This window comes from Populus nigra, chromosome 10, assembly GCF_951802175.1.
Source record: "Populus nigra chromosome 10, ddPopNigr1.1, whole genome shotgun sequence".
NCBI classification, from domain to species: domain Eukaryota; kingdom Viridiplantae; phylum Streptophyta; class Magnoliopsida; order Malpighiales; family Salicaceae; genus Populus; species Populus nigra.
This window is the reverse complement of record NC_084861.1, coordinates 15720606-15789022: the sequence shown is the minus strand read 5'-3', so window position 1 is coordinate 15789022 and position 68417 is coordinate 15720606. Positions and strand designations below refer to the sequence as shown.

The window sequence follows — 68417 nt, the reverse complement described above, 5'->3', positions numbered from 1 at the left end:
AGTCTGTTAATTAGTTAATGGCATTTACAATTAGTTTCATTTCAGTTAATTAGTTTTCTGTTGCATTTCTGTTATTCCGTTATCTTTCTGTTTAGAGCTAGTAACATGTGATTTGCATGAGAATCACATTGATCGTTTTCTGTAATAGGCTGTGTGACTATATATACTGAGTCACCTTCATTAATAAAACAAAAGGAGAGTTTTTTCAAATCTGTCAAACCAGAGTTTACAGATTCTTGATGATCTAAACTAAAGCTAAAAGCTGGAATATCGAGTGGAAAGCAGCCGTTTCATAAACCTCAATGGACCCTCAGACCCTCATCAGATTCATTTAACCTGTAATAACCCAAATTATAACATGGTGCATAATGTTTGATTTAAAATATATTAAAATATCTTATATATATATATATATATAACATCAACACATTAAAATGATAAAAAAAATACTTAAAAAAATTAATACACCTTGTGGGTACCAGATCGATGTTGGCATCTGATTGCTCGTCCTTGCAGGTGCAAGAGTAGGAAAACTACTCAAAACAAGGACCAAAAGGATCATAGCTTGCATGATTCTGAAAAAATTCTCTATACTATTAAAAATAAAAAATTAGATTAGGAGCCCTCTATATATAGTTTAATTTCTGTATATTTCTTCATGTGCTCACTACTAAAATTCAATGAACTCTAAATCTTAATTATCACTTAATTTAAAATTTATATTAGATAAACTTTATTTGTCATTTAATTTAAAATTTATATGAGATATAGTTCACTTTAAAGATATTTTTCTACCGAAAAAACCCCAATCATCTCATAGTTAACTTTGAGGAGTCCATCTTGAGACTACAATAATATTTTTTTTGTCATGAGTTAATCTAAATTAAGACTAAATTTACGTATTTTGTAAAATATTTCCATATAGTTATTATTACGGAATACAAGAGATGAAAATATATAGTCTTGACAAAGATTATATATATTTTTTTGTCTTTTTATTAAAAAAAAATAAACATTTACTCTAAAATTATCTCATAAATATATTTATTTTTAAATCTCTTTATGTCCCTTCAATCAAGCATGTATTTTATATTTGTTTCTTTCATATGTAAACGCAATTTAATTGTTATATATATATAGTTGACAAGATTTTCCTTTTTTGTTTTTTCCTTTTTCAGCACGGTACAAAACCACAACAGCAATTGCTGAGAAATTCTTTGTGCCGGCCACTACCACAAGAAATAAAATAAAATAAAACCCTAGCATGTAATTTTTTTTAATTTTCTCAACATTTTATTTTCTCTTTGTTATTGCTTCGTAATGATCTAAACAGGAGGTAAGCTACGGGCAGCAGAGGCACGGTTCCGCCGCCCACAAATTTTTGGTAGATTAGCACAGTCCACCACCTCAATTTGTTTCTTACCTGCCTCTCGTGCAGAAAACTTTTTGAGATTGATTTAGTTTTAAATTAGTTTTTTTATATTTTTTATTATATAATATGTTAATATGAAATATAAATTTTAAAAAATAAAAAATATATACTATTTTAATATATTTTTAAATAAAAATATATTAAAAAATAATATCGATACTTCTCTCCAAAAACATTTTTTATTATCGAGTAAAAGTGGGTTAGAGTAACTTTTTGTTCAGGTTAAAAAAATCTGAACAGGACAATATTGACATGCAAATAAAGTGAGGAATAGTGAGACAAAATCTTAATTGCCTGTCAAGTTCTAAAGAAAATGATTGATGTGATTGTTCGGATTTTTAAGCTTCTGAGATTTTATATTATTTTCTTTTTTTAAAATTTTAAGGGTAGATATATTTTTATACTTATTTATATCCAAATTGAAATTAAGTTTTTTTAGATGATTTAAGGGACATGTTTTTACGTAATTTTAATGTATTTTGATGAATAAATTCTTTTAAATAATAATTTTAAAGCTTGAATTTAAAAACTTATAGAAGTAAGTAGTAGTCTTTCTTAACCTTCTGTCCAACTATTTTAGTGTTGTAGATTTTAAATTGTTGACCAACTATAATTTAGTACTTATTTTTTGTTTTCTATGCATATTTTATATTATAGTTGTTTTTACAATTATGATTTTAAAAAAAGTAATTCAAAAAAATTATAAATTATAATTTTTTATAAATAAAATTTTAAGATAAATTTTTTAATAATACTCATACAAAACAGTGATATATATTGATTAACCAAATATTTTTAAAATTATAATATGAACAAAATGTAAATTCAAACATATTTTATCACACTACAAAACATATTTTTTAAAAAAAGTCTAAAGAAGCAGGAAAAAATATATTCTCTCAATCATACTTTTATATATATATATAGGAGAATGCCCTTCGTGTTTATAAAATATACCAGTGGCTACGGAGAAGAAGATATCGCCTAGCGAACAGTATTCAATTGAAAAATAATTAAATAGTCATCTATCCAGTTTTGACCATGCTAAATTTAATTTTATTTTAAAAAATGATTTTTTTATTATTAAGCTTTTCATCGTACTTATTTTTGTATCTTTTCTATTTTTAAAATAAAAGGAACAAAGTTATAATTAATTATTTCTGTAAATTACCAGGAGATCAAGCACGCACGCATGCTGCTGTGGTTCTATATTTATAGCGTCCATTAATTTCAACGCGGTAAAGAGGTATAATTTCCTGGAATAATATGGTATTTATGTGCAAGTTGCAAAATGATGCCCTTGCCCATCTTCAGATTATTCTCTGCAAATGGGAAGACATGCAAGGCAATATCAGACTACATCTTCCTACTTCCGGTTTATAAAGAAGCCGACACAGCTGCTTTCACACAAGTGAAATTATCGCAGCCGTTCATAGCTCAAGGAGTGCTTTAATTTCTGTGCAATGGCATGTACGTGTAAGTAATTACATTAACTTAAAAAATTAAAATAATATTATATTAATATATCTTTAAATATAAATTATTTTTTTAAAAAAAAAAACAATAACTATCACAATTATAAAAACTGTGTGGTTGATGAGACCTCTGGTAATAAATTATAATTAATAAAAACAACGTCCGCGAACAATACAAAAATCATTTTCCTTGCTGTCATCATGAAATGTCAAAAGGCTGATTATTACGGCTCTTCATTTTAGCATTTTCTACGATGAAAAAAGTAGTAGCCGTACTGACTTTATATATAATAATTGTTTTCTAAAGTTTTTTTTCTAAAATATATTAAAATAATATTTTTTATTTTTTCAAAATTATTTTTAATTTCAACAGTTTAAGATAATGTAAAAATACTGAAAAAATATTTTTAAAAAAACTCTTGAAAAATAAAAACAGGAAAAGTAAGTTCTGTGGCCTCTGAGACTGCTGGTGCATGTGGATTATCTTTCCCGACGAGGAAAATCTACCAAACTCAGAGTCAAATAAGCGTGCCTGGGCTAATTACAATTAATTGATTTTCTGGTACATAATAGAAGAATTATGGAATTTGCATGGACGTTGCTAGATGGCAATGGCACACGGTTAATCAGCCGAAATACTCACACACACACACACACACACACGTGTGTGTGTGTGTTGAAAATATTTGCCATGAATCCGTGTTTTTGAAAGTAAAAAGAAACATGCAAGTTTATTACTTGGACCGTGAACATATATGAAAAAAATAAAAATAATTAATTAATTAGAAAGTGAACACGCACCATACAAATGATCTAATCAATCCGGCCATCATTAAGGATCGATCTTTGAGCTGCCCTGAGGGAGAACAACATCTATATCAGAGGAACAAATTTAGAAAAAAGGCAAATGATTACCCAAATATCTAGCTAGCTTTGTTCTTCATGCGTAAATCAGGCTAGACTTTCTTCACGTTTCTAAAAAAATTAATTTTTTTTATTTTTGTTAAAATTTAATATGGGTTGTACGTTTTGAATCGTTTTGATGTGCTGATATCAAAAATAATTTTTAAAAAATAAAAAAACATCATTAGCATGCATTTTAACATGAAAAATTATTTAAAAAGCACCCACAACCACACTGCTAAGTGGTATCCCTTTTTTTTAGACTAATTTGTACCGATTGAGATTTCCTATTTTACGTTTGTTTTCAACGAATATCAACTGCAATTGCCAACAAAATTCTGCGCTCTGCCATAGCGAAGAAGAAGAATTAACCTGCTACCTCTTGTTCTTGACTGCCTTTTCAATTTCATTTGGGCTTCAGATATTGTTTGGGCCGAGATGGGAATGCCCCGTCTACGGGTTTTGAGAGTTATATTTGGGCTTTTCTTCGTTTTGTTTTCTTTTGAGATTTTAAACATGGAATTGGAAAAGAAAAGAAAAAAGTGGAAGATGAAATTTAAAATTTCAAAATGATAAAAAGATTTTAAATGACCCTTGGAGCAGCCCACCTCTTAGCTTGAGTGTGAGGTAGCATTTTCATTCTTCTTTTTCTTAGAAAAAACAAGCACGCAAGGACATTGAAATACAAGGGTGCAAACGGCACACGATTTATGTGACAAAATCTTAATTTTATGTAATGTTATTAAACCCAATTTAATTCATTAATTTAGCTTAAAACTTGGATTATTGATTAGATAAAATTAATTCATTAATTTAGCTTAAAACAAGGTTGTCAAAACTTGCAATCAAAGTCATGTAAACAGAATAATTCAAATGAAGACAAAACAGTGAGTTGACCTGTCACTCAAGTGACTCTAGTATTTGAAAGTGTGAGATTTGAAAATAATTGATTCAATGTTGAACGATGAAAAACATAATTTAACTTGTGATCTGGTTAACCAGTGAGAAACCTAGTTAAAATCAGGTAAAAATCATTAACTATTTCTTTTTATTTTTTTCTTTCAAAATAATATCATTTTTTTTTTAAATCTTTGACCACCACAATAGCTATATGCTCCCGTGGAGCCAGGCAGGAAGTTTCTTAGCTATAGCAGAAAGGAAGAAATTTTGGGTTGCCAAAGTTTGCATACGTTTCATGCGATGAACTTGAACATATAATTTATTTATTTACATATAGCAGAAAGGTAAGAAGGCTGGTTTCCGTGGATCCTATAATGCTACAGTAACATCATTATAAAATACAATCTACATGAATTTAATTATGATCTTCATGCGTGGCGCGCGGCAAACACATCAGTGTAAATTAACAAACTTACAGATGAAATAAATTGATCTCATAACCACAGCTATTAGATAATTTATTATCAGGAATAAATTAATTAACAGCTATTAGTTGCCTGCTTTACTTTTCCTGCCACCACTAATTAGTTATGCAAATTAATATAATATTATTTTATATTAATCCATGTCAATCTAAATTAAAACGTCCAATCAATAACTGGATATCGAATAAGTTCTATAAAAATTAGAGATGCAAATTATTTTTTCTTATGAATAATAGTGTTCCATGGATTCATATAATAAAAAGTCATGAAAATATCGGTTTATTTTTCCACGTTTCTTTCATTGTATATGTTTAGTTTTTTTTTGTTTTTTTTTACGGTGAATCACTTCAAATTTACTGGATTTTTTTAACTGTGTTTACCAGTAAAAATGATTAATTTCAATTATTCTAAACTATTCTTATATATATATATATATATAAACCTTTACCTATTAAGATTTCCAATTGCACATTAGAAAAACCATGCTATATTTATGTAAATAGTACAGAGATGGGTTTTGCATAAGAACAAACTACATCTTACTACTTGTGGTTTATAAACATACATGTTCAATTTTTCATATTTTATTTTTCACACGGCCCTGGTCTTCCATGCGCCTTACAATTTAACTCTTTTTTTTTTCCAACACCAAACGGGCTCAATGTGTTCGGTTGCCGAGAAAATCAGGGAAATTCAGGGAAATTTTTGTAGTTAATGCATGCTTTGACTCCTATATATCTTCTTTGCATGAAAAACCCAAACACATGTTCGGAAGTTTCAGTGATTGGATTCTGAACTCCTTCGATTAATTCCCTTGCTAACAAAAGATGAGGATATTTCGAGGGGGGCAACAAACGAAGGAGCACAGGTTTTGCTTGAGACATTAATTAGTCTCCATGCAGGCTATTGTAATCAAATCAACGTACGAGAACTTATGTTTTTACTGTGAAAAAATCATTTTCCTTTCTGTCAAATTAAATGGAAAGTCATAGGGCTCACTTTACTGCTTTGGAGATTGAATCAATGGACACATCAAATGTACTTCATACTTGGGTTTTCAGCAGCAAAAGAAAACGGAACAAAATTCAATGAATCTATTATTAATTTGACTTGCTACGTGGTGAAGTAAAAACTCTTTTGTAAATTACGAGCAGGAAATGACCAAGCACGCAAGTTCCTGTGGGGTTCTATAACTCATGCCAAGCGTATATCCATCATCCATGTGCTTCCATTTCATTAACGCGGCAGAGGAGCTAGGTATAATTTCCTGGAATAATATGGTATTTTTGTCCGTACGTACGTATACATACATATGTGCAAGCTGCAAAATGATGCCCTTGCCCATCTTCAGATTAATAAAAATGAATTATCTGCAAAAGAAATACCAATAGGGTAGACACGCAATAAGGCATCAAAATCCCAGTATACCCAAGAAATAACCATCGCAGGATATTTCCTGTTAGAAAACAATGGCCAACAAGCCGATACTGGTTTGGCACAAGCTTTAGAAGCCTACACGTCTCTTCAACCCATCAAGAGATTCAAATAAGGCAGCAGAACGCGTTAATTTTATGTTTGGATCGATGGTCTGTAATTGCACATCTCATTGCATAGAAATCAAAGCACGCAGTCCTTAAGCTAGCTGGACATCATGAGCTCATTAATTAAGTAGGTCATTAAGTGAAATTCTCGCAAGCTGTTCGTTTTGTGGCTTTATTTGGCTTGAAGTACATAAAGTAGGTCTTCCTACCGAATTTGCTTTCATTTTCATTGCAGTGAAGAAAAAAAAAAACCGTGCGTGTCCTTGTAGGACAAAAGTATGAGTTGCCAACCTATCACATGTCCAAACATGAAACCGATCGAGAAAAAAGTAAAAAGATGTTTTTTTTTATTCACAATTTAAAATAACAACACTTAAGTAAATATCATACTTATAACATATAAGATGGTGGGACTTTAATTTTTCATCTCAACGGTTAACTGGTTGGTTCAGTTATATTAATAGATAATTGTTCATTTTACATAGAATTTTTATTTATAAATAAAAACTTAATAATTAAAAAATTAAAAATTATTATTTTTATATATTTTTAAATTAAAATCACTTTCCAAACAACAACAATATTCTAACTTTTTGGTGCAGAACTACGGTAATAAATTATAATTAATAAAAACAACGTACGAGAACACATTAAAGAGCATCTTCCTTGCCGTCATAATGGAAAGTCAAAAGGATCATTTACTGCGGTTCCATCAGATCTAGAGTGGGCTCTGACACTGCCGGTACATTGTCTTTCCCGATAAAGAAACATGCATGTTTATTACTTGGACCTCGAACATATATGAAAAACAATAAAAATAATTAATTAATTAGAACAACGTATAGGGAGAACAACATATCAGAGGAACAAATAATCAATTGAACATATATGAAAAAAATAAAAATAATCAATTGAACATGGATGTCTTTGCGCTGAGGGAGAACAACATATCAGAGGAACAAATTTAGAAAAAAGGAAAATTAATGATTAACCAAATATCTAGCGAGCTTTGTTGTTCACGCGTAAAATAGGGAAGACTTTGAAGACCCACCGCCACCAGCGTTCAAGATATATAGGCATGAGATAAAGCAATATCAGTTCCGACCTTTGCAATTTCCAGGGATGTATGTGGCGCAGTTAGGGGAAGATGGCGCGACCGGGCGGTTGCTGTTTGGATCATACACCTTGCTGGTTGCACCAGGTGCTGGCGGCTTCATGCTGTTCAAAGTCGTCCTTGCTAGCGCCCCAGTTTCTATAGCACCGCTAAAAATGAGAAGGACAAGAATCACAGCTCTTGCTTGCAAAAGAAGTGTCTTCATGCAGATCTCGTGGTAGAACCCCATCGTTTTGAGATTTTTGAGGAGAGGTTGTACGTAGACAGCTAAAAGAGGAATGAATTGATCAGTACTTTTATTTTTAATTAGCTTGATTCACAAGCCGCGATATATATAGATATAGAGGGTTGAGAGGTGGTAAATGGAATGCAGTAAGATTCGAGGAAGATTTGCAGGGAACTGCATGGATGTTTCCTCCCCTATTTCCTTTTCCTCAAATTAGCTTGTCGATGAAGAAAAGCTTCTAATTACAGGGCCATTAATTTGATTCATGGATACCTACCCTCTATATATCTCGTCAAGATATATCTTTGTCTGTGTCTGTTAAATTAATAGCATTACTTCCTAGTGGTATGCGTTTTCTTTTTAGACTAATTTCTGCCAAGATTTCCTATTTTACGTTTGTTTTCAACGAATATGCACTGCAATTGCCAAGAAATTCTGCGCTCTGCCATTGCAAAGAAGAAGAACCTGCTACCCGTTGTTCTTCTTGATTGTTCTTTCAATTTCAGTTGGGCTTCAGATATTGTTTGGGCCGAGATGGGAATGGGGTGTGCGGGTTTTGAGAGTTACATATGGGCTTTTCCTTACTCTTTTTTTCTTTTGAGATTTTTTTAAACATGAAATTGGAAAAGAAAAAAACAAAAAAGTGGAAGATGAAATTTAGTAATTGTTAAGCTTAATAGCAATATGATTATGACAGCGCAATTAGGACAATTGATTCCTGATAACATAATTCTAAATGACCCTCGGAGCAGCCCACCTCTTAGCTTGAGTGTGAGGTGGCATTTTCATGCTTCTTTTTCTTAGAAAAAACAAGCACGCAAGGACATTGATATGCAAGGGTGCAGATGGCACACGATTTATGTGACCAAATCTTAATTTTCTGAATGTTATTAAACCCCACTTAGCCTATAATTTAAGTTAAATTTTGGGTTATTGGATCCATAGAATCATCAAATCCAGACAAAGTTATCAAAATTTGTGAACAAAATTAGGGCAAACAAGATAATCAAAATAAAAACAAAACAATAAATTTACCAGTCACTCAAGTGATCTTGGATTTAGAGAAGATCAGGTTGTAAAACGATTAAAAACATGATTTAACTTCTGATCCGGTCAAATCATGGCAAATATAGTTAAAATAAGTTATCTTCTTTCCTTCAATTTTTCTTACAAAATAATATTATTTTTATTTTTTTTTAATTATTGACCACAACTATAGCTATATACACACCAGTGGCTACGGAGAAGTAGATATCACCTAGTCGACAATATTATTCAATTAAAAAACAATTAAGTAGTCATCTAATCCAGTTTTGATCATGCTAAATTTTATTTTATTTTAAAAAATGATTTTTTTATTGTTAAGCTTTTCATTATACATATTGTTTTATCTTTTCTATTTTTAAAATAAATTAAAGGAACAAAGTTATAATTAATTATTTCTGTAAATTACCAGGAAATCAGGCACGCATGGTGCCGTGGTTCTACAGCGTCCATTTAAACGCCGTAAAGAGGAGCAAGGTATTAATTTCCTGGAACAATATGGTATTTTTGTCTGCACGTATACATATGTGCAAGTTGCAAAATGATGCCCTTCTCTGTCTGTATGGATGCATGTTATTACATTTTAATTCCTTCCCGACACCTTCCAAGCAAAATCCTTTTACTCATCTTCATATTAATCAGAATGAATTGTTTATAAATTATCCCAATTTATTTTTTATTTTTTAAAAAAAAAATTTAAATTTTTTTTTACTTAAAATTATTATTTTAAAAAAAAATTAGATTATTTTGATGTGTCAATATCAAAAATAATTTTAAAAAAATAAAAAATATTTTAAATAAACAATAACAAAAATTCCCATACCATACACAGCTGGTGTCACCCAAGTGAGATTATCACGGCCGTTCATAGCTAGGGACAAAACCTTTAGAAGCAGCCTAATAGTGGGTTGTACTTTGTCCTAAAAGGACACACACGTTTGTTTTTTTTATCTTCACCGCAATGACACTGAAAAGAGCTTTACCATTTATGTACTTGAAGCCTAATAAAGCCACAAAGCCAACAATGGCGGTTGAGATTTCTTTCTTCTTTTTTTTTTATATGGGATTCTTAATTGGGCAGCATTTGTATAAAATTTTAATCAATAATGTCTTATATGCTTAGATAGAATGTGTGTGTGGTTATGTTAATCGTGTGTTTGGCCATTTTCTTTGATAATTATAGCTTGAATATTGAGTTGGGTTTTTAATTTAACTATATTAGTTCAGAGATTTAATTAGCAAAATGTGGATGGATATGAGTGAATTGGTCATGATATGATCAAAACCCAATCAGAAAATAAAAATTGATTTATATATTGAATCAATCTTGTTACTGTTTTACTCCTTAAGTGAAGAGGCGTACTTGTAATTACACGTCCAAACATGAAGCCAAGATTACGCGTAATGCTACTTTAGAATATTTTGAGCTGGAAGTGCGAGTTTGACCGTTAGCTACTTCCAATCAGGGTTGATGGAAATAAAAGAAAACGAAAGGAAAAGGGTGATTTTTCATATTTTCAAACGTTTCCAAGTAACGACATTAGGAAGTATAATGCTTATTATAGTCAAATTTTAATTCTTCTATCGAGAGTATTTAATTAGTTAAATTCGGTTGACTATTCTTTATAATAATTATAATCTTATAGTACAAGAACTTGTCAAAAAGCATATTCTCTCTTGCCGTCATCAAAGAAGGTAATTTCTATGAAGAGTAAGGCCCGTGGACTCTGACACTACTGCTGGTACATTTGGGTTATCGGATTCTTTTTTTTATATATGTTATGTTTAAATATATATATATATATATATATATATATATATATATATATTTTATTTTTATTAAATTAAAATATTTTTAGTATTTTTAAGATTATTTTAATACACTTATATTAAAAATAATTTTTTAAAAATAAAAAAATATTTTAAAATAAAAAACACTTTAAACAACAATAATAAATATATTCTTAAACACTCTAATCATACACTAGTCGTGTAAGCGTGCCTGAGCTAATTGTAATTAATTGATTTTCTATTACATATGTGTGTTGAAATTATTTGCCATGAATCCGCGTTTTTGAAAGTAAAAAGAAACATGGAAGTTTATTACTTGGACCGTGAACATATATGAAAAAATAAAAATAATTAATTAATTATAAAGCGAGCACACAACATATTAATGATCTAATCAATCCGGCCATCATTTATGGTTGATCTTTGCCCTGAGGGAGAGCGACATCTATATCAGAGGAACAAATTTAGAATAAAGGAAAATGATTAACCAAATATATCTAGCTTGCATTAATTGTTATTCACGTGCATAAAGAGCCTAGACTTTGAAGACCCACGTACCGCCACCAGCACTGAAGATAGGGACATGAGATAGAGCAACATCAGGACTTGGAAACTCATCAGTTCCGACCTCTGCAATGTCCAGGGATGTTTGAGGTGCAATTAGGGGAAGATGGCGCAACCGGGCGGTTACTGTTTGGATCATACACCTCGTTTGCACCAGGTGGCGGCGGCGGCGGCTTCATGCTGTTCAAAGTCCTTGCAAGTGCCCCAGTTTCTATAGCAGTACTGCTAAAAATGAGGAGGACAAGAATCACAGCTCTTCCAAGCACAAGAGGTGTCTTCATGCAGATCTCCTTCATGCAGAACCCCATCGTTTTGATATTTCTGAGGAGAGGTGGTAGGCAGCTAAACTTGGTATATATGAAGAGGAATGAATTGAGTGCTGTTATGTTTAATGAGCTTGATTCAGAAGACACGATTATATACTGTGTATATTAGAGAGGTTGAACGCGTGAATGAATTATGCAGTAAATTCGAGGAAGATTTGCAGGAATTGTATGCATGTTTCCTCTCATAAATTCCTTCCCGCAAAGCTTGTCGCTTAAGAAAAGCCATCCGAAGTTTTTCGATTGTTTTTTAACACAATTAATTAAACCAATAACATTAACTTGTTATAATAATTTTACATTGCACTGGATAATCATGTGGTAATCAATCAATTATTAGTCTCGGATTAATTTATTATTTTATAATTATAGAAAAATCCTAATTAATTTCACGACTCGGTGAATATTGTTATCTCCCTCCATGTAATTCAATTGTTCACCTTCCATGATTGATATTTAGTTAAATATAAATTTATTAATTTTTTTAAAATGCACTCAGTTTATGTGAGGACTGTATTCTTGAAAAATAAGATTTCTCTATGAAAATATCTAGTATTATTCAACACGCAACTTGTCATAAATATACCTTTCACCGTCAGGAAAAAAAAGAAAGTCTTAAGTTGACGCCTGAACTAGAAACTTTAAGGGCAAACATTAGGAAAATTTAAAGACTTTAGTAGTAGAAATTGAACATGGAAGAATTATAGGGATTGAAATAAAGTTTAATCTAGCTATTTTCATAGTTTTTACTTTTTAACCAGAGAAGTGGCCCGTTCTTCATGGTGGGCTGAGATGAATTTTTTATAATGTAAAACTAGAATACTCAAGCGTTGTCAATATATTTTAAAAAAAAATCAACGACACGACATTATAAGAAAAAAATTGAAAATTAAAAAATAAAATTACAATTGCCAGTACCCAAGAATAGGATGAAATCCATAAAAAAAAAATAATTAACAAAAAAAAATTAAAAAAAGTAAAGAATCATCAAATCTAAGTAAATTCATCAAAACTTGTGAGCATCTAAGTGAATTCATCAAAACTTGTGAGCAGAGTCATGTAAATAGAATTACTAAAATAAAAGTAAAATAACGGGTTGACCCGTTACTTGGATGACCTCGGGCTTGAAGGGTGTCAGGTTTCAACAACAATTAGGGAGAATTGATCCAATATAAAATAATTAAAAACATAATTTAACTTGTGATCTGGTCAGCTCATGGCAAATCTAGTTAAAATCTCGTAAAAATCATTAACTATTTCTTTTTATTTTTTCTTTCAAAATAATATTATTTTTATTTTTTTTTAATCATGACATATACTCTCGTGGATCCTATAATGCTACAGTAACATCATTATAAGATAAAATCTACATGAATTTAATTATGATCTTCATGCATGCGTTGTAGTAAACACATCAATATAACATACCACCATGCATGCTAACAAACTTACATATGACATAAATTGATCTCATAACTAGCCATACCCAATTTCCTCTTCATGTGAACTAAAAAAAGATGGACTGAAATTCCATTTATAAAATAAAAAAAATTTATTTGAGTTGGGTTTACTCGAGTCAATTCACTTGACACCTGACCCGATATTTATCCTGGATCAACTCATAGACATACTCTCAAAAAATAATTGGACAACCTAAAATCTTAAATTAAATGACAAAATTAAAAAGAAAAATCAAATTAACAAAAAAATCAAAAACAAAAAATAAAAATCAAGAGAATGAGAATTAAATTTTTAAAAAATAATAATAAAAAAAATTATGGATCCAATAATAAAATCGAAAACAAATTAAAGTTTAATAAATGATCCAAGAATAAGAATTTAAAATCAAAACATTAACGACCTAATAGTAATTGTAAAACTTTGAATTGAATGGTAGAATTGAAAAGAGAAATCAAATTCACAAAAGAATCTAGATTAATAATAACAATCAAGATAATTAGAACCAAACTTAAAGAAATTAAAAGTCAAAAATATGAATTCAATAATAAAATTGAAAACAAATTATAATTTGATAAAAAAGCTAAGAACCAGTTTATAAATCAAAACATTAAGGGCCAAATACAACATTTCATAAAATAAAATTAATATTTTTTTTCATGGCCAGCATAGGAGGAGGAAAGAGAGAAAAAAAAAGAGCAACCAGTGCAAAACCATCATTTAAAACACCACACGCACCACCACACGTGGGAGAGGATATTGTGGAGCTTCAAACACTGTGGAAAAAACTAGCGTTATTTCATCTGACGACATCTTACGCAGCTAAAAAAACATGAAGGCAACTTTGTTTTAATAATTTTTTAAAATAAAAAAAATTGAATCACACTTACTCAACCTAATAATAATATAAAAAAAACCAACTATCTAGGTGGTTGTCTGGTGGTAAGAGTTTGAAACCAAGAGATTTGCTCCCTCTGTGGTCTCAGGTTCAAGTCCTGTGGTTGCTCATATGATGGTCAGTGGAGTCTTACATGGTCGTTAACTTCAGGGCCCGTAGGATTAGTCGAGGTGCGCGCAAATTGGTCCGGACATCTACGTTAAACAAAAAAAACATAATAGAAAAAACCTATATGAAATAACAAAAATACCCTTATATCTAAAGTGCTTAAGAAATTTGATATAGGGGTAATTTAGTCATTTTAATTTTGAAAAAAAAAACAAATAAAACACCCCTTAAAGTGATTAAGTGAAAGTAACTCTTAAAAATAATTTATGACATTTAAACCCTTGTGAGAAGACCAAACTATCCTCCTAGTAAAGCATATTTTTCTTGTAAGGTAGGGGTAAAATAGTAAATTCCTTATACAAAGCACAGTAAATTATGAGTTAATACGGGGTAAAAGTCTGATTTTTAGCTTTATATATAATAGTCTGATTTTTAGCTTTATATATAATAGTCTGATTTTTAGCTTTATATATAATAATAAATTCTGAAAAATCCACAGAAAGATAAAATAAAATAAAAAAAACACCAACATCTCTCTAGCGCATCTCTCAACGGCTCAAGGACAAGTCTTGCACTCCCAGCAAAGTCCAGGTTCCCCCTTAATCTCTCTTCCTTACTTCATCCTGACTTGGATCAGAGTTTTTACGACAAGAGTAAAATTCATTCCTTATTTTTTAAAAAATTAATTAGATTATCAAAACCTGTCATTTAAACCGACCTAAGCTGTTTAATTTTGCAATTAATTCTCAGAATCTCTTATAGATTCTGTTTGCATTACTTCTGTTTGGTTGCCGGGAAAATCAAGGAAAATTGGGTGGAAAATCTGTAGTTAATGCATGCATCGACTCTTTATCTTCTTCACATGGAAAACCTAAATATGGGTTTCGAAGTTTCTGTTGTTGGATTCCGAATTCCTTTGATTTCCTTGCTCTTTCTCGTTTTTTTTCCTTTCTTTGTAACCGAAGAGATGATTAGGGTTGAATTTTTGTGAATTGATATCTGTTTTAGCTTGCTTTCGCTTAAGATTTGATGGATACTTTGTTTTCTTTCTAAATCTGAGGTTTTGTTTACTGTTGGAGCTGTATTTGTGGCTATCTAAATATGTTTGATACTTTATTTTTATGGTTAATCTATAATCATAGACTAATTTGTGAGCTGGGTTTTTGTTTTTTCGACTATTTATAATCTTGACGAGAATTTTGTGTTTTGTTGCTGAGGTTTGAAAGTTGTCTGATTTTTGGATCCTTGACTTTTTTTTGTCAGGTTCATATTATTTTTGAGGATCCTGAGGTGAAGGGAAACGATAATTTTAAGGATGAGTAGTCAGAGAGGCTTGATATATAGTTTCGTGGCAAAGGGAAATGTGGTTTTAGCAGAGCACACTTCATATTCAGGGAACTTCAGTACCGTTGCTGTTCAGTGTTTACAGAAGCTCCCTTCCAATAGCAGCAAGTACACGTACTCTTGTGATGGGCACACGTTTAACTTCCTCATTGATAATGGATTTGGTAATGTTTTGTTCTTGTTGACTGTTGATTTAGAGTTTAGGTTCTTGTCATAGGGAAATGTGTGCTGAAGGTTTTTGTGTTGGGTTTGCAGTTTTTCTTGCTGTTGCAGATGAATCGGCTGGGAGGGGTTTGCCTTTTGTATTTCTTGAACGAGTGAAGGATGATTTTAAACAGCGGTATAGCGCCAGTATTAAAAATGAGGCACACCCACTAGCTGATGATGACGACGACGACGACTTGTTTGAAGATCGATTTAGCGTCGCCTACAATCTTGACAGGGAGTTTGGGTGAGTGGTTCTGTTTATGTTAAATTTTAAGGTTTCTGTTGTTACATGTTGCATTAACTTTTGATATCCCGTTCTGTTTAACAGGCCAAGACTAAAGGAGCACATGCAGTACTGCTTGAACCACCCAGAAGAGATCAGTAAGCTATCCAAGTTAAAGGCTCAGATCACGGAGGTCAAGGGGATTATGATGGACAACATTGAAAAGGTACATGTTCATGTTTTGTTGAGAGTAATGTTGGTGATAAATCAATTTATGTTTAGCATTATAGTCAAAATATGCTTTCTGCTACATAATTTCTCACCATCATATTAAGATGGAGATTTCGGCATGAATGGATGCTGTTTTCTTTTCTTTTCTTTTTTCTGTAACAACAAATGGATGCTGTTGACTCTGGTTCCTTATGCATTTACCACCAGTATGTTAGTGTGAATGTATTTTTCCTCTCTTTCTTTTGGTTGGTGGCGGGAGGGATGTGGAAGGTGTAAAATTGCTTCTTATCACTCCATTTGCTTGCTACTTGGTTGATTCTGGACATCAAGGTGTATGAGTATTGACTGCTCATCTGATAGAATGTCAAGAATAAAGTGAAGCTTTCAGGTAGTCACCTTAATATTACTCCACTGAATCTACTCCACTTCAGGAATGTGCTCTCTCAGCGTAAGCCGTTGAGGATCATGAATATTATCCCCACGCACGAAAACAATCTTCATCACTTCTCTAGTCATTGACAGATGGGTAATTGGTGATTATTGACAAGGGACTCATTAGAGATAAACCATCATTTCTCCGATGTTTTAGCACACCGTATCATGTTATTGATCGACGGGGCTGAGCATGCCATGAATTCACTGGTTAATTTGGTGATCAATAAAGGCAACTTTGTTGGTTACTTAATGGTATTGCTTTCACCTTGAAATTCAAGCATAGATTCCTTACCTGGAGATCAGTGATGTTACCTGACAAAATATCTGGTTTGATGTTTGTGGATGGGAATTTTATGTTTGGAAGCATCAATTTACCTTGTATAGCTGACATGCAACATAGGAGTTGGGCATATTTGGCTGAGATTGACAACTGCAGTTGCTACTATCATGTGATTGATATTACACTGTTGCAAGTTTAGTAATTTGGAGTTGGTCAGGTTTGTTCATCACTTGAAACAAGTTAAACTACTGTTATAACTTAATACATAAGGCTGGTTGATTTATATTATGTGCAGTCAACTAAGATTGTTTAAATTTAATCTTACGCCAATCTGCAAAGTGATTAACAAGTTTTTGTTGAATATAGTGGCTAATTTAGTGAATTGCAGGTTTTGGACCGTGGAGAGAGGATTGAACTTCTGGTAGATAAAACAGAAAACCTCCAGTTCCAGGTACATACCATTCATTGGTTACCTCTGAGTGCCATTTTGGGGGACCTTGTAACAGTTTGCTTGTGTCCTTGCAATACAGGCTGACAGCTTCCAGAGGCAAGGAAGGCAATTGCGACGGAAGATGTGGCTTCAGAATCTCCAAATGAAGTTGATGGTGGGAGGAGGAGTCCTTGTCGTAATTCTGATCCTGTGGTTTGTTGCTTGTGGAGGTTTCAAATGTTAGACTGCTAGGGTAGCAAGATGGCTAATGTAGTAGCATTTGCAGTTTGCTTTATATTCTGTTGTACAGTGGTGCTTGAATATGGAGACTACTCCCGGAATTTAGATCTACCCTTTCAACATTGTAATTAAATATCTGCACTTGATAATCGTTCTGTATTTCTGTTGATATAACTTCTATCTGTAGAAGTTGTGGCCTAACTGAATGAATAATTCTTTGAACTTAAATTGTTCGCCACAGATTGCCAATTGAAATCTTGAATAATTGAAAAACAGGTATTCATAAATTGAAAAAAAAGAAGTTATTTTATCTTCTAAAAGCCAGGATTTAAAATGCTATATAAGCGAAAGCTACTTGGTTGACTAGATGATTTGTTTACCGTGGCTGGGAAAAACATAAGCTACCATGAAGAGAATACAGGTATTTAATTTTGAATTATCTTCTAAACCTTAATAGGCTATGTTATTAAACACTAAACTTGTTTGAAACTCAAGTTAACGTAGCAGCATGAATGTCTATGATAAACTAGAGTGAGGCTAATTTTCTCTCTTTATTTAAGAGGTTGTTTGTCTTGCTTGAGTGACAAGGTGTTGGGGTAATTTTTCAAGGTTTGTCTTGTTTGGGAGTGCAAGTTTATGTCCATCTCTCATGGAAGTCTATCTCTCATGGAAGACGAGGAAGAACTTGTATTGGAAAATGTAGACTCCGATACAACAGTGCAATCTTACGATTTGTGCTTGGCCGGACGCTTCCTCACAGACAGATCTATCAATTTTAATGCTACGAGGAACAAAGTGGCAAGGCGTCCAGGCAGGGGTATGTGCACTAGGGAACTCAGCGACAGCAAGCACTTGATTCAATTTTTTCGGTGTGGATATGAAAAGGGTTCTTGAGGGGGCTCCCTGGACGTTTGACAATAATTTGCTTTTGTTACATCGACTTGTTGAAGGTGATGTCCCGCCTCAAATCCATGTTGATTTTTGGGTCCGAATTCATGAGCTTCAAGTGGGTTATATGTCCTTAGGTATAGGCAAGCAACTGGGTGACTTTATTGGTACCTCTGTTGATTATGATACCATCAACAACAATGGAGCTCGGAGGAGCTACATGAGGATCAGGGTCACAGTTGATACTCACCACCCTTTGAAGAAAATACGCAAGGGAGAAGGCTCCTCGTATATGGTCCAGTTCAAATATGAAAGACTTGGTCATGCAGATAGATTTTGTGAGCATTTGTTTGAGATGCATGAGAGGGAGGGACTGGGGGACATGGTTAAGGGCGTCGGCAAGGAGAAGCTCCGGCGAGGATGGTGGTCGATGGCTGCGGGAGGGTACCGAATCTGTAACTGCCACGTTATTCCAGCCTCCTAATCAATCACAGCACATTAATGAGGAAGCTGTTACAGACGGTTACAATATGAATTCCGAAAGATGTACTCCATCTGCTGATGATGTGGGTTTGGGTAATAGAGTCCAGTCAAGTCAGAATGGGGTGTAGTTGTTAGAAGAGAGGAATAAAAGAAGAGTGGGCTTAAGCTCGGGTGGTGCTGTAGGCATGATTGTAGATAAAGGGAACTTATTTTCTGGCGAAAGAGTTTTACAAAGATTCAGTGTATGTACTCAAAGACTTTCTGACTGGGGGGGCACCTTGCGAAGAAATTTAAAGCTCAGATTGTGGTATGCCATGACAACCTTCGACATTTAAGACAATTTGATGATGAGAATTTAATTTCGGCTTAGGCTAGATGCCGCGATCAATTAGCAACTCTCCTAGCTCAAGAGGAGGCATATTGGAGGCAGCGAGCAAAGCAACTATGGTTGAAGGAGGATGATTTGAATAATGAGTATTTCCATGAGATGGCTTCTAGTAGAAGAAAGTGCAACAGGTTGACTACGCTGATTAATGATGCGGGTGAGGTGTTTGATGAGATGGAGGGGATGAGCAAGGCTGTGTTGGGATATTTTCTCCAACTGTTCGATAAAAGTCCTGACTCGGAATCATCTTTGCTAGACTGTATTTAGCTGTGTTTCAGCTGCATAAGATGAATCATTGCTGGCTCCAGTACAAGATGATAAAATAAAAAGAGCTGTTTTCTAGATGAAATCTTATATCTGTTGAGGGTTATTAGAGAGATAATTTATTGTAAAAATAAATAAACTAGTTGCCGAATTAAGATTTCAATTTTAGTATTAATTTTATCCATATAAGAAAAACATTTTTATTTGCAATTTTAAAAGGAATAAATTTAAAAAAATACATGTCAGTTAAAATTAATATGAGATAGATTTTTACATGTAAAATAAAAAAAAAATATCTTATCTTTTACAGAATCAAAATTTAAAACTCAATTACATGAGAGTTTAGCACAAAAAGTGAAGTTTAGTGTAAAAAGCAAAAACTACTCAGCTAACCAAATTATTTTTTTTATAGTGGTTATATTAAAAATATAAGCTACCATAATGCTAATGATATTGAAGAAAAAAAGAATTTAATTTTGAATTATTTTCTAAACCTTAACAGGCTGTGTTACTTGGCTACATACCTATATTATGTTTTTTTTTTAAAAAAAAAATTATAATAATATTTTCGATTGCTCATCAAACGATTTTAAATTTTATTTTCAAATTATTTTAAAAATACATCTCTCGTATTAATTTGATTAAATAATAATTTCTGGTTACGTAACATTATGTGTCCCCGGCTGCATATTCCGTTAACAAAATAAGAACGTTATTTTATGCCATGTCTTGTACTGTTTAACGTTTTAGAAGATTGGAAAAAATGCCTAAAAAAATCACTAAAACCCTTTTTTTTTTTTTTTTTTTAGTGACGGGGCAATCCAAACGCTATCAAAAAGTTACCAGATTATATAAGATAGCAGATGTAATTTTAAAGTATGAATTAATTTTTTTGGGTACAAATATTTTTCATTGGTACTCTCAGGAACGTGACAAGCTTTATCTACTTGTGAAAGAATTGATGGGAAATTTACTTTGAACTGTTATCCTTAGTCATTTGTTCAGGAGTTTAAGTTCCAATGTTGTTATTTTGAACAAAAATATTAAGATAATAAACAAAATAAAGTTGTTTTGAATAAAAATTTAAAAAAAGTTCTTGAAGTTAACTGGATATATATATATATATCAACCGACACAAGATGATCCACCGGTTGATAAGTATGCATCACGTAAAAAGCACACACTTAGAAGATGAATCGCAGAAGGTAGAACAAGTTAAACTCAGAAGAGGACGGGCACCAACTAAAGTTAAAATGCCTGTGCACGCCATGAACGGTGAAAGAATCCTTGTCTTGTCACCGCAGAGCTCTTCAATAGCTGGAGCATATATGGTACACCAAGATTCTCTGATTCATGCTTTGGAATTTAAAAGGAAATTGTTTAGTGTTGTTATATAGTTTTTTACAAAAATTATTATTAATTATTAAAAAATAATATAAATGATATATTGCAACTTATCTAACTGTTTAAATTATTGAGTTGAAATTATTTTTTAATATGAAAACTGTTTGGGAACGTGGTACAAACCATGTTCCCAAATAATTTAATATGTTTTGGATCGTTTTGATGTGCTGATGTCAAAAATAATTTTTAAAAAATAAAAAACATTATTGGTATGCATTTCAGCAAGAAAAGTTATTTGAAAAGCAACCACAACCACACTGTCGAACACACTCATAGTATCAGAACTTTAATAACCAAGCGGTTACGAGTTAAAATCTCATCATTCTTATTTATTCGACAATAATTAAGCATAAAGTAACGTGAGTCTGTACAAGTTTTAAATTCAAAGAACTTTCATTTAAGAAGATATATTAGAGAATAATATAAATAATATTTTGAGACTTTACCTCATAGCTTAAATTATTAGGTTGAGATAATTTTTTGATATTAATATTAACACATAAAAAATATACATAAAAATTAATTTTAAAAAAACATAATTTTAACAACAATCAGAAACACTGTCAAAGTAGTTGAAAGATCCTTTTCTTTGATGGGGGCGAAAGGAGGGTCATCTAGGTCTGGTTTCCTGATGCCTATTACCTCTGTATTCCTGAAAAAACATGGTTCCAATCTATGCCACAGATAACGGATCTTTACGGAACCACCGCATACATTTCATTTGGCCATAAACTTTACGAGAAAGCTGCGGCGCGGTTGAAATTGTATTTTATTTTAATTATTATTTTAAAAGTGTTTTTTTTTGTTAATTTATACACACTATATATAATTTTATATGAATCTTAATACTTACTTTTCAAAACATTAATTAAAAAAATATAATTCATGGTTATTTTTTAAAACCGTGACTGCAGCAACGTGAAACGCACACGCGACGTTGAAATTTTTTGTCACGTGGCACAAATCATTGCAATGGGGTGATGGTTAACCCGGTGGTTTGGAGTGTCCCATCAATCAAAGACCCGTCATTCAAATCACAAAAAGGAGTGGTTCAGTGATAAAAACACATCCCAGAATCTTTTCGCGAGCACCACAAAATTCGCTTAATGATTCCGTGTGGCAACCTTGGAGTTTAGAAGAGATCTCGGGCTGTCAAGAAATGGCCACTCCTGTAAGATGATGATGATGATGATGATGATGATGATGTGTACAGTACACTCTTGCTTGGTTGATCTGCAAACTAGACCGCCAGGCTGTCGAGTGGGCATCAAAAACCCTCATCTAGCATGATGGCCTTGCATCATTTCTAGAGTAATATACACTGATTTGAAATCGATTCCCATTCCCAAAATAAAGAAAACATCAAAACGAGCATATATTTCTGAACTGCTAGCTAGCAAAAACATTCAGAATCAAAGCTTTTTAAGCGGAAATGATTAATATATGGTATAGACTAGCGTGAGAGCATGCTCTAGCTCCCAAGCATTTTAATCAACTTTGAGGTTGCTTGACAGACATGACAAAAAGTTGAAGAGGACTTACTGTTCATGTTTTCTTTGTTTTCTTCTCTCCCTGACTCGTCAACCCATGCATGTCATATATTGAAAGCTCCACGAGGGTTGTTCTTTCCTTGATGAGCCACAAAAAGGGATCCCGTCGACTTCCATATCACCTTGATATATAAAATCTGATGAATTATAGCCTACTTGATTAATTAACGGCAAAAAGCAAAAGGAGTGCCTGGAGGACGTAAATTCCTCCTTGTCAACATCAATAACATGCAAAGTCCACGCAAGAAACACACACCCAACCATGGAAAACAAGACCTCAACGTCGACGGTGAAGGGATATATATCGGCCTAACTAGCTAGCTAGGACACGATTGTTCCTCAAACTATAATTCATAAAATCCTGAGTTGTTTTTGTTTTAAGTTAAATGTATTTTGGTGTTTTTAATTCGTCTTAACATATTAATATTAAAAATAAATTTAATAAAAAAAACTCTTAAAAAACAACAGTTAACACAATTACAAACACTATCTTAACATTGCTATTAATTTTTTCTATTTATTCATGACTTTTTAATTAGTAGTTGGGTGCATAAGATCTTTATTCCCTTGGCGATGGCATCGTACGTATTATTCAAGTAAGCAAAGCAAGAGAGTGAAAAAGGTTCGTGTATGTGTAGATAAAGATAAAATATAATAAATAAATATTAATGAATTTTTATATGAATATACACATGAAATAAATGACCTGGAAATTAAATAGAATTCCAATTCTTTTCATCATGTTTTCATGTAAAATTCATTAATTTTTATTCATCACGTGTAGCACAGGAACACATTGAACTGCAAAATATCATTGATGGACTTGCCTTGCTGATTTGGGGATCAGAGCCAATATAAAGACTGTATTTAATAAAAAAAAAAATAGAGATAGAAAGTAAAATTTTATACTCTAATAACAAGAGGCAGAGAAAAATATACCTCTACTTTCTCCGTCTCTCTCTTTTCTTTTTCATGGGAGAGATCGAGTAGCTAAACACTCCATCTTTTACACTCCGAGCATCACAGCCCATTAAAAGGTGAGAGATGAGGAGCTAGTGCATGAACGTAGTCGACTTCCTTTATACTGATAACGACAAGACCTTGTTGGATGCACAGAAATAGTACACAACTGTCATAAAATCTTAGCACAGAGGCCACCAAGATGGTGAATAATGGGCCATTTTAACAACAAGGAAAGATTCATCGCACGACTTTTACATGAGGGCTCCGAGTCCTATAACCAGACAAGGGCACATTCATCACCAGATATCTCATGAATTGCAGGCATGATATGAAAAGAGCTTGGTCGTCCTTTGGTTTCTTGTGCTTTCATATATAGCCTAATTTAGTGCACAGCCAGCATAGTTCGACATGTGGACAGAGGCGTGCCCGAGCCACCAAGCCAAAGGTAGCAAGGTCTCTCATTTACGGAAGGTTATGGCATGCATTGCACAGCCTACTTTAACTGGCAATAAGTGCATATATGCATATTGCTTATCATAAGTTCATGAATTAGACCTACCATAATTGTATAGCGCATTTATTTCTTGAATAAACTACGTTGAATAGAAATTAAATAATTATTAAATCTAAAAACAATATATGCCACATACAGTACTAATATATGCCATATAGTACTCTTGCTTGGCAACAACAGAAAACAAAAACAACAGGTCTACTAAGAAGTAATTAACAGCACAACCATGGAGAGCAAGAACACAAAGGAGATCAACAAGGCCTATTCAACGGTGCCGTAGATCTCTTCCTCCTCTTCCATGTCAGAGCTTTCATCGTCTGAAATGACAAAAGCAAGCCTCAAGCGCCCACCTGAGCGGTTAGCACGCAGAATGTCCCCTGGAGGGATTTTTATCTCCTCGAGAACAAGGGTATCGCTTAAATCATTATAGTTGAGATAACTATAAGGCATACCCTTATTAAATAATTCCAAGGAAGAGATTGGAGGAGGAAATACTCCCTCTTTTTTGGTTGGATTCCCAAAAACCACGTCCTTTTTTGTTTCCACGTTCATGATCTCCTCTGTCTGATCATCAGAACTGGCTTCACTCTGCACATCAGAATGATTAAACAGACAACATGAAGGTGAAGAAGACGAATATGGTAATGCTGCATCAAAAGAGTTGGAGGGGGATAGAGGGCTCTCTTCAAGAGAAAGGTCAACAAATCCACCGGCAACATTATCATCATTGGTGGTTTCTTTGGGGTTTGAAAAAAGTGAATTAGCCCATGTTGCAGGTGTGGATTGATCAGACCTCATGAGGATTGGTCTTGGGGGTGATGGGGACTTCAACATGTCCTTGAGACTAGAGGAACTATTGCCCTCCATGGCTAAAACTGACAGGCAAGCTAGAAAGTTGATAAAAACAGGAATGAAATGAAGAAACATGGAATCGCTAAAGGCTAGGGAGTGCTAGTTATAGGTAGAGAAACACGCATGAGTGCCAAATCCCTTTCAAGATGGGACAAAGCAAATGCAAAAAAAAAAAAAAAGGGCAAAGGAAGGCGAGAAATATTCTTAATTTAAAATACCAGCACAATACCATTGTCATGCCATAAAAAACCAGCAAAACTAATTTTGAGATGAAAAATGGTTTCCAGTTCCCTTCTTTGTCTGTGCGCATTGCTCCACTCCATGCAGTATTGATTATCATCATTTAAAAAGAATATTAATTTCATTTTTTTTCAATTCAAATGAATTTTTAAAAGTATTTTCAAAGCTTAATATTGATAGAGATATATTTTAGAAATTATTAGTTTAAATCTCATAAATTATATAACTAATAAAAACTTATATAATTATTAGTTTTAAAATCAATAAAATTAGTCAATATACAATCGAACCCTCAATTATTAATTATTAAACATTGCGCCGCTGGGCGTTGATTATTATTACTGTATATGGGGGTAATAATCCCTTGCAGAGAGTAAAAGCACGGACAAGATTAATGAATAAGCCACCGCGGGTACGTATTCGTGGCAGCTTCTTAAGAACTCTGACGTCTGGTGATGGTGATAGACTGAGTTTTTATTCCAATGCCAGCAACCAGAACCATTAGCACAGGTAAATTAGGTCTGCTTCAATTACTCGCGAAACAAACCCTTCCAGTTCAGAAGAAGATAGAGCGTCTTTATTTTTCCATTCAATAAGTACTTTTAATGTATTTTAATTTTTTTTATATGTTTTTAAATTATATAAATTTTTTTAAAAAAATTTATTTAAATATATTAATAGATACAAAGTAACTTGAAAAAGCAAGCGACATCACAATCCAAAACATTATAGTGTTTTGCGTTGTGATTTTGATGATGGATTAGAATAATATATTTTTTATTTTTTAAAATTTAATTTTGATATTAATATACTAAAATATTAAGAAATATAATAAAACTTTAATTAAAAAAAAACATGAAACCACCGCAAAAACAAACACGGCACATGACTTGGGCAGAAACGTATGGAGGCTTGGATTATGCTATATGAAAACAACTGATCATCTTGCTTGCATTTGCATGTTTCCAAGTGATTAAAGTTTGAATGAGTATGTATATTGAGTCAATTTTGGACCGACACCATATGATTTTATGTGACAAGTCAAGCATTGGAGTAGATGTATAGCTCGTGAGTCATCTTATTCTATCGTCGACGAGGTCTTGTTTTCTTATCAAAATTATAACCATCTTCTTAAGTTTCTTTTTTCCCCCCGCTTGCAGTACGGATATCTTAAAACAAATTGATTATCAGTGAGATTAAATTCTTTTTTCGAATAGTTTTAAAGATATAATAACCCTCGTATTTGTTTGATATATTCAAATAAATTAATTATTTTTTTTAGATATCAGCTTTGAAGTTTGAACTCGAACTTAACAGCCACGACATTAATTCTTCCCCATGCATTCCTCGCCGATCCCCACCCCCCAAAGCAAACGAATTCATCAAAGATTTTAAAGGAAAAAAATGAAAATTAATTAACAACATTATGCCATGGGATGGACATGGCTTGCTGAGATGTCTTCTTCCCATCTTCTTCTTCAAGATCATGCCTCTCCCTCTCCCTCCTCTCGTTTTTTTTTTTTTTTTTTAAGTTTCGATACAGAAAGATAGGCTTTCTTTCATCAAAATCTCTTCTCTCTTGCAGTTTGTTCTTGTCTCCATCCTTTACTACTTTATTCAACAGCTCTTTTCCCTTTTTCTAACTAACCCGTCACCTTCCCTCTTTACCAATCCTTTTCTTGCTCTTCACTCCTCACTCTTTTGCTACTTCTAACCCACAAAAAGAAGCCATAATCCAACACCCATTAATTTGTGTCTTCTTTCCAAAATATTAAGAGAAACGAAGATGGGAAATTGCAACTGTTTTACAAACTCAAAACAAGCAATGGCTGAGATAGCTCCATATGATCTCATCAAATCAACTACAGCCGTCCACTTATACGGTGACCCCGCCACCTCTTCCACTCTCTACTTTCATTTTGCTCTTCTTTACAAGACCAGAGCGCTTCAGTTTACACCCACTGATGACCCGCAACCAGTGGTTCAAATCGGGTCTGAAACGATTTCGGGAACCCGAGAGATGATGGTCCGGTTCATAGACGTGAAGTTGCCGCAGCCGCCGTTGGTTGTGCCGGTGGAGGAGGAGGGATGTGAGACGGCGGCGTTGGTGGTGAAAATGGCGGCGTTGCAACATAGGAGTGTGGTGTGGCATTTGGAGAGGATGGTGAGGTGGAGTGAAGATTTGGTGACACGTGGTGGGAGGAGGAATGGTGATCCGGCAATGGGGAGTGAGAGGATGGAGGTGAAGAAGTTTCAAAAGAGTTATACACAGTTGTTGGAGGTCATGGTTGAGCACGCGCAAATGGAGGAGCGTGTGGTTTTTCCGCTTTTGGAAACGGCTGAGAGAGGTAAGGAATTGGGGACATCCTTGTTCGACCGGTACGAGATCTGACCTGAAAAATGGTCTGGGTTGCAATATTTTAATCTCCCACGAAAAGATATTTGACAGTCAGGCTAGAAGTCACGGATTTACCAAGTCAACCTGCCTGCGAAAAAATATTTTAATCGTATTGTTTTGGAAGTATTTGTTTCTCCTAAAAAAAATTGTGTAGTTAAGTTGTTGCTCGGTTAATTTTGATTATGCTTGCTAAAGATTGGGTTGTGTTTTTAAGCTAATGAAGATTACTTGCTGGTAAGGTGAAGCATAGTGTTCTTTTTTATTGCTTGCTGAGATTTTTTTTGTGGGGGCAATGCACTTGCTAAGGATGTTTAAGATCTGAAAATTAAATGTGATGATCCAGGGCTATGTAAAGCTGCAAATGAGGAACATGGAAGGGACCTGCCCATCATGAATGGAATCAAAGAAGATATAAAATCAATTGTAGTTCTTGACACTGGAAGCCATGACTACCGAGAGGCTCTTCGGAACCTTTCCTCTCGGCTCAGATCATTGCTGGTATAACCCCATCCCTTTTAAATGTTTTGCTTTAACAATCTGAGAAAGATAGGTCATGCCCATGTAGTGTGGTGCAAGCCAAGTTTACTGCCATTCCTTGATGTAATAGTGCTGTGGGGCTAGTTTGGCTTTTACAAGTATCTGCCTATGAATTTTCCCCGTGTCCCTTTATCGAGAAAGGTGCCTTGAGGTCTTTAAAGGTACTGAATAATTTGGATTGTTCCAATGTGCTAACAGGAGCATAGTAAAGAGCACTTCCAGGAGGAGGAAAGAGATGTATTGCCATTGATGGAGGCTATGGAGCTGAGCAAGGAGCAGCAATTGAGGGTATTGGAGCAGTGTTTTGATGTGATGCAAGGGACCCATTCGCATTTGTTCAGCTCTTTTATCCACGGCCTTCTCCCTCGAGAAGCAATGCAGTACCTGGATTTGATTATAAGTTGCAAAGAGGAAAAACTCGTGGCCCCCATGCTTCTTAGGATTATCCAGTAGGATGTTAGACCTGAGAATGGATTGCTGCTTTTTCGTACTGTTCATAGAGATATACAAGATGTTTTGTGTATTCTTGTATAGGGCTGGAGCTACTGGTATTTGTTTTCTGATACTTGCCTTTGCTCTGGTGTGCCATTTTGAAACTGTTGTTTGTACGCACAGGAGCTTTTGCCAGGGAATGATTGACAAGTAACAGGAAGTTTTTAGATTTGATGGAGAAAATCTACACAAAGATAAAGATATATAAGAGATATTTCCCATCTCAATGTTTAACCTTGTGTACATTATCCTTTCTGCATAGTTTTATGTGTTTCATGGCAAATTTCTGCGGCTGTTCTAATTTAAAATATTTTTTATTTTTTAAAATCAATTTATTAAAATAATTTAAAAACAAAATTTAAGCGAACATGGTTTCATTCCCAAATAATGAATCATTAATGTTTTAATATTAAAAAACTATTATTTATTAAAAAATATTTTTAAAAATATTTACAATATAATATCAAACAATCACCTTTTTTCTATTATCGGTGTAAGATTAAACCATTGCTTTTTTATGATTTAAAAATATGGTAAGTCTTCTCATTTCTATCCATCTTCATTTTTTTCTCTCATGTTAATTTTTTAACAACTTTACATTTATCACAATGCAATAATGCAATAAGCATCATTATAAAAAAAAAAAAACCATAAAAAATCATGATTTTGTTTCGAGTTAAGATGTAGAGCTGAATTAATTGAATTATATTCAAAACAAACAATTTTCAGTATTTTCTAAAATATTTTTGGTTAGAAAATTAAAAAAAAAGTTGATTTAGTTTCGATAAAACCGAACTATACGGAACTAAACAAAAAAAAATCATATAAACAAAAAACCAATTAAAACAAAGTTGGTAAAAAATAGCAAAATTAAAAGCTTTATAAATTAAATTATAATTGTTCAGATTGGTGTTATTAAAAATAAGAAAGAAAAAAAGACTATTAGTTTAATTAAATTTCTTAATTCAAATTAAAATTTTTAATCAGTGTTTAAAATTATAGTGGTGATTGTTTTTTAAAGTAATTTTTATTTTAAAATTTATTAAAATAATATATTTTTATTTTTTAAAATTTATTTTTAATATTAATAAATAAAAAAATAAAAAAATAACTTAACACAACAAAAATTCAAAAACTTTCAAAAATACTTTTTTTAATCATGGAAACACACTCCAGTAATTATCCTTTATTTTTTTTTAAAAAAAATTCTATCAGCATAACTATCTCTTTCATTTCTTAGGCCCTAGTTATAGGCCGAAGCGTGAAGCACTAGTCTATTTCACATCTTGTCAAAAATCATCTTATACACTCTCTCTCACTCATTTCTGGCGGGACATAAACGCCGTTGTCCATATACAGTCTCGAACAGAGAAGGGCTAGGGTTTTCCTGGCAAAAGGCTCCGTGAACAATGGAATCTGAGTCAACACTCCCCGATTGGGCATCAAAGCCTTGCATTATGGGCATAGATGAAGCTGGTCGCGGTCCAGTTCTTGGTACGTTACTGCTTATTCATACTTGTTTGCTTCACATTTCTTTACTCTTCTAACAATTCCTTTCTGGGTTTTCTTTTCTTATTTTAATTTTATTGTCTTGAAGTCTTTTTTGCGGGGTTAATTGTTTGTCTTGTTTCAGGACCTATGGTGTACGGATGCTTGTACTGTGCTCGCTCTTACGAGAAAACTCTCTCTACCCTCAACTTTGCAGGTTTTGATTTTTAAAACTTAATTTTGATCTGGGTTTTGTTTGGTTTCTTGAAAATGCCTGGCCCTTTTTTGTGTCCGTTTGTTTTAATTTCCATCTGCACTGGAGCTGGAATGATGTTATATGAGAATTACTAGAATGTGGAATGTGGTGCAAAAGAATATCATTTACTCCATCTTTATATTTGAAAGTTTGGATCTTTTTCAGCAAATGGCATCATTAGCGCATGTACCCTTCATTTATGTGGACTAGAGCTTGAGTGATTGGAAAGTTTTTATTTAGATTTGTATAAGGGCTTGAATGATGTTGTGTAATATAATTTTAGAAGGTGGAATTGGAGTTAAAAGGAAGGATTGCATTTTATCTTTCTTTTTGAAAGTTTAGATTTTTGTCAACAATGGCAATTATAAGCTATCTGTGCCCTTTCAACATATGGTTTCAAATATTGGATGGCTTTACTCAGATTTGATGATGCCACCTTTTATGTTGTTGCTTGTAGATTCAAAGACTTTAAAAGAAGAGAAAAGGGAGGAGTTATTTGAAAAATTAAAGGCTAACGAATTGATTGGGTGGGCTGTTGATGTTATTGATCCGAGGGAGCTCTCGGCTAAAATGCTTAAGAAGTAAGTAGGTAATGTAATTAGATTTCTTCTGGCATTCTTTAACTTTTCTGTTATAAATGTTTTCTTATCTTTTCTCTTTAGGATCAAGATAAACCTAAATGAGATCTCGCATGATTCTGCTAGTGGCCTTGTGACTAGGGTGCTCAACATGGGAGTTCTTTTAACTGATGTAAGAATTTTTTTCTTACTTAGAGGATGTGGGTTTTCCCCTTAACGCATGCTTATCTAGCTGTAAGTTCGAGTCAATTATATGGACCATTTCCTCTTTTCCTTACAATCCATGTGCATTATATTGGATTAAACATGTGATGATGTGTCAACCTGCAACAACTCTTGTAGTTTAAGTGCTTTTTAACTTGCTCTGGCATTGCTATCATTAAATAATGCCACAATAGAAGTTAAAACTGCTTACATGTTGACATGATTGGGTTTCAGGTGTATGTGGATACAGTGGGAGATCCTGAGAAATATAGAATAAAACTGTCTGAAAGATTTCCTTCTATCAAGTTTGTTGTTGCAAAGAAGGCTGATAGTCTTTATCCAGTCGTGAGTGGAGCAAGTATTGTTGCGAAGGTAGCAATTTCCCATTCATTTGATTCCTCTAAATTTTTCTTGCTTGCATGTTTATTTTTTGTTCAATTGAGTAGGTTACAAGAGACCGGGCCTTGCGAGACTGGGTACTTGATGAAACTGCTGAAAACATGACTAGGAATTTTGGATCTGGATATCCTGGAGGTTGGCAGTGCTTAATCATCTCTTTGATGTGTAATATGATCTTCATTCTGTATATTTTAGCTGTTTGTTAATTGAATCCAGTTGCATTGTTGGGTGCAGATCCTGAAACCAAATCTTGGTTGGAAAAACATCAACACTCGGTATTTGGATTCCCATCATTGGTCCGCTTCAGTTGGGGTACATGCACGTCCTATTCCAAGAACATGGTTGAAGTTGTGTGGTCAGTTATAAGTCCTTACTTTACTTTCCCTTAGCATTATCTTTCTTCTGCAGCTGCATCATTGTGCTGCATGATTTGAGGTGTTTCTGCTTTTCTCAATGAGACAGGCATTCATTTGGTGGTCATGATACTAAAGTAAACAGGAGGTTAAATGTAACAAATATCACTACTTTATTCAGTCATAACTCCATATAGGGAATGCTATGGAGGTGAGGTCAATTTGAATGACTTCCTATGATTATTTGGGGCATCGTTTATGCTTGGACTTTAGGGGATTTGAGGTTTTTAGTCGGGTGTGCAACCTGGTAGTATAAAACGTTTGATGGACCCACTTTGGAATGAATTTGCTTCACTATTCTTTGCTTCCCTTTTCTTTTGTATGTGATGCCAAAATAGGCACAAAGCTTTAATCAGTTTTGAGGGGTGCACTCCATGTTACTTGCACATGAATATGGTCCAGTTTGTAGATAGCAGGATTGGTTCTTGTTTTTTTATGCATGCCATTTGCAGCCAGCATTGTCTGGGATTTACCAATACCCCCATTTTCCTGTTTCCTTTGCTATTCAGTTTGCAAAAAGAAAAAAAGAAAGATAGAACTATTGAATATGTCATACTTCACATGACTGCATTTGTCTTGTTATTTTTAAACAGGGAATCTGATAAAACGGAGGAAGATGGTTCTAGTAGTAGCAGTGGTAAGAGGCAACTAAAATTAAGCAGCCTTGGTGTCACTACATCCAAGAGGAAAAGTGAAGAAATTGGATCAAGTGGTAAAAGCCGCTGCAAGTTTTTCCAGTCCCGTAAACTTGAGCAACTTGCTAATTTCTAGCAGTGAAGTTCGATTATTGTTTTATCTCATACCTATATCAACTACTGCTTACCTTTGTACCAATGAATCGAGCAATTATGCCAGCAAGCATCTGTTACAGATTCTAGAATGTAGACTGAAGGGTAAATAATGAATTTTAACCGAGAAATATTGTGAGAACATTTAGAAAAAGGCCTATTTAGGTTGTGGATATCAACTGTTTTCTTAGCAGTTATGGTGAGGTCTGTTCCCATTCAACTACCAAGGACTGGCTAAGGCTGTGGGTGTCGGGGCGTTGGCGACAAACAGAGCTATTTCCAATCAGACTCCGACCGAGGGTGCTAGAATTTGAATGCCCTGGATTTTATAGCCCTTTTGCACGCACTCACTTGGGTGTGATTGCACAAACTATGCTCTTAACACATGGTAGTTAACATGCCAAATATTGGAGTTGATTCCTCATATATTAATGACTTGCCATTTACGAACACTGCTTCATGCGATTGTCTCCAGGCAAGAAGGAAGTAGCCTACTAGTGCCTTTGATAGCATTGTCATGAGGAACCAGAGTGTAACCCAACCATGACCTGTAAAATGATATCAGAAAATAGGATGCTGAAACTCCCGGTGATACGTGTTTTCTTTTCCTGTTTCATGAAGTAGAAAGTTTTCTAGCTTCAATTTAGGACTCATGTTTTGGCTGAATGATTTTAATCGTGCAGACCTGCGAACCTGATAAAAATAAATGATTGCTACAAGAGCCCGTTCCTCATATATTAATGACTTGCCATTTACGAACACTGCTTCATGCGATTGTCTCCAGGCAAGAAGGAAGTAGCCTACTAGTGCCTTTGATAGCATTGTCATGAGGAACCAGAGTGTAACCCAACCATGACCTGTAAAATGATATCAGAAAATAGGATGCTGAAACTCCCGGTGATACGTGTTTTCTTTTCCTGTTTCATGAAGTAGAAAGTTTTCTAGCTTCAATTTAGGACTCATGTTTTGGCTGAATGATTTTAATCGTGCAGACCTGCGAACCTGATAAAAATAAATGATTGCTACAAGAGCCCGTTGCACATGCATTTGCTTGCCATGATATACATTACAAACCGCACAACTGACTTTTATATCACAGGAATGCATGCTACAAACACAACCCAAAACCGAGTGACATGCAAGTACAAAGCATCATCAACCTCGTTATTTTAGCTTAATGAACAATGAGAGTGACCAAGGCAGTCGTAATCAATATTGGAAGCACAATGCCGTTCGCCTGGTGGCTGCCAGCATTGTGGTGTTTGTTTGGGTGGTGATTCATTCCAGCACCAGTTACGACAACCGCTCCACTTCCATGTTCATCACCACCGCCATTCGAAGTGTCAGCTGCCCCAGTTGCTCCACCATGTGTACCTCCATAAACTGAGCCATGGGCAAATTCGCTGCCGTGTACTATACCACTTCTTTCACTAGAATCATCACCAATGCTACTGGTGTCATGTTGATGTGTGCCTGTCGCTCCCGTACTGTTCTCGTGCAGAAGATCTGTTTTTGATGTTGTTGAGTCTTTCTCGGTGCAAACAAACAACAGAGGGACCGATTAGTGATTAAAACTACGAAATAAAAGGCTTGAACTTCTTAGTCCTGTCAACGATAATAAAACTATTATGCTACGTTTGTTCAGTGTTTCGGGTTTCTGGTTAAAGGAACAGACAAAACAAGATAGTTTTGAAGCGAATCTGTCCTTTCAAAAATATGAAAGGTGAGAGGTCATGTACTCTCAAACTCAACTATTTTCATTTTTCTTTTTCTTTTTTTTTCATCTCCGGATGGCACCCTTTCCTTAAAAGAAATGATAAACGAAACCTTAAAATTCATTTGATCATTCGGTCGAAGTTCACTGTAGACACCCTTTCCTTTAAAAGAAATTTGAAGGAGGATCTTTTTTGCATGACAGTAGAAAAACCTTTTATCTGTGGGGGACAGGAGTCTAGCAGCAGGGCACCTATCAAATGGAAGGGAATAATCTGTTGCCATGCAAGATTCAAAGTTTCTCTCTTGACCCAAAAAGAACTCTGCTTCGTGTAAGGGAATTTCCTTATACGTCTCTGGCATAAGAAATTATAAGCTTCTTACTAATCTTTTACTAATCCTGGTCTTGTCACGCATACTATCATCGTTTACACAGGTGAAAGCAAGATTTTTCTCATCGAAAATCTTTGAATAGAACTCTATCAAGATGCTAGCAACTGTAGTGCCCTGGAGTTCTCAAGAAGAAAGCTAAAAAAAGAGTATCTGGTTCTCCTCCTTTTTTTTCCCTGCATATTTGACTAACCACAACAACTATCATGTCCCTTCCTTAAAATTCCTAACTTGAATGTTTGCGCATTCCTTTAAAAACATTCAATTCGTAAGAAATATTAATAAAAAATGACCAGTGTTTAATTATTATATCATAAAAAAATGAGAGTTATTAACTTTCTAAAAAAAATTCAGAAATTTAGAGTTATCAACTTTCTCTTAGACCTCGTTTATTCATTGAAAAATCATTACTTATGAGAAAAATAATTGTTTTTATGTTTAGTTATACCATAAAAACGAGTTAATAAAAAATACATTCTGCGTTCAGAATTGAATACAGAATTCAACATACAACATACTTCTAACTCAGATGAAATATTTGAATACGTTAGATTTTTTAAATACTTGTAGCTCATCTCCTTGCTCCCAGCTGCTCGAGCTAGCATCCTACTCCATGGACTATATGGTGTTTTTTTGGCTTGTACATATCAGAATTCATTGACTCTAGCACTTGAGCGAAATATTGTGCCTCAAAAGGTTCTTCTTCTTTTCTCGAAGTCTATGAATAATTAAAAGGGTTCTACACACACACACACACACAGACGCTCTGCAGAGAGGCAACAGAAGAATACCTGAGTGGAGGGGCTTGTGATCATGAAGTGGATCAGTTGAAGATGCAAACAAGCATACGCTTGCGAGCACGAGGAGTACGAGGAACAGATATCCCATCTTGCTACCATCTCCCATGTTTTGGGTCTCCCCTGTTCTTAATGCACGAAAGGAACTTCAAGAGCTTGTCTAAAACCTCCCTGGTTATATATATGTCACCGCAGCCTCTGTTTCAAGATAGACGTATCGCATAAATACCTACTTTTATATATATCAGTGTGCTGGCTAGTAGAGTCTTGTAGTAGTTAGTAGTTACAAGGTATCATTAAGCAGTAATTACATTCCCTTGAAATAAAGTAGCTAAGATGATAGTCTTGAATCTTGCTTTATCTTTAATCACCAAAGTGATCATGACCTTGTCATCGATTACATAAAAGAATTGAATTACTATGGGCCAAATGTCCGATTCTCGAATCTCTCTTTATAGGCCACTAAATCGTGGGGGCGATCAGGTTTATTCTTTCTTTTGCTTTTTATCGATTTACATATTATAATGTTTGTTCAAAGAATGGATTTTCGTTGTATTTTAAAAATATTTTAAAAAAAATATATATTTTTTTCTATATAGTAAAATATTTTTTTATATTTTTATATCATTTTGATGTTAAAAATAAAATTTAAAAAATAAAAAAATATTATGAAAAATAGCCACTATTATAATTAGCCATAGATTTTGTGAAAAATTGAAAGCAGTAGTGTGTGTAGAATATTTAATTATTGAAGCCATTTGTAAAATGCAATTTCAGCTCATAGTTTGCTAAAAATTAAGGAAACCCGGTAATGCTTATATCTTATCACCGCATATGCACTTTATAGACGCGCCTGCATTCTTACCATAGTTATTAAACTCACCCGACTCATAAGCTAGGTGGATAGTTGGACGGGTTAGCTTTAATTCATCAAAGTGGACACCATTTTAATTTAAAAAAAAATTAAAACTGCATTGTTTTTATTTTTTTTAAATCAAATCATATTTTAATGAAATTATATATTGACATTTGAGCTTGTTTTGATCAAATTAATTATTGATTTTTTTAAAATATTATTCAGATTAGAGTGTTAGATTGACCCATGAACTAGATTAAATTTAATAACTATCATTATCAATGCAAAGATGTTTTTATTTTCCCTAACATCTAAGAAATTTCCAAGTCAATTTTTTTTTAATTTTTTTAATAGTTCATCCACAATTGAAAAATGAAAGAAGTGATGCATGTTGGAGATGGGATTGAGAGAATTTACTACCTTTTCTTCCATTTTAACATCGTATCATCTCCCATCGAGAGGGAAAATTATTTTTTCTTCTCTTCGAGCGTGTTTGGCAGTATGGTAGTGGTTGCTTTTTAAATAGCTTTTCGTATCGAAATACATGCCAATGATGTTTTTTTCATTTTTTAAAAATTATTTTTGACATCAGCACATCAAAACAATCCAAAAAGTACAACCCGCACTCAATTTTAGCAAAAAAAAAAATAATAAAATTTGATCAAACGCAAGTTCAACCGTAAAGCCAAACAGGCTCTTTGTGTCATTGCTTAAGATTACACAATTCATTGAATGAGTGGATACTGATTTTTGTATCGCTGTTGAACTATAATTGAGTTTATTTGGAAACGGAGTTTGATTAAAAAAAAAAATATTAAAATGATATTTTTTAAGATTTTTTTTTAATTTTTGACATACTAGTATAAAAAATAAAAAATATTTAATGTATTTTTAAATAAAAATTACTTGAAAAAAAAAACAATACACCGACAATACTCAATACTTAGATGTGCAATTTAAGAGGAGGACATCACAGAAAAACAATAAAGGGGGTGTCAAGATTTTGGAAGTCCCCTTCAAATACCGTTGACATCCTTTAGGCCGGCATGAACAAATTTTTTAAAAATTATTTAGTGATAAACATAAAATATATTATTTTACCAGAAACTATTTTATATCAAGACATTTAAAAATCATATTAAATCATTATATAATGCTATAAATCAATAAAATACAATAAAAAATACTAAAAATATGCACGAATCAGTATGGTCTACTTGATTCAAACATGCAAGTATATTTTTGAAGTTTTTTTTTATTTTTTTTATATTTTATTTCTAGGAGTTTTTTTTTTATAGTTTTAACCTTCATGTTAATTTCATATTATAGTTCACTCACCAAAACTAATTTTTATTATTCATCAAATTTTAACACAACATTTTTTCTTAATTACCCAAACAAACTCCACAGCAAGGCTTTCAGGCGCCAGCCCAGAAGTCACTTAAGTTGAACCCGAATGAAGCCCACTAGAACTGCGTTTTACAGGCCCAACCTGAATCAAGGATGCACCAAACCCAGCAACCAAACACACCGCAAATTACATAAAACCCTAGGAAGCACCAAAACGCACACTTATAAATACTCTCTGCAAGCCCAAAATCTTCTCTTCTCCTAGCCTAGTTTCTCTCGATCGGTCCCTCCCAGACCCTAGAGATTCAACCTTTGATCTCTTGTCATGGTAACAATCTCAATACCACATCCCTTTCATGATTTTGGTTAAATATACCTACATTTTCTTGGCATCCAAACGGTGGTTTATGATGTTTTCATTCATTTATATGTGGCGGTTGTTTTCTTTGTAGGCACCAAAGAAGGAGAAGGCTCCGCCACCGTCTTCAAAACCAGCTAAGTCTGGCGGTGGCAAACAGAAGAAGAAGGTAAAACAAATCATGGGGCACCTTCTTTTGTTGGTTTTTTTAGTGTTTTTTTTTAAACATTGGATGATTTGTTCTTAAAGAGTGTTTGGGTTTTTTTTCTTTGTTATGATTTGTTGGGGTTTTATGTGCAGAAATGGAGCAAGGGAAAGCAAAAGGAGAAGGTGAACAACATGGTTTTGTTTGATCAAGCTACCTACGATAAGCTTCTTTCTGAAGCTCCCAAGTACAAGCTTATAACTCCTTCTGTCTTGTCTGACAGATTGAGGGTGTGTTCTTTATGCTCCACATTACTTTCTTTTAGTTTTCATTCTTACCAGCCTTTATGCGTTTATGGTGTAAGTCTACATTTAGAATGAATTATGTGGTGTTCTTGGAAATTGCTCATGTAATATGGCTCTGGTATCATGCTGCGTAAGTTGTGCTGAGAGACAGGCAGGCAATTTCATAAGTGGCAGAGTTTGTTTCAAAAAGCTTTTGATTTGATGTGTTCTACTGGTTAGTTTAACTTCAAGATGTGGACACCAACAAAGGATACTGTGAAGTTATGTTCTTAGAGAATTTGTAATCATTTTGCATATGCATTAAAGAAATGCGACCTTTGAAGTCTAAGTTTTACCTTCAACGCTTTTCTTTGAAAGGTAAAATAAAACAATATAGCATGAAATTTGTCTTCAAAAAATTCAATCTGGGATTTGTAAAACGTTGATTTTCTTTTCTTCATTTTTTGTTTTTTCATGTATCGAGTTTCTTTTCTATTTTCGTTCGTTAAGCATGATGGAAGATGATGAAATGAATCAGACGGATTCCCATTGATCATTCAATGTGATATCATAACCAGCAACGTCTGAGCCATCATGCTATCCTAAGTTGCTAAATTATCTAGATTCCTGCTTCAATATCTTGTGCATTTAATCTTTTGACAAATTCATGATGATTCGTTGTTTGCTTAATGCTTTGCAATGTACGCAAACATTTGATGCGTTGTTTTTTATCTGAATTTCAGATTAGTGGCTCTCTTGCACGCAAAGCAATCAAGGATCTAATGGCCAGAGGATCCATTAGGATGGTATCTGCACATGCCAGCCAACAGATCTACACCAGGGCTACCAACACCTAAGAGACAGTTTTAACATTTTTCCTGGCATCGGGAGTAATCTAGTACCATTTTGTTTCGGTCTCATTTCTTTATACCATTCATGTCGAGAATGAAGTTTTGATATATTTATTCGGTTGCAGAAGTTTCATGTATTGCAGTATAGTTGATTTTATACTTAAATTTTTGTACGTCAGCAATATTTTCACAGATGATGGTTCTTTGCCAGTTTTGAACTTAAATTGGTCAATCTTTTTATTCTCTTCCACAATTTTATGGCGACATTAAATCAAACTAAGAATTTATGCAGGTTTAGGATCCTGCTCATCATGTTTTAACAACTTGATGTCTGTTAAATTTGGCTTGATACATGCATGTCATGAGTTAAATTTGTCGTCTGTTTTACTCTAGCGTACGTAATTTTGTTGGGAGTGGTGATTCCTTTTTGTCAACAAAATAGAAAGAGGAAAGGACTGGATTGCTGGAATTCCCGTTACAGATGCTAATCAGAATGGCAATTATGTGGAAATCTCATTGAAATTTTCATATGAAGTGGCCAAGCATTTGATCCGCCTCCCAGGTCAACAAGGCTTCAGCATTCCAATTGACAGCAACAAATGATCTCAGGTGAGTGAAAATGATTCAAAATTTCAGAACATGTTCATAACCATCTTTCCTAAATTGAATGCCATTCAACTCTGTTTGACGTATCTATGAATTCATAAAAAAAAAAAAATAATTCAAAAGGTGATCGTTCATTTGCTTCTTGTTGGACAGCTTGAGCTGTCTATTGCCTCTCCTGTATCATAAAAAATATTGATACATATATTAAACCTGTCAACCTGATGGGTCGAGCCTGACATGTCGATTTAAAATTCAATTTAATAGGTCAACTTCATCTTCTATCCAGGGTTAATTGACATAGTTAGACCTTGATCAAACTAATAAGTGAACCTGTGACTTGTTTAAAACCTAGGTTGGCTTTTTTTATGTTTTTTTTTCAAGACATTGCTTTAACTTTAAAAACTTAAAACTACATGTTTTGATACCCGGGCAACCCGTGACCCGAGCCTGAATAACAAATCAGGCATCATGTTGGTTCCATGGCTCAAATTGATGTCCCCTGATAACTACCCGCATGAAAACACTAAATCAATTCACATTAAGTACAAGTTGATCACTGAAATGAAAGCTTTCAAGGTACTGGAGACTGAAGGCTGTTCGAAAATTAACAACACAAACGATAAACCAGGTTATAGGAATGTCTGATAATCAAGTGCCCTACCAGCTTACTATAAATGCAGGTTCCTGCATTATTGAGACAGCAGCACAAGCGCAACCAGCATGTGCTAGTTATGCTGCTCAATACAGATCTTCCTCCTTGTGTGTGTGGATCACACAGTCCGAAGTTGGATATGAGACACAGGTAAGGACGTATCCCTTCTCCATCTGTTTCTCATCAAGGAATGAACCATCTGATTGGTCTACGGACCCTGAAACCATCATACCAGCACAAGTAGAGCAGGCTCCGGCCCTGCATGAGTATGGGAGCTCCACTCCTGCATTTTCAGCTGAGTCAAGGATGTAAGTATCACCAGGGGCATCAAATTCGTGCTCGCATCCATCTGGTGCAATTAGTTTCACTTTGTAAACTGCCATTGCAGATACTTTGAAGGAGGAAGACTTCAAGCCAAATGCTTTAGATACATTCCTTACAGAACCCAAAGCACCAGGGCTCTTGATCAATGCACATGACTTGCTTGGGCTTGCAACTTTTCTCGGTGGTGCACTTCTGATCATGCATGTTGTGGGAAGTCTCACGGTTGACATGTTTCCACCTGCACCAGAGCAATTAGGGATATTTTGTGGATGATCAATCACTGTCAAGCATAACTTTCTTTCCTTTCTTGGTTTCAGCTCATGCTTAAAATGTGAGATACTTGCAGGAAATAAAGACAATACTGCCAATGGAAGCAAGGGAATCCACTGTGGTTCAATTTATTGATTGATGGATCAAACAATGTCCCAACAGGAAATTTGTGGTCAGATCAATGATTTGTAGCCGCTTAACATCATTTGTAACGAGGACAATTCTCTTCAAACCATCAAGCCAAGCGGAAGAGAGTAGAGAGAGAGAGAGGGAGGGAGGGAGGGAGGGAGGGAGGGAGGGAGACTTGTGCTTTGTATTAGAGACAATAATTTCTTGGCCATCAGAAAATTTCCTCTATTTTTGCTGTGACCATAGACTACAGGCAATTCAGAAAATATTTTTCTACCGTATATTGTTAAATTACAGTCACTGTCAAAATATATAATGCGTGATATATTTACATTTATGCAGAAATCTACTCTGCCATTACAGCTTGTCCTCATCACCATTTTATAACTGAAGCTTTAACCAAGTCAAAATCAATCACCCACAAAACTATTGACCTGTATTTCAAACATACATTATACCTCAAACATCACAACAATTGATGATTTTAAGATTTTATTCACTTTCAAGACAGTGGATTTTGTCTTCCGCAAACCTAAGAACCACCTCAGCTGACTTGAAACAAATTATTACTATGATGTTTTCACAGTGATTTATAATTACATTTCTTGATTCAGAACATGAAAAATAAAGTTCCCGAGATACGAAATTAATCAAACAACAACAGTAAGAAGTAAAAAAAGAAAAGTAGAGGAAGTAAACTTTCGTACAGTATGTATCAAGATAAAAAGCAACAAAGCAAAGCTGATAAATAACAGATCAAGAACAGGAAAAAGACAAAAACAAGAGCAATAAACCACGTAAAGAAGGGTAAAAGGCAGGAGATCTTACAAGGAGAGATTGATTGATGAGACCTGGCTAGAAGGAAGTTTATAGGCGGAGATTACAAGGAGACCTACCTGAGGACGGTGCCCTACCTAACTTAGACTCAGGGTGATGGGTGTAAACAATTTTATAGTAAGTGAAGATGTGTTGGACAGTGGAGTGAGTTGTTGGACAGTGAAGTAAGGTGGCTTTTATTTATTGCAAAGCGGCTGTTTGTAACTTTCAGCCTTTCGGGAGATTTGGACTTAGGCCATGTTTGTTTTCCGGAATTCATTTTTTGGGAAACTACTTTCCAAACTTTCCTGTATTTGTTTGTCATTAGGAAAGTTGGTCAACGGAAAATACTTTCCGGTCAACGGAAAACACTTTCTGGTCAACGAAAACACTTTTCGGTCAACGGAAAACACTTTCCAGTCAAAGAAAAATTTGGTTTGATTTCTAGGAAAGTGTTTTCCCTTTTGGCTGTGTTTGTTTTCCGGAAAGTGGTTTCCGGGAAACCACTTTCCAAACTTTCTTGTGTTTGTTTGCTATTGGAAAAGTTGGTCAACGGAAAACACTTTCCAGTCAAAGAAAAATTTGGCTTGGTTTTCAGGAAAGTGTTTTCCTGAAAAATTTGGGCGGAAAACACTTTCCGGAAGTTGTGAAAAATTTAGAAATGTCATTATTTGCTAATTATATCAAATTTAATCCTCAAACTTTTGATTGTTATATATAATTTGTTTTGAATATTTATTTTTTAATTTCATCTCTTAAAATTTAATTTTTATATTAATTTTGGTCCTTATTTTTATAATTGCTATTTGCTTTTTTCTTATCATTTTTTTATTGAAATTTTTTATCTATCAAATTTGGTCCTCATTCTTTTGATTTTTACTTATTTTATTTGAAATAATTTATAAAATGTTTATTATTATTATTTTAATTTCTTCACCTTTCATTTTTTTTAATTTTTTAGATTTGATCTCTATTATTTTGATTATTATTTATTTTATTTGAGATAATTTATGAAATTATATTTTTTTTCAATTTCATTCTCATTCAACTTTTTAATTTGTAAGATTTGTTCCTCATTATTTTAATAAACTTGAAAAAATAAAACATTAATAAGTTATTTTCCAGCTCATTTTCCATAACATAACCAAACACTGGAAAATGTTTTCTAACTTATTTTCCATTACACTACCAAACATCGGAAAATACTTTCCCGAAATTCACTTTCCAGGAATTCACTTTCCCCGGAATTCACTTTCCAAAAGGAAACTACTTTCCTGCAAACAAACGGGGCCTAGTGCTGTTTGTTTTACAGTAATTGCTATTTGTTTCAGCGGTTGATATTTTTTTTTGGAATTAATTTTTTTATAATATTTTAAAATTATTTTAATGTATTGTTATTAAAGATAATATATTACCTTTTTTTAATAAAATAATATTGTTCTAGATATTGTTTTTTAAAAAATCTAAAATAACATTATAAAAAAAATTAACTAAAAGAATAGATCATTCAAGTTAATTGCCACGCCAAGATTAGTTAGGGATAATATTAAAAATAATAATAAAAAATATTATTTTAATATATTTTTAAATAAAAACATTTTTAAAAAATAATTTCTACAGCTTTACGAAACACCCCAAGCGTTGCCACCATCAACTCACAAGCGCATCAGTCAGCAACCGTGTGCAGCTTTTTCTTACACTATTTACCCTGCATTTTTAAAACCCTAAATTGAACAGAACAGAGGTTGTCTTCACAAACAGCACAAAACACCCAAAAAGTCGCAGAGCGAGATAGCCCACAAAGAGTTGTCATAAACTCCTCCAAAAAAGTACAGGGTCAGTAAGAGATGGCTCAGCTGAAGGCAATATCTCCATGTTCATCACTCAATCTATCTGTTCATGTCCCTAAGAGCGGTACACTCCCCACTTCTTTACACTTTTTGATGATTCTGCTACGCTGGAAGTGATTTTCTTGAAGCTTATAACAAGTTGAATATTGTTTGCCAGATTTAATGCTGTGTAATGACAATGTATCTTTTTCAAAGAAGTCAGCTTTGTTTCAAGAGGTATATCATTTCTTTAGAAGTATAGTGGTTAGTTGGTTTTTTTTTTTTTCATTTTTTCTTTACTTGCAGTTGGGCGCTAGAAACAGTGAGCTTCAGGGTGATGCAGTTGTGAGCAATAAAGGGAATGGTCTTCGAGTTCATTGCAACAAAGGTGAGTTTAATTGCTGCCTTTTTTGGTTTTGGGCTTTTTTGATGAGTTAAAAATATTAAATCGATTCAATTTGGAATGGGAATTCAATATAATTTATAATTTTTAAATCTTTTTATTGGGTTTTCTCTAAAATTGTTAGATTGTGCAAATGCTAAGTTTAACTAGAAAACGTAATTGTAATTTATTAATTCAATAGTGTTTTTTTAATTATTATTACTTAAGATAGAATGCAATCAATAGCTGTATCTTGACAAGTCAGTGCATACCTGGTGTTAGTTTTTCTGAGGTTCTGCTCTTACGCACATCCTTAAAGCAACCAAGTTAGCGGGGGTGTTAATGTGAATTGGCTAGTCTGGTGGGGTCAAAGTATGAACTTGTTGTGTTTAAGAGTTCGATATAAAGTCTGAATTTTCAATCTTCATAACTGTTTTATTATGTATGTACTAAGTTTTACTAGGTGCGTAGTTGTAATTTATTTATCGAGTAGTTTTTATTTAGCTGAAAATATTTATGAGATTGATGGGCTGAATCTTCAAAAGTGTATGTCTGGTTGTAATTTTTTGAGATTCTGTGGCTGTTGAAGTAACGAAGATAATGTGGATGTAAATAATGGGGTTTGTAACTTCTGCTTAGTGACACTGTAATTGATCATGATCTGCAGGGATTCAAGCAGTACTATCCCATGATAAAGCTACTGAGGTTTTTGAAGCTACAAAGACTAAAGGGCTAAGAGGAAAATTAAACAAGGTTGTTTTAGCCTATAGTGGTGGCTTAGACACCTCAGTTATTGTCCCATGGCTACGGTATACCTCTTGCTTTATCTTTGAGTTTTCTAACTAATCGATACTCATGGTTCATGAGCCTTGACCTGTTGTTTTGGTTTAATTATGACATTCTGGAATTTGGATGTAGGTTTTATACTTGCTCCATATGATAGTGTTTAGAATAGATACGAAGGAAACACTCATATGCACTTTTTATGCTTGTGTTATGATATTAAGATGTGTGCTTCTGAGATCATTATGTAGTCTAATCAGGGGTTGGTGAAGGGCTGTAAAGTTTTCTCAGCTCAACCAGATAGGTGTGAATTATGTTGCTAGGTGTTTTATATGTCATAGGGTGGGTGGCATAGCTCATCTTACTAGCAGAATTACTTTTCATTTATTTTGCTTCCTGTCTTTATGCATCACAGTTTCTCAGTGTTTTCGCCTGCCCATTTCTTTCAAAACAATTTTTTTTGTTGACACTACCTGTTATAATTTTTCTGCTATTTTTCCTTTCAGGGAGAATTACGGTTGTGAAGTCGTTTGCTTCACTGCTGATGTTGGTCAGGTTTGTAAATAGTAGAAAAATCTATTAAATTCATAGTATTTGATTTGCTTAAGAATAGAAACTTATTCCTCATTTGAGCCATCTTATCTGGTTTTATAAATTACAGTACCTGTCTTTATACATGTGCATGGCATCGATTTTTCAATTTGCAGGGAGTAGGAGAATTGGAAGGCCTGGAACAAAAGGCCAAGGCTAGTGGTGCTTGTCAGCTAGTGGTGAAGGACTTGCAGGAGGAATTTGTGAGAGACTTTATTTTTCCCTGCATGCGAGCAGGCGCCATCTATGAACGGAAATACTTGCTGGGAACATCAATGGCACGCCCTGTTATTGCAAAGGTTGGCTCCCCAGAGAGTTGTTGTCCTGTTGTAGTTTTTAGATTTTTTCCAGAATTAAGATAAACATCGAGCCATTAATAAAGAATGATGATAGTGTGTGTTTTGCTGTTTTCCTTGTGTTTTATCATCCTCTGACATCAAATTTGTGTTCCATAGAAGCACTTTCTATTATCTAAAACAAGTACAGATACTTGCAATTTTGTGGAGTGTTCTGTTTCTCTACTCTCTGTTTTCTGTTATCTAGAATATGCATTGCATCGGTGTTATATCATTAATAATCATACTTTAACCACATCATGCTGTGACAGGCCATGGTGGATGTTGCAAAAGAAGTTGGAGCCGATGCTGTTGCTCATGGATGCACAGGAAAAGGAAATGATCAGGCATGCCTCACAAATAGGATAACTTATCTAACCCGTGCGTTCCTTCTAATGTAACTTTTTTGGCTTTCTTGTCTGTTCAGGTTCGCTTTGAGCTCACCTTCTTTGCTCTGAATCCTGAGCTCAATGTTGTGGCTCCTTGGCGGGAATGGGATATCACAGGAAGAGAAGATGCCATTGAATATGCCAAGAAACACAACGTGCCTGTCCCAGTGACAAAGAAATCCATATACAGCAGAGACAGAAACTTATGGCACCTGAGCCATGAGGTTAGTCCCCCTCATCAACTGCTTCCAAGGAAAAATTGTAGTTGTTAAAGAATATTAATTTAGAATGTCTTGTGTTAAGCTTGTTGAAGGTAGAAAATCACTTGTTGGTTTTAATGTCACAGTTAGACTCCTTTGTGCTGTCAGCTCAAAATTTGTTTTCTTCCCCGCACTTCACTGTCTTTGTTTGCTACTTTCATGCTTAGCAAACACTTTGAAATCTTGTGATTTTGTGTGTGTGTGTGCGTGTAAACATACCCAATGTTTGTTTGAATACTATATACTTAAATTCTTTAATAGTCATTCGGTTGTTAATTTGTTCTCTAAATCTTATTTGCTTCTTTCTCTCAAGGGTGACATTCTGGAAGACCCTGCTAATGAGCCAAAGGAAGATATGTACATGATGTCTACTAGTCCAGAAGCTGCACCTGACAAACCTGAGTAAGTCCCTCGTTGAATTTTAGATTCAACTAATCTGAGATTATCATCAATTGAGTTCTAATCCCAAGTTCGCATTTTTTAACCCCAAATCTCTCTTTTTTTTAAATGTGTTTCATTCTTTTAGATATGTAGAGATTGGGATAGTGTCTGGCCTTCCTGTTTCTGTAAATGGGGTGAAGCTTTCCCCAGCTTCTCTACTTTCGAAACTCAATGAGATTGGTGGGAAACATGGTATTGGCCGTATTGACATGGTTGAGAACCGACTTGTTGGTATGAAAAGCCGTGGAGTATATGAAACTCCTGGAGGCACCATTCTCTTCACTGCTGTACGTGAGCTAGAGTCATTAACCCTGGATCGAGAAACGATGCAAGTTAAAGATTCACTTGCTCTAAAGTATGCTGAGCTAGTGTATGCAGGCAGGTGGTTTGACCCACTGCGGGAATCAATGGATGCATTTATGGAGAAGATCACAGAGAAGACAAACGGTTCAGTCAGACTTAAGTTGTACAAAGGATCTGTGTCAGTAGCTAGCCGGACAAGCCCCAATAGCCTGTATAGGGAGGACATATCCTCCTTTGAGAGTGGGCAAATATATGATCAGGCCGATGCAGCTGGATTTATTCGACTCTATGGTCTTCCAATGAGGGTTAGGGCAATGCTTGAGAAGGGCATCTGATGATTGTTCTTGTGATCTACCGTCCAATGATCGACTTTTTGGTTCATTCTCTTGTTTCAGGAAGACATTTAGGAAATCATAACGATTGATTAGTTTTCATTGCGATTTTCTTATATGTAAGTTTCTCTTAGACATGTTCTTCAGCTGATGTTTTGTCAAGCAGGGAACTTGAAAATTTCGGGGATCAGTGAGTATGGCTATGTAAAGGATGGTCGATTTAGGATGCAAATTCTAACCATTCACTTATAGTTGGTGAAGATGAATGAACAATCTCTCACAAGGAAACCAGCAATCTAGGCATTCATGTTTGCAAAGCTAATTATCTTATGACATCCAACTGAAAATTAATTTAGGCATACCAATCCATAATTAATAGGAGGAATCCTGTCTTCATTAAAACTAGGGTACACGGAGAACTAAAAAGGAAATCTAAAAAAAGAAAACCCTGCCTAAAAAAACTACAACATTGACTGGAGCCAGCATGAACGCTGGCAAGGTTTCTATGTTTCCCTCTAATTGCATCAAAATCTCATCACAAACGTAACTCCAAGTCCACTGGTATCAGAAAATCGTTGCTGCTGCTCCCTGAATTTTTACCCAAGAAACTGCTGATATCACTGTAGTTTGCTGTATAGGAACTAGTCTGGTGATTCAAGCCAACCACATCAAGAAAATTTCTTGTTATTAGACCAGCTTCTTGAGACCTTTCATCGTTAACATCACCCCCAGTTTTGCTCTTTATTTTATCGTACATAATTTTTCTTTTCTTTCCGGTCTGTTCCTTCCCAACTACTTGATCGACAACCTGCGATTGCCTCTCCAAGATTTTCAAAACATCCATCAGAGATTCCTCGGGCAAGTAATCAAACCTTGGGTCCCAAGTTTCGAAAACTCTCGGTGCCTTGTCGACAACCTTCTCCTTGCCTTCAACATTGTTTACTGTTCGATTGGCCTTGTATGCCTTGAGAACATCAACAACCCTCTCCTTTTCTTCTGGCCATGTTTCAGTAGTGCCATCAGGATCAACACAGATTAAGCAAACGGGAACGTCACACAATATAGCAAGCTCCGTTGTTTTCTTCTTTAGGGTTTTCTTCCTATCCTCGTAGGACTTCGTGGTCCTTTTGTTTTCGAGTGGTGTCATGGTGTGATCAGCTCTCGATGCCTTGCAGAGAAAACAAGGAGAAAGATCAGCTGCGTTGATTATAATGAACAAAGACCTAATAAAATTATGCGTTGGTGGATCGTATATAATGATGAGAATTGTTTTAATCCTTGCATGGGTCGGATGAGGAAATCCGACTGTAATTTGAAGCGTGAAAAAAATATAGAATTTTCTTTATTTATTTATTCAAAAAAAAAAAAGATCTTGAAGTTCCATATTAAGGGAATTCAAAATCGGCTGTCTTGTGGAGAAAGGATTTATTCCTCATATTTTGCATATTTTCTAGAAGAATATGAATTCGAAATCAATCCGAATCAGAAACTATAGAATAAGAAAAGAATTTTAAGAAATCTTAAAAAAAATAATTGAAATTCTAAAACTTGTTTAATCAAATTAGTTACATATCTCATCCTATAAAAAGAAAAGGATTGTCCACATGTCAATATAAATGAAGTCAAGATAAAAAAAAAAAAGAATTAATTTCTTCTTTGTTTTTAATTTCAATAGTTTCTAAAAAAATCAGTAATTGAATTTTAAATCTAAGGATTACATAATATATATGTGCAAAAAAAAGTTTTAAGATATCCCTTGTACACTCTTTAAATTAAATATTCACTAAATTATATATTTTTTTAATTCAACCTGTAAAACACTATCTTGAACTTAATTTATACATTAACTAAAACTAAGTTCTTTTTTTTTTTTTTTTTTTTTTTTTTAAAAAAAAAAAAAACTAAAACTAAGTTCTTGAATAATCTTAATGTCGCACTCCCAAATTAATCTTAAGAAAAATTATTAATTTTATATTTTCAAATTAATTTGGAGAAATTTATTAAAACGACCGATCTTAAATTGAATCCAAACACTTCTCGTAATTGTTTTTCTTCAAAACCTTACCTGGAATTAAATTTAAAATAGTAGCACGAAATACAAATACATGTATAAATAATTTATAATATGCAAAATAATTAGCTGGCTAGCTAGGTTCAAACACTGTTTATTACCCAAAAGAACTCTATATTCACAAAATTCAACAAAAAGGCAAAATCAAATTCTTATTCTTCCACTTCCAAAATATTCATATATTTTTTTTCCAACAGAGAGACGGAGAGAGTTTTGTAAAAATGGCAGCCACAAGCGCATCCAAACTTTTCGCAGCAGCAGCAGAGTCAGTGGGTTCCTCAGCCCGAAAACAAGTTCTAGACTTGACGGACACTGCCGCTACCAGAATCCGCCACCTCTTGCAGCAGCGCCAACGTCCTTTCCTCCGTCTCGGCGTTAAATCTCGCGGCTGCAATGGCTTGTCATACACTCTTAATTACGCAGGTTCAGCTATGAAATCCTCATTTTTCGCTTCATTGGTTCATTAATTTTGGAAAAAGATTGAGACTTTTGAGTTCCTGTTTGATGGGTTTGATAGGTTTATTGTAAAGTTTGAGACTTTTTTGGGTCTGGTTTGAAAACTTAGGTTTTTTGGGGTCTGAAAATGTGGGGCTGTGACTAATTTGGATTTTTAGAGATGGGGCTTTTTGGGTTAGAAGGAAAGTTTGTTGATTTTTTTTATTTTTTTGTGTTTTGATTGAAATGTGCAGATGAGAAAGGGAGGTTTGATGAATTAGTTGCAGATAAAGGTGTGAAGATATTGATTGATCCGAAGGCACTGATGCATGTTATAGGAACCAAGATGGATTTTGTTGATGACAAGCTCAGGTAAAAGTTCATTTTTTTAGGTTGAGTTTCTTTGCATATGAAGTAATGTTGGAGGGCATCTAGGTGAATATGGGCATGGTTCAGTTCCTATAAGAAATTTGTTGCCTGAATTAATAAAGTTTGGTGTCCAGCAATAGGGATAGTATGATCACTCCAAGCTGGAAGTTGAGATCTAAGCACTTTTTTCCCCCCATTATGCTGCAAATCAACTCCATTTGCAAAGGTAGAGGGCAGTTGAATTTAGTTGATGACATCAAATTTCCCTATGCTGATGTCCCATTATAGGATGTGGTTTATTCCTTGGATTGCGTTGTTGTTTTTGAACTGAGTAGTTTCAGATGTGGGTGTTGGGGTAAAAACCATGGCATCAACCCACCCGCCCTGCCTCAGCCCCAATTCCTTTTCCATGATTCTAAGGAATGCCACTTCAATCTTTTTGATTTGTAGTTTTTTCCGGTATTAAATTGATATCTGTTGTTGGTAACTTGTGCAGATCTGAATTTGTCTTTATCAATCCCAACTCCCAAGGGCAGTGTGGTTGTGGAGAGTCCTTTATGACATCAAGTAGTTCCGAAACTGCTAAACGTGGTGGGAGTTAAGCATGTGCAAGAACAAATAATAGCATCGGTTGTACCGGTGATGACAATACCAAAGCAATCATATTTTATGTGGTCAAAATCGCTTTTATCATTTTAGATGGATACTGGATAGTTTGTAGTGTATACGATGACAGATATCTCCTGTATGTCTGAACGAACATTATAGATTTTAATTGTATTAGCCAGGAGCTTTGTATCTATAGCAATTCAAAAATTCTTTGGTTGAAATAAGAGAACTGATGTATTGTATTCTTCCTAGTGCTGCTTCAATATCTTGAGTTGATTGTTTTGCTTGTATGCTGTACATTTCATTGCTGCGAAACATGCTTGGTGCATTTTGATTTTAATGTCGTATAATCCTACACCTAAAATTTCTGCAAGGTACTCAGACCTTTTGTGTTTGGGTGCAAGCATGCTGAGTAGCCTATATCTGTTCTGTGAATGGAGCAAGGAATACAGGTTGGTTGAACCAGTGCCATATGCGTGAGTCTGAGAAAAAATCACACTGTTGATGGGAGGCATCATGGTCAGGAAATTCTGAAGAGAGGAAATGACCATGTATAAACAATTATCGAAAAGAATTGTTCAAAGCTTTTGATGGCCCTTGTACTTGGCTCATGGAAGATTTTTTACTAGCTTATTATATAGCAGTTGTTCATCTCAGTCATTTAGTGACTATTTGTTGTTTTTTAGAGATTGTATTTTAAGTTGTTTTTTTGTTTGAAAATATATTAAAATAATATATATTTTTTATTTTTAAAAACATTAATAATGAAAATGAAAATCGCCATTTTTACCAATAGCAAATCGAAAATGTCTATACATCGTAGTTCAAGGTTCCTATTCATGTCCATGGATCACATTTTGACATCCAAACACCATCATTCGGCTAAGTTTTTTTAATTAACTAAAAGCACATGGGCTACCTGATAATAGCCCGCAGCACATTAATGAAGCATGCTAACCACTTCTGTTTTTTGGCCTATCAGCTCGAGAGCGTCCAGAAGAAGTTGATGGGACTGCAGAACTTGAGTTCACTTCATCTATGCTAGTAGTAGATAAACGGTGCTTTGACCATTCTTCCAAGGCCTTGTATTGGACGGAGTTCATTGAAATATAAGGCCGTCTTTCTCTTATGAATAGCTCAGCCTTTTTCCAATCTTCCACCACTCCTAGAGCCACCAACAGTGCGCACATTACAGCGACACTTCTACCATGACCTACAGGAAGTGTCAAGCCATTACCAGTGCAACACAGGAAGATCAAGTTGAGGATGCTTCGAGCAAAAGGATTGGGCGATAACAGTACACTTAGGGTAATAAGAGCAGCATAATACCTAGTAACATTCACTTGACTGAAAAACGAAAACCTAGATGAACATAATGGTTTGATATATATATATATATATATATATATATATATAAAAGATGAGCAGAATGGCAAAACATCAATATCTAGTTGATCCCAAATTGTGAAGAACACACAGTACGCTGATGCCATAATGCATCCAGGAATTCCTGGCTACTACAAATCATTGCTCAATGTCAAAAAAAGATGAATTTTTCATTTATTTTCTTCACTCTTGATAACAAGAAGGAATGTCTCACATACTACATAATACATGCATATAATCATACAACCAAAGCCTAGCAAAAAGATCCTCTTCAGAGAACCACACAGCTAGCCTTGGCTTGGAACTAAACCAAGCGATCAGCAAATTACACAGATAAAGGTCACCCCCTGCAGCCCTGAATCTAACCTTGTAATTACCTGAATTCTGACACTTAACTGCTGATCGCCTATACCAAGATAAAACCAATTGCAAGTACAAAATTACTATGACATGAAAGAACTGTCTACCTGTACAAAATGCATAGCAAAAAAGGAATTTCAGCACAGAAAAGTCAAACAAGTACAATCTTCACAGCACGAAATTCTCAACACCAAATGCAGCAAAATTGTCGAATAAGAAAAGGTATTTACAATCCAAAATCATACCATAAGCACAGTGAATGAAAACAGGCACATTCTGAGCTCTTTTCCTGCTAGCCCACTCGACAGCAGATTCAATCTCTCCAGGCTGAGGTGCCCTTGTATCCCAAGTTGGAAGACACAAATAAGAACGCCCTTTGAACTCCTCTTTTCTAGGAAACTCACAAGTACAATCTATAATAGCAGGATTACCAGGTGGCAATTTATCAACGGAATAAGGCCACCCACCAATATAAACACCCTCACAAATCTCATTATAAGGCTCCTCCCCACTAGTAAACCTGCGTAGAAATGAAAAGATTCTAACAAAATATAGGTATGGACTAAAAATTATAAGAGACCAAATAGGAAAAGTCCCATCTTGTTTTTTGCGTAAAAGCGTAGGGATATTGATTGATGGATGAGAAGCCAGTGATACAAGTAAGGATACTAACGAGGCATACAAGAATGGTAATGATAATAAAGTGAAATCAAGATTTTGGAGAGATACAAAGATGAGGAACAGCGCTGTTGCTTGTAACCCCATCAAGATTGATAAGCCTACATCCATCTTTTGGAACAGAACAGAACAAAACAAGAAACTGAAATCAAGAATTGTGTGGCATCCAATGGATAGTTTGATGCTTTTGTACCTTGAAATATACAGGGAAGGATCTTGAGAGAGAAGATGATAAAAAGAAAGATGATATTCCAAGCAAGGATCTAATACTAAAATTCATAGGTACTCAAATGTGATATTCACACACACACACAAGGGCTTCTATAATTTATTGAAAAAGAAACCAATTAAAGAAAATAAAAACAGAATTTCTTTATGTTCTTGGAGTGACAAGGGGAATAATTCCCTTGTCCCCATTAGAGAATATCTTTGTACTGATCGCGTATTAATAAATAGAAAAACTAGGTCCAAGCACTTGAATTTCATTCAATTAGACCCACTCATCCTCGTGCTACTTGTACCATCAACCTTCTTGATATGATCACCAACACTGCAGATACCATTACATGGTTGTTGCTTTTTCTGCCATTGTTCCCTGGCCTCAAAGAACCTTTGCATAGCTAGCTTCCACAAATTTTGTTGTCACCTTATGTATCTTGTGTGCGTCTTCTTTGTCACATATCGTTCCCCTTCCATCACCGGATTCGGATGTATGGAACAATAACTCATCTTAATTGAGCCTGCACTTATGCAGCTTCACGTACTTCATTACATTAGGGATCCTCTTTTCCTTGCTCAACATTTTATAGCTGAATTAGGGTGTGATGGAGGATAAAAACATTGGTTAGGACAACAAACACCGTTAAACACCACAAGTTTTGTCCTCAGCCATCAAATCAAAAACCTAAGATAACGTATGGGCAAAGTTGATTTATGGTTTTGCTCGATATATATAAAAATTTAAAGGCTACAACCTTGCATGTTTTTCATGGCTTTGTTTGGTCAATTAGCCTACAAACCACCAACCTTTTGACAGACATGTGAAAGTTCTGCTAGTGGCAGCCTAACTGGGCCCGAACTCCACAAAAACGGTCCATAATGGAAAGGAACAATGAAAAATTTCGGTCCAACTTTAGCCTAAATGATAATCGCTAATATTGTTTAGTATATTTATTAGTTTTTATTTATTATAGATATGATAAAGTTATTTTAAATTTAATTAGGAATTAATTCCTTATATTTTAAGCATGGTTTTCAATTTGTTTTTGTGAGTTTGATTGGTTCCATTATATCTTTATATTTTAGATTATCCTCAAGCTCATCCTTCCTTTAAATAGATATTTTCATATTAATTAACAAACATATCTCACTTGAAAAACTCAAACTTTATCAAGCTTTAATGATGAGGAAAAGTTGATCTAATAGTTATGACAATTTAAAAATGTATTATACACGAGTCACAATAATCAATGCCCACTCCCGCCCATGTTCCGCAGAGTCGGGCTTTTCAGACGGGTATCCTCCGGCCTTCCTCTCTGATTCCATGGTCTCTCACTCACCTCTTCCTGCTTCAAACTCTCGTATAAAAAACACTGCTTCATGGATTTCAACGAAAAGTAATCTTAAGAGGCTGAAAGAGCTGAAACAAAAGCAGAGCTGCCCTGTCTCCTGTGCTGTAGTGATAAATAGTAATGGAGAAAGGAGAGAAAAGATGGTTGGTGGACACGTCAAAGTGGAACCCATCTCCCAATGACTTCTCTTTAGCTCTCTATGTTCTTCCTCGTGAAAGGGGCTTGCTTTATCACCAGGTTTTGTTTCAAGAAACTCTCTTTGTATTTTGAAGAAGATTGTGATGTCTTTCTTTCTTTCTTTCTTGTTTTGGTCTCTTGGAGTTATTGTCTCTTTGTTTTTGAGTTTTTATGGAAGAAGAAAGGCTACAGAGCTTCAAAGGAGTAATCTTTTGCTTTTCTCAGTGGTCAAAAGGGTGAATTCTCTTATAAATGCTGAACCTGGGAGGAACACAAGTGGGTTTTGATTACAGATGTAGAATGGTGGGTTGGTGATCTTTTTGGTTATGAGAAAATTTAAAGGAAGAAGGGAACATTTTAAGTTGCAAATACCAAGAAAGATGTAGAATTTGCACCCGCAATCATATAGCAGCTCATGATACGCCACCGAAATGGAGTAATGGCCAATGGATTAGGCTCTCCTCTGTATCTTATACAGAACAAATCCTACGACTCTTGGCATCTCAATGGAAACACTTGGAATTTTTCTGCAGTTGGCATCTCCAGCAACTGGGAACCATCCTGCATCCCAGTTGCAGTTTCATTTAAAAGACTGGTGGTGGATACTTGCATCACCTCCCCAATATACCACTAACAAAGATGCAAAATGGCCAAGTTTTTTGCAAAGCAAATGGTACGGCCTGCGCTAATGGTGGATCTATATATAAGAAATGTTTCTGTAGAATAATTGCACTAACTGTCTTGAACAGAAACAAAATTTCTTCCCCTTTTTTTTCCCCCCTTCAAACTGATTCACTCAAGAATACATAAAGAATGACCATAATTACAAGTGAGAGCTGCCTGTGACATAAATTATATTAGCAGGTTGGTCCCGGGCAAGAGCACTGTCATTTAAATTTACACTAACTCTATTTTATAGAATCATTGAAAGGTCGTCCATAGGAATTTGAAGGGGCAAGTCATCAAGTAGAATTTCACCCGCAAAGTCGTTTTCTGGCAACCCATCAAACAAACTATTCAGATCCTGAGTGTCACTGAAATCATTGCCCTCGTGTAGTTCTATAGAGTCTAAATCTTGGAACTCAGCAATGTTTGTCGCTCCTCTGCTTTTTTTCAATGAATCTACAGGATTTGAACCCTTGGATGTTGCCCCAGCTTCTCTTTTCTTATGGCTACCTGTTTCTTTGAACTTGTTGATAATTCCATCTCCAGAAGCTGATAGCTGAGCAATCTTCTGCTTGGGTTTTGATTTTGTTTTACGGTCACCCTTGATATTGCTCTGAGAAGCACGACCAGCTCTGGTGACAGAATTTCTAGCTAATACATCCTTGTCCCTTTCTCTCTCGCTTCTCTTTCCCTTGGCTCCACCCAGCTGAGTATTACCAAGAGATGATGTGGTTTTGAACAATGCATTACCACCAACATCGTCAAGCAGTAGTTCCTTCTTCCTCCCTCTGTTCAATAATGGTCCAGTTCTGGCAAAATCATGGTCTAATGATACACCCCTGCCAAATTTATCGTTGTGAAGATCATGCCTATCAGCTCTACCAGTGAAAGAGCCTGCAAAAAAAACAGAAGGAAAAGGAGGGGGGAAAAAAGGGTAAATTAGTGCACGAAGGTGCAAGTTACTATAATGAATTCAAGATCCGACACCTTTTGAACAGGATTCCACATCATTTCAAAGCAGAAAACACCATTCACTGATCCAAGGTATGTGCGAAAACTCGCAAAACACTTTCCTTTCAATGAATAGCAAAAAAGGCCAAACATAATAGAATTACTAAAACTTACAATCCTAATAACACATTTTGAGAGATGGCATACCTGAAGCCCCAGGATCCTGAATACAGCTTGTGGACTCCACAACAATTGCACGAGGTGCAGCGAAAATGACATCTCGAAGGGGGGGCTCACAAAAACAACTCTTGCCTGTATCTTCAAATTTTCTACATTTAGCAAGAGTCCTCCTTGTAAAAGCCAAGGCAACTTGTTTCGAAACCTTTGGAACCCCAAATTTTGAAGCATTATTTCCTTTGGTGGCCTGTCAATGTTAGTCAAGGGGATGTCAAATGGACCGCCCTTAATAGTGAGTTAAGAATCACAATTATTCGGGCAACAAGAATAATAATAACAATATGGGGTAGAAAATCAGAATGCAATGCATGCATGGAACCAGCAACAAGATTAGTGACCTATGGATTGCCAATCAAACCACTGAAGATGGGGATTAGCTTCTATCGAAAAGGAACAAACAACAAATACTTAATAAAAACCAGAAAAAAACAAAAGGAAAGGTAGTTGACTAAAAAGAAAAGGACTACCATAGGTAGTAAATACAGATGTCAATTTCATCTAACCGTTGGGCATCCGGGGTCAACCTATCTAGTTGGGTCAAATTTTAATATGGTTTTGACCATATCAAACCGAAGGTGGGTAAAATCTGAATCAGTTTGGACAGGCTGGATGCGAAGGAAAATGAGGGGTTCACCAGACCCATTATCCGACCCATCACCAAACCCTACCCCATCCTGTTTTTTAACCTATTTTTTTATTTTGTGGAATTGTAATTTTATTTTTTAATACAATATTATCTTATAGTTCATGAAAGATTTTTATGGGTTTGTCCATAAACTTGAAGTTTAAACTCTATATTTTATGGATTTATAATGCATAGATGGAGATATAGTTTGTTTTTTAAGCTTAGATTTTAATTTTAAAAAAATAAAAAAGATTGGAGAAGAAGGTGAATGATGGATTTAGATATTCCAATCGAGAATGGGTATAAATCCAACTCCAACTTAACTCACTGCCATCCCTAGCAGTAGTCTCATATATTATATAATTTTCCAATCACAAACTCGAACTTGTGAATTCTTCTGTATTAAGGATTTCCAATTACAAACTCAAACTCGTGAATTCTGCCCTATAAGGAATAAACAAGGGAGATAAACAACATACCAACTGCTTTCTGTGAGCCAATTCAACAAGCCTATCCATTGCAACCTGCTCAAGGGGCCTGCAAATTAACAGCATACTATTCATATTCAATAAAATGCAATGAAATGAATCCAGCAGTTGATGTGCATCATGGGAAGTCGAAAGCCTAATGGCAGAATGGCAGAAGAGATCCAAAATAATGAGTGTCTTACCATTCTTGCAACTCCCTTCCCTCCTCAACAGCTCTAGTTAAATTGTCCAAGTGTTCCTTTTTACCAACCTATACAAGTGACAAAAAAATGTACATGATAAAAATTAAATTATTACAGCATATGAAAAATATAAAAAGATGATAATGAAGGGAAAATCAGTGGAAAATGCAATTGCTTTTATATGAAAGAAATTTTTTCAAAAATATTAAGTACAAAAATTGACAAACTAAAACTTTTGGGGATTTAATGCTTTCACAAAGCAAAAAAATTAGGAAACTTAACCTGTTGAAGTTTCTTCTGGAGCTCAATAATATCTTCATTAATCACTTCATCCTCTCCATCTGCTAGATCAGGCTGCAAGAAAGCACCCAGGGATTTTGGTACCGTAGGAAAAAAAAAAAAAATGTTCAGAGAAAAAATCCATGCATGTACCTTTGCAAATATGCATACAGATATACACATTACACAGAGAGAGATTTCGTCATCTTTTTATTTTTAATGAAAAGGTCTGGTATAGACTTGAACCTAAAACAAGCTCAGTAATGTTTGTGTGCATGTTGTGCGTGCATACATATACACTTAAGGGGAAATAAAGGGTATTTAGCAAATAGATATAGAATGTATTTGGCAAAGACCTGTTAAACCACAGAGCAGATGGCTGATATGAATATGAACATGATGTATTAACAAGCAAGCTGTTTCCTTTCTGTTTGTCATGGTGCATTTGGCTAGAGTACGGATGCATTGGTCTCAGATGGGGGAGCATCATATGCAACGACCTCTAAAATGATATTACTTTTAACATTGATTTTCTGGATGTACAAGTATCAGGACATGTTTTTTTCCTTTTCATTCTTTATGGTGTTTTGTATATCCAAGATACCAAGCATCTGGACCTTTTAAATACGTTAATGCTTGTGAAAGAAGAAAAGAGAAAGTACCACTGTTTCTGGATATAATCCAACACTCTGCAGCTCCATCAAGAGTTTGTCCTCCAGGCCTAGTTGCCCATATTGGCAATCATATGCAGACATGCTGATGGCATTTGAATGTATGGTTGATTTCTCATCATTATTCTCAAAACTCCCAGGGAACATTCCGGTTTTTGAGTGCATAAATCCATTACCTCCTTGCACCAAATGATCAATATAGGAATTATTGTGAAAACCACTGATCCTATTAACAGTACTATTTCCATTACAAGAAAAACCATCAACGGAAGATTGCTTCTGATGTTGAAAACCCAACATAGATTCATAATTAAAATCAATGCCATTTGTGCTCCCGGGCTCAAAATCCACTGAGAGACAATCATCACCTGGAGAACTATCTCCAGTACATTGAAAAGAAATATTTCTCCCTCCACTGTTTTCTGCAAATTCTTCTGACCCATCTTCTACAATCAGAGCAGACAACACTCTCTGGTACAGTGGAGTAACTTTGTTTCTTGTTCTTGAGCCTCCACATACAGCACTATTGTCCTGTTTTGGATCTACCAAATCTGAAGTCCTCGCCAACTTTTTTGGTGGATCCTGGTCCTGCAAGTTTCTCTCACTTTCTTCATGAATAAGTTGGGATGGAATGTCTTCTTCAAGCACAAAATCACCCTGTAGAAACATGGCAGATTTAGTGCATGTGTGGGGATGTGGCCGCATTCCCAAAATTTTAGAATTTCTTTTTCATAAAATTAATTTCTTTTTTTATGTTTTTGGATCATTTTAATGTGTTGATATCAAAGATGAATTTTTAAATAAAAAAACATTATTTAGATGCATTTTCGAGTGAAAAACACTTTAAAAAACAACCGCTACCAAAAACACTCTTAGTACCAGATGAGTAACAGTAAACCACAGAAAGGATCAACACTGTATAATTCTTTGTATTTTTTCCCCTTCATCATTCTTTTGCATATTCTGAAAATTAATGCACACATACATTTTAACATCCCAAATAAATAAATTGCTAATAATTCACGGACAATGACTGGCATAATTGAACAGTAAAAGAGTGCATCATAAATTGTAAAGCAAATGAACGAGTTCTTGAAAACAATGGGACTTGCACATGAAAAAAAGTCAGTGTTAGCTTCATGCTGTCAAACACAAGGATTTTTATTAAAAATATCAAGCAGTTGGAATGGAGGATATTAAACAGATTTATTAAGTAAAGAACCCAGTTGTATTTTGCACCAGATTTAGTCTCTCCAAAGGAGTTGAAAATTAGTTGACATGGTTGCTTGCAGTGAAGCACCTCGGGAATTTCAAAAAACTAAAATATACTATAATCTCTGGTGATGTACTGTCCTTGTTGTGCAAATGCCAGTCAAGGATGGATTTTAACAGCTATTTAAAATATTAGGTGTTTCAATTGCCATGCGCATTCGAGAAAAAAAAGCAAGGTCAAAAGTGGAAGTAAGCAGACAAAAACATGCTTGAAACACTTAAATTACCGAATTATTGCTGCAGTCAAACATCTCATATAATCTCTTGTGGAGATCCTCCACAGACTTCAACTGATCCCAAAAATAGATGAAGACAAAAGAAAAATGAAGGTAAGTTTTTCTGAATGATAATTATAACTCAAAGCAGAGCTAAGAGAATTTTCCAGTAGCAACTACCTGTTGCTTCAAGTAGGATGAATCCCCAGAGCAGATGGGAGCAAAAACTGGCTCCATTTTCTTCCAAAAAGAACCAGAACAGGAAAGATCTGCAAAAGAAAAGGTCAAAAAAGAATATGCACTTATAAACTGGCAGGGGGGGGGGGGTCAAAAAAGAATATGCACTTATAAACTGGCAGGGGGGGGGGGGGGGTCACGTGCATACAGCTGGCATTGCAAGCAAAATTTGCAGCAGCTAAGAGTTCTTCGCGATCGTCATCCGATTCACCTAAAAACAAAAAAATGAGAATATGAAAATACCAGTGATTTTAGCCAGAAATTCTGTATATGATTGCAAAGAAATGTAGCAAGAGGCAGTGAACTAAAACCTAGAGAAAGTAAGGCTGCTTCTTCACTAAGCTTACAATAGACTTTTGACTATTTTGAACAACTTAAAATATACTCTAGCACTTGATTTGACAAACAACAAAAAACTAAATCAAGGGCTAGAGAATTTGCAAGTTCTCTTCCCTCTCTCTAAATCAACCAGATCATTCTGTTGTGTAGGATTTAAATGATAAAGGCTCACTCAAAACAGATGAACAAGGAATGTGGCAAACCCAAAGCCTCAAAAGCCTATCACGTAACAAACACATGCTTAGATGGAAAACCATTGTATTTGCATTTCTCCCATTTTTGCTTTAAGCACCAGGTATTCCTCTTGATTCTCGATTCTCTTAGTTTGTTTTGCCTTAAGAATGGTTGTTAGAACCTAGTTGTCATAATATTTTCCTTAGATATTTCACTAGATCATAATGGGTGCTTCAAGTATCATAACAGAACAGAGCATTAGTGCACAGAAATGTGAATATGCTTTCCCACCAAAGTCTTCTGCAAAACATACAATGTTAACCATTGCCATCAAAGTGATCTGAATGGTACAAGCAGATGTTGCCTACCCATACTACAAGATGAGAATTGAAGGGTCAACAAACAAGAACGAAGGAGTCGAAAAGAAAATTAATTTTTACCTGAACTACCATAAAGCTAAACACATGCAAACAAAGTCATTTTTTGTTTATTATCTAGTTGTTGCAGCTACTCTAAGAAACTTCAAGAGTGTTTTGAGAGTGTACCTGAGAAATCTGGGGAACCAATTATTGGTATTTGCCCAAGTCGAGTGAAGGCCTTGCGATCTGATATTTTTTTAAGAGGAGGACGACCTGTCTTGCTGAACTAGTAAACAGATTCAAATGTATCAATGCTTTAACTTAGTTAAATAAAAATAATAAATAACAATTAGTACAAAGGCATGAAAGTGTCATTTCAGGAAAAAGAAAGCCATTCACCACCTTCCGCTCTTGTCTGAAATGGGCCTCGTATGTCTTAGTGGTTTGGTCGAGGCTGGATTCTCCAACTTCTCCCTCATTGGTGAAATGTTTGTCCTAGAAGATGGACCCCGACCAGTCCTTCCTTGTCTTCGCACACCATCACCAGTGTCTTCCCTACCAAGTGTTTTATTCTTCTTTGTAACCAATACAGAAGGAACAGCATTCTGATTCAGCGATCTCTCCTCTACCCCACCACTACCTGTTCTCTTGTCCTTGGGCTTACCCTCACGATTTTCACCAGATTCTTCACTTTCAGATAATCTTGATGGAGATGAAACATTTTCATGTTTCACTCTGACTTGTGTGGTTCCATTAAGCACATCCTTGGCAAGAGGAGGCCCATCAATCCCAGAAGTCACTCGAGTGGCAAAATCAGAAACATGTCCTCTTTCTGATGACATCTGCCCTTCATCATGATTAGAGACGGGAGACACTACATTCACCCTTCTGGTACGAGATATTTTTTGTGGTCTCTGACCAACCCATTTAGCCATTGGAGGAGATGATGACCCTGTAGGCATGGGACGCTTGCGATTATTAGGCCCCCCAACTGAATTGACCTTGGTTATGGCTGGTGGTTGTTCCCAACCATCAAAACCCCCAGGTGAGAGGGGAGTATTAGTAGATGTACTTGCTGCCATTAATGAGCTTGTTCGAGGTGTCCTGGAAGCCTTTCCTTTTGTCACTGGACTTGGACTCACTGTGTGCTTATTGTCCTCTGTGATATTTACCCTGAATACAGATACATCAAACACAAAAAGTGAACACTGAGATTTTATACTCCAACACTGAACAAATTAAACAGATTTGCATCACCATTACATCATAGCCTAGTATAAGCAAGTTCTTATGCACCAAACAGCAGCATGGTAGAGCTTAAAAAGTGAATAGATCAGTCAATCAATACATACTTATTGTTTGCTTTCACTACAAGTCGCTCCTTATTCATGCCAGCAGCATAATCCCTTGTCAAAGAAACTTTTTCTGATTCCTTGGGAATGGCACGGGTATTTGAATTAGCAGATGATGAAATTCCATCTACCTTGTTCATGCCACTACTCCCATTAAAAGATCCTGACCTGCAAGTGGACTTTCAAGATCACACCAAATAATTGTTGATACATACAAACAAAACAGCAAGAGTAGCCCCTCATGATTTCACAAAGAGTAAATAGAATCATTACAGTGCAAGGAATAATACAGTCAAAGAAGAATTAGCTTTAGATCATGCAAGTCCCAAGCTCTCACCATGTTTCCAATTCCTTTGGAAAAGAACATAAACTTCATTGTAAGTGGGGGATGAGAGAATGATCCCACTATGTACACAATATGGCCATTGAGGATATCCATAAAACATAATTACACCTTCAGTCTTTTAGCTTGCATGGCTACAATTTTCAGTTTTCAGCTTAAGTGACTCGGTTCTATCTTAAAAGAGTATCTCACTATCATCTTGGACAATGTCATTTACCTAGGAATATGGAAAGGCCATTATTGGAAATTAATCACAAAACATGGAAGTCATATTGATAGTACCATGTGGAACTAACTTATTGGAATAGTTAAGTTGGGAAGATAAAGCATTCTAGTCTACTAAAAATGGCATGTTGTTAATGAGAAATTACCTGAAGCCTTGGGCATCATAAGACTGCAGACTCTGTTCATTATTAAACTTATGATGCATCACTCGTTTAACTTCCCCGTCACTGTCTATTGTTCTGGTAAAAACAGTGCCAACAGAACGTTTCTTTTTCATCTTTTTGTCCCACCCTTCCCCTCCAGCAGGTAGCCTACGGACCTTTTCTTCAGTAAGATTAGAAACTTCACCATCCCTGTGTATATCTCTGTCTTTTCCTGTCACCAAAGGCTGCCTCGGAACTGTATTGCTTCGGCCATCAGCCTAGAGATTTCAGAGAGGAATGAGGAAAACAGATATACTGAGTTTATACAGTTGAAAAGGTAATGGCGGTACCTTTGCTAAACAACAAGCATTTACATAAGAAAAAAAACAATAGCAGTCAAGGAAGCATCGTCGAACTTTTATGTCTCAATAAAAATTCAATACACCCATTGAATCTTGTAGAAACGTATGGAAAGTTGAAGCAAACATTAAATCTAGCTACCAAGTTAATCTTGAGAGGAAATGGGGACCTCCATAACAATTCAGCAATCTACTTATCATGAATTTTCAACTAGGGGCAAATGTATATTTTTGAAGGCCACACAATGCATGTACAGCAGAAATAGAATTTCCATGACAGTAGAAGCTTCATGAGAAAAAAGGTCAAATAACTATAGTCCAAACTTGATTCAGAACAAGACTGTTGTTTGGTTTTAAAAAACCCCCAGTAAATGAATATGTGACTGCCTCAATTTTCTTGTATGCCAATAACACAGCACCTTATAGATTTGAAAGAACTCAAGGAATAGAGTACATAGGAATATATCTTATGCATGAATAGACACATGCACACTCCTTATAAACATATTGATAAAAGCACTTTTGCATTATATACAGAATAAAGTAACAGTCACGAGAAAGTAACTACAACGTGAAAGATGCAATGAGTTTTGGAAAAAACTTAAAGAGTGAATCTAAAGGAGGTATTTGTGTACAAACCCGTGATTCTGCTACAGAAGAGCGAACACGCTTATTCAAAACAATAGTCTTAGTCCTGTCCTCTAATCTTTGAGTCCCAAGGTCTGAAGGGTTTCGATGAATCTGCGTTCCCATCTTCAAAAAATTTGAACCACCAGATCTTTCATTCATTAGAATCTCACTTCGTTGTTGATTCTTTGAATTTAAATCTTCTGGGAATTTTTGAAGTCTTAGCAAGTATTCATTCCACATTTTTGCTCTATTCCTGAAAAAAAATTGTTTCATCTTCAACAAAGAAAAATGCTTGAATAACAAGTCATTACATCCTATATTCAATAAAAGAAAGGACAGGAAAAAACTTTCTTCCAAAATATCCAGAGCTAGCAAAAAATCAGAAAAGATTAACCTTCCATCACATGGAAACAACTTTACATACATGACAGATATTCCACTGGAATTTTTTTTCAAAGAAAAGTTTATAGAAGACTAACGATGAGAAATTCATCCACCAACAGTTATAGTGACAGTTAATTTACCTAGACTTCCGATAGTCATCTAATACACCTGCTCTGATCCGCTTCAGTTCCTCTACATCTACTGCAGGGGGTGGCTTTGAATGAGCAGCTCCAAAAGAATTATCTTCTGTAGCACTCCCAAGAGATATCCCAAAAGCCCTCTTTAACTCGCCTGTTCGAGTATTTTTTGGGTCCCCCATAGTAACCGGATCCAACGACAGATGTTGAGTAAGTGGGCCCATGCTCCTTGCTGGTGAAGCAGAAGCCCTGGGTGTACTTGCCCCAGAACTGAACATTCTGCTCTCACTGCTCTCCCGGAAGCTTCCAGACCTATCAAAACTGGCATTAGGATAACTCCCCCTCTGCCCATTAGAATAGCTACCTGTAAAACCTAATTCCTCTGGACTAGCAGAACTCAACTCGTACCTCACATTTCCAGCCATCTTCTCAAACCCCAACAAACCAACACGTATCTATAAAGTACCTCTTCCTCAACTTTATGTCTTGCCAAGTCCAGCAACTATCTCTAAAGCTGGTATTCAACGACAACAAGCATTCAAGGACATCTCAACAAATTCATAAATAACCACCAAAATTATGACCCAGCTGTCATACCTACAATACCCATGAACTTCGACCATTAGTCAAAGCCCTCGTCAAAACTTTCTTCACTCAATAGCACAGTAAACTTTATTTTCAAAGAAAACACAAAAAAAAGCCGCCAGTGGCTTATTTTGTAATCACAAAAAAAATTACAAAAAAAAGGACCCAGTTTCAACTAAAACAAAAGCTAAACATGCTCAGTGTAGCAAAATTCTTCACTATTTTTCCACTAATACACTACACCCCAATAAGAAAAAGGAACTAACTTTCAAAATTTTAAACTTAACAGTAAAGTCAATGCCACAAAAACACAGTATCCTACTGTAATTAAGTGCACTATTAGCTCAAAAATCAATGACACCATAATTAAGTCTCCAATCACCATCTAAACACAAAAAAAAACAACGTAATTCTATCAAATTAAAACCAAATTCAAGATTTCAACTAATAATATCAAATTAATGAAAGTCACATTCATTCAATCACTAATAAGTAAGAAACAAACTATTCCAATCACAAAAACCCTAATTCGAGCAAAACAAGATTAGGGTTCTTGAAAAAAAAGACAGGTTAAAAAACACAAAATCCAAACGCGAATTATGCAATAACCACGAGAATTGAACAGAACGGAGGTAATAAAGAAGCGAAACCGAATCGAAACGTACCGCCATTGAAGGATAATTAGATTACGTGAGAGATCGAAGATGGTAGGGAGATAAGGAAAAGGAGGGATTTTTTTCAGAGAGAGAAATTGTGAGGGTCCCGCAGAAAAAGTATAGGGATTGGCGTGGTTAATTTGGGGATTATATATAAAGGAAAACAGTTCCGCTTGAATCAGGACCGTTAATCAGGTGGGTTTTTTATCGGTGGGGTCCTGCTAGTGTGTAGGGGGGGAGATAAAGGGAAGGGAAAGAGTTTTGGTGTCCATGATGGAAAGAGGAATTAGAATATACTAATTTTATTCACTTGAGACATGGGAAGTGATTGAATCTAAATTTTTGTGGTTCTGTGGGTGGGGATTTTATGATGGGATGGGAAAGGAATAAAAGGGAAAGGGTAGTTTGAGTTTTACTTGGAAATTGACTTCGTTTGACTTTGGAGTTTTTTTTGTTTTTGGAAAGGGTATTTTTCTGTTGTGGACACTTCGCCTGGACCAATCAGGTCGCTGTTTCGAACTTGAAAGGAAGAAAATGTGAGGAAATTTTACGAGTCTTGGAAAATTAGTGTGAAATAATTGAAGATAACTTATCTATTTTTATTTATTATTTATTTTGGTATTATTAAATATGATCTTTAAACACAGTATAATATAAAAAGTTAGCTTAAGATCATGTCAAGTGTTAAAAAAAAAAGTCAAATTAAATATGATTTGACCTATTTTATTAGGATTTGATTTAATTTTTTTAAAATTAAAATAAAATTATTTTAATTAGAAAACATGATAAAACTAGATTGACTTGTTTAATTTATGACTTAAATCTTTTTGCGTTGAGTTGATTTTGAATTAAAGTTTAATAATAATAATTTGTGTTTAAAATTAATATAATTTTAAATAAAAAATACTTTATAAAATAACCGTTATAATATTTTAAAATATTTTTTCATTAAACAAATCACCACAAAACTCAAATCTTTGTTGCCTTGGCGGGGTGACCGTCGAACATAAGGAATGTCAAGCAAGCACGAGACAATTGATTAAAAACTATCACGAAGTCTCGGTTAATAAAAAATTAAACTCTAATCTTTTTATAAAAACTTTAATCCAGGTTTTGAATTTATTCTTTGACAGCCAAAATAATCAAGTATGGTCCCGTGATCACTTATGAGTATGACACGTGTATTTCAAGATACTTACTATTTTTTAAAACAAATACCTTATTGAATATCAATTGAAAATTAATTTTGTTTTTTCAAATACACGTCATTTTTTTAATCGAAAACATGCAGGAAAAATAAAGTACTTTATCATTCTTT

The 68417-nt window shown here is 34.7% G+C and overlaps 11 protein-coding genes and 1 non-coding gene across 19 annotated transcripts; 7 read left to right on the top strand and 5 right to left on the bottom strand.

The window, feature by feature from the left end:
* Positions 1–14727: 14727 nt before the first annotated feature.
* LOC133704067 (vesicle-associated membrane protein 727) lies at positions 14728–17880 on the top strand. Of its 2 annotated transcripts, none has more exons than XM_062128804.1 (6): positions 14728–14853; positions 15526–15770; positions 15862–16057; positions 16142–16262; positions 17371–17433; positions 17513–17880. In XM_062128804.1, exons 2-6 carry the CDS (start codon positions 15578–15580, stop codon positions 17654–17656), a joined length of 717 nt encoding a protein of 238 aa, XP_061984788.1. In that variant the 5' UTR covers positions 14728–14853; positions 15526–15577; the 3' UTR covers positions 17657–17880. The 2 variants fall into 2 exon arrangements, with proteins under 2 accessions (XP_061984788.1, XP_061984789.1); XM_062128805.1 differs by having other exon boundaries at positions 14800–14915.
* Positions 17881–26734: 8854 nt separating this feature from the next.
* On the top strand, positions 26735–28856 carry LOC133704973 (uncharacterized). The gene is made up of 3 exons (XM_062130055.1): positions 26735–27543; positions 27937–28091; positions 28329–28856. Exons 1-3 carry the CDS (start codon positions 26982–26984, stop codon positions 28581–28583), a joined length of 972 nt encoding a protein of 323 aa, XP_061986039.1. The 5' UTR covers positions 26735–26981; the 3' UTR covers positions 28584–28856.
* Positions 28857–29891: 1035 nt separating this feature from the next.
* On the top strand, positions 29892–32921 carry LOC133704802 (ribonuclease H2 subunit A). The gene is made up of 8 exons (XM_062129798.1): positions 29892–30116; positions 30256–30327; positions 30824–30947; positions 31029–31116; positions 31383–31520; positions 31595–31682; positions 31782–31902; positions 32554–32921. The coding sequence occupies exons 1-8, from the start codon at positions 30032–30034 to the stop codon at positions 32729–32731; spliced, it is 894 nt and encodes a 297-aa protein (XP_061985782.1). The 5' UTR covers positions 29892–30031; the 3' UTR covers positions 32732–32921.
* An 889-nt stretch (positions 32922–33810) lies between these two features.
* LOC133705032 (uncharacterized) lies at positions 33811–35871 on the bottom strand. The gene is made up of 2 exons (XM_062130128.1): positions 35643–35871; positions 33811–34275 (listed from the first exon to the last, which is right to left on the bottom strand). The coding sequence occupies exons 1-2, from the start codon at positions 35755–35757 to the stop codon at positions 33923–33925; spliced, it is 468 nt and encodes a 155-aa protein (XP_061986112.1). The 5' UTR covers positions 35758–35871; the 3' UTR covers positions 33811–33922.
* A 2209-nt stretch (positions 35872–38080) lies between these two features.
* LOC133706041 (small ribosomal subunit protein eS25) lies at positions 38081–39745 on the top strand. The gene is made up of 4 exons (XM_062131553.1): positions 38081–38182; positions 38307–38381; positions 38513–38647; positions 39385–39745. The coding sequence occupies exons 1-4, from the start codon at positions 38180–38182 to the stop codon at positions 39496–39498; spliced, it is 327 nt and encodes a 108-aa protein (XP_061987537.1). The 5' UTR covers positions 38081–38179; the 3' UTR covers positions 39499–39745.
* Positions 39156–39234, top strand: LOC133706103 (small nucleolar RNA R12). Its single transcript, XR_009844447.1, has one exon. It is a non-coding gene; the product is annotated as a small nucleolar RNA R12 (small nucleolar RNA).
* An 885-nt stretch (positions 39746–40630) lies between the features above and the next one.
* Positions 40631–42532, bottom strand: LOC133706040 (ferredoxin, root R-B1-like). The gene is made up of 2 exons (XM_062131552.1): positions 42302–42532; positions 40631–41312 (listed from the first exon to the last, which is right to left on the bottom strand). Exon 2 carries the CDS (start codon positions 41302–41304, stop codon positions 40837–40839), a length of 468 nt encoding a protein of 155 aa, XP_061987536.1. The 5' UTR covers positions 41305–41312; positions 42302–42532; the 3' UTR covers positions 40631–40836.
* A 1388-nt stretch (positions 42533–43920) lies between these two features.
* LOC133704246 (argininosuccinate synthase, chloroplastic-like) lies at positions 43921–48194 on the top strand. Its single transcript, XM_062129023.1, has 10 exons — positions 43921–44203; positions 44297–44355; positions 44425–44506; positions 45168–45309; positions 45790–45838; positions 45991–46173; positions 46482–46556; positions 46637–46822; positions 47172–47260; positions 47385–48194. Exons 1-10 carry the CDS (start codon positions 44137–44139, stop codon positions 47935–47937), a joined length of 1485 nt encoding a protein of 494 aa, XP_061985007.1. The 5' UTR covers positions 43921–44136; the 3' UTR covers positions 47938–48194.
* Positions 48195–48306: 112 nt separating this feature from the next.
* LOC133704247 (agamous-like MADS-box protein AGL103) lies at positions 48307–49226 on the bottom strand. The gene has a single exon (XM_062129024.1). It carries the CDS (start codon positions 49079–49081, stop codon positions 48470–48472), a length of 612 nt encoding a protein of 203 aa, XP_061985008.1. The 5' UTR covers positions 49082–49226; the 3' UTR covers positions 48307–48469.
* An 887-nt stretch (positions 49227–50113) lies between these two features.
* Positions 50114–51669, top strand: LOC133704880 (iron-sulfur assembly protein IscA-like 1, mitochondrial). Its single transcript, XM_062129922.1, has 3 exons — positions 50114–50428; positions 50695–50812; positions 51306–51669. The coding sequence occupies exons 1-3, from the start codon at positions 50227–50229 to the stop codon at positions 51409–51411; spliced, it is 426 nt and encodes a 141-aa protein (XP_061985906.1). The 5' UTR covers positions 50114–50226; the 3' UTR covers positions 51412–51669.
* Positions 51670–52183: 514 nt separating this feature from the next.
* LOC133705059 (uncharacterized) lies at positions 52184–54624 on the bottom strand. Of its 2 annotated transcripts, XM_062130155.1 has the most exons (3): positions 53410–54624; positions 53182–53271; positions 52184–52631 (listed from the first exon to the last, which is right to left on the bottom strand). In XM_062130155.1, the coding sequence occupies exons 1-3, from the start codon at positions 53951–53953 to the stop codon at positions 52372–52374; spliced, it is 894 nt and encodes a 297-aa protein (XP_061986139.1). In that variant the 5' UTR covers positions 53954–54624; the 3' UTR covers positions 52184–52371. The 2 variants fall into 2 exon arrangements, with proteins under 2 accessions (XP_061986139.1, XP_061986140.1); XM_062130156.1 differs by lacking the exon at positions 53182–53271 and having other exon boundaries at positions 53410–54617.
* Positions 54625–56331: 1707 nt separating this feature from the next.
* Positions 56332–67384, bottom strand: LOC133704816 (uncharacterized). Of its 6 annotated transcripts, none has more exons than XM_062129824.1 (17): positions 67109–67384; positions 66267–66455; positions 65862–66170; positions 65347–65590; positions 64352–64626; positions 63638–63805; positions 62688–63458; positions 62472–62566; positions 61562–61624; positions 61357–61445; positions 61189–61251; positions 59681–60346; positions 59022–59093; positions 58740–58807; positions 58549–58606; positions 57415–57631; positions 56332–57150 (listed from the first exon to the last, which is right to left on the bottom strand). In XM_062129824.1, the coding sequence occupies exons 2-17, from the start codon at positions 66281–66283 to the stop codon at positions 56504–56506; spliced, it is 3822 nt and encodes a 1273-aa protein (XP_061985808.1). In that variant the 5' UTR covers positions 66284–66455; positions 67109–67384; the 3' UTR covers positions 56332–56503. The 6 variants fall into 6 exon arrangements, with proteins under 6 accessions (XP_061985808.1, XP_061985809.1, XP_061985806.1 ...); XM_062129825.1 differs by having other exon boundaries at positions 66267–66372; XM_062129822.1 differs by having other exon boundaries at positions 65862–66455.
* Between the last annotated feature and the right edge of the window lie 1033 nt (positions 67385–68417).

Coding starts and splice junctions, on each gene's coding strand:
- LOC133704067 (XM_062128804.1), top strand. CDS start 15,578: ATGAGTAGTCAGAGAGGCTTGATATATAGTTTCGTGGCAAAGGGAAAT. Junction 16,058..16,141: donor AATCTTGACAGGGAGTTTGG/GTGAGTGGTTCT, acceptor TCTGTTTAACAG/GCCAAGACTAAAGGAGCACA. Junction 17,434..17,512: donor CAGAAAACCTCCAGTTCCAG/GTACATACCATT, acceptor CTTGCAATACAG/GCTGACAGCTTCCAGAGGCA.
- LOC133704973 (XM_062130055.1), top strand. CDS start 26,982: ATGGGAAATTGCAACTGTTTTACAAACTCAAAACAAGCAATGGCTGAG. Junction 27,544..27,936: donor TTTGGAAACGGCTGAGAGAG/GTAAGGAATTGG, acceptor GTGATGATCCAG/GGCTATGTAAAGCTGCAAAT. Junction 28,092..28,328: donor CTCGGCTCAGATCATTGCTG/GTATAACCCCAT, acceptor ATGTGCTAACAG/GAGCATAGTAAAGAGCACTT.
- LOC133704802 (XM_062129798.1), top strand. CDS start 30,032: ATGGAATCTGAGTCAACACTCCCCGATTGGGCATCAAAGCCTTGCATT. Junction 30,948..31,028: donor TCGGCTAAAATGCTTAAGAA/GTAAGTAGGTAA, acceptor TTTTCTCTTTAG/GATCAAGATAAACCTAAATG. Junction 31,683..31,781: donor TGGATCTGGATATCCTGGAG/GTTGGCAGTGCT, acceptor TGTTGGGTGCAG/ATCCTGAAACCAAATCTTGG.
- LOC133705032 (XM_062130128.1), bottom strand. CDS start 35,757: ATGGGAGATGGTAGCAAGATGGGATATCTGTTCCTCGTACTCCTCGTG. Junction 34,276..35,642: donor TCACAAGCCCCTCCACTCAG/GTATTCTTCTGT, acceptor GCACCGAGAAAG/ACTCAACAACATCAAAAACA.
- LOC133706041 (XM_062131553.1), top strand. Junction 38,382..38,512: donor GTGGCAAACAGAAGAAGAAG/GTAAAACAAATC, acceptor TTTTATGTGCAG/AAATGGAGCAAGGGAAAGCA. Junction 38,648..39,384: donor TCTTGTCTGACAGATTGAGG/GTGTGTTCTTTA, acceptor TCTGAATTTCAG/ATTAGTGGCTCTCTTGCACG.
- LOC133706040 (XM_062131552.1), bottom strand. CDS start 41,304: ATGTCAACCGTGAGACTTCCCACAACATGCATGATCAGAAGTGCACCA.
- LOC133704246 (XM_062129023.1), top strand. CDS start 44,137: ATGGCTCAGCTGAAGGCAATATCTCCATGTTCATCACTCAATCTATCT. Junction 45,839..45,990: donor TCACTGCTGATGTTGGTCAG/GTTTGTAAATAG, acceptor TTCAATTTGCAG/GGAGTAGGAGAATTGGAAGG. Junction 47,261..47,384: donor GCTGCACCTGACAAACCTGA/GTAAGTCCCTCG, acceptor TCATTCTTTTAG/ATATGTAGAGATTGGGATAG.
- LOC133704247 (XM_062129024.1), bottom strand. CDS start 49,081: ATGACACCACTCGAAAACAAAAGGACCACGAAGTCCTACGAGGATAGG.
- LOC133704880 (XM_062129922.1), top strand. CDS start 50,227: ATGGCAGCCACAAGCGCATCCAAACTTTTCGCAGCAGCAGCAGAGTCA. Junction 50,429..50,694: donor ATACACTCTTAATTACGCAG/GTTCAGCTATGA, acceptor TGAAATGTGCAG/ATGAGAAAGGGAGGTTTGAT. Junction 50,813..51,305: donor TTTGTTGATGACAAGCTCAG/GTAAAAGTTCAT, acceptor TAACTTGTGCAG/ATCTGAATTTGTCTTTATCA.
- LOC133705059 (XM_062130155.1), bottom strand. CDS start 53,953: ATGGATGTAGGCTTATCAATCTTGATGGGGTTACAAGCAACAGCGCTG. Junction 53,272..53,409: donor TTTCATTCACTGTGCTTATG/GTATGATTTTGG, acceptor CATTTTGTACAG/GTAGACAGTTCTTTCATGTC. Junction 52,632..53,181: donor AGTTAAGTGTCAGAATTCAG/GTAATTACAAGG, acceptor CACTTCCTGTAG/GTCATGGTAGAAGTGTCGCT.
- LOC133704816 (XM_062129822.1), bottom strand. CDS start 66,283: ATGGCTGGAAATGTGAGGTACGAGTTGAGTTCTGCTAGTCCAGAGGAA. Junction 63,459..63,637: donor GTAGTGAAAGCAAACAATAA/GTATGTATTGAT, acceptor ATCTGTATTCAG/GGTAAATATCACAGAGGACA. Junction 58,808..59,021: donor TCCAGAAGAAACTTCAACAG/GTTAAGTTTCCT, acceptor TCACTTGTATAG/GTTGGTAAAAAGGAACACTT.